We start from the raw sequence: 58,843 nt of genomic DNA, 5'->3' as shown, positions 1-58,843 counted from the left end.
TTAAGAAAGTTCTGCTAAACACATGATCTACATTTTAGACTAATAGGACATAGACTACTTTATACAAAATACTTGCCAAATGTCATTTTCACCTAAATGAAAACAATTCAAGGATCTTCGTAAGCATGTTATGTCAGAAGTATATAATTACAACTAAGTGGAAAGATCCTCCTTAACTAGAACAGTTAGTGAAACAATTACCTTGAGAACATCTAAGGGTTAGTGTAGTCACTAAGACAGTGAAGGAGCAAAGAAGTCTTCCAGGGCAGGCCCACAGAACAGTGATAACACAACTAGCACTCTATCCATCGTCCTTGCCTTCCTCTGAAGCCACACAAAATGTGCAAGAATGCTACTACAAAAGCAAAAACATGCTGAAGAGCACATGAGAATGTGGAAGGGGGTCTCCACAACTTCTAGTAATGCCAGGTAAACCCTGGCTTACCGCTCCAAGTCAATTAAGCAAAAGCCAAGCTTATCTTCCATTAGTAAAGTAATTCCTAATTCAAGAACTGTCCATCAAGATGAAAGCTGGCCTTCAAGCCAGCAATCTAAGTTAGGAGCAGGAGTCTTCAACTAACCATGTAATGACATTTTTAAAATGCATATACCCATTATCAAATGGTCCCACTCTACAATTTACTCTAAGGTAAAAAGTCAATAAACACCCAAGTCACAGCACAAAAGAAAGTTCACCACCATCAGCTTCTGCCTGATGCTTATAGCAACAGAGACGGAAAACATGTACAGAGAGGAACAGCTAAGCAAAACAGGAAACAGGGTTGAAGATTTAGGAACTTCTCAGCCTATCCATGTTGTAAAAAGAAACGTCAATCAGAAGGAGAAAGGAAAAGACAAGGGTGTGCTCTGCAGAGAGCATGTGGGAAGCTGACAGAGGAAGGCGCTGAGGCCAGCACAGTGGCTACCAGGCCATGGGGTCCACAAAGTAAGATACTGCCTTAAAAAAAATGAAACACAAAACCAAAAAAGAAACGCTGGTGAGGATATTCATGAGCAAGGACGAAATTATCAAAGAACATAAACCAAAATGGTGGCAGCCAAGAGAGTAGGAAAATTATTTTTATTGTGTTACTTTACTTTGAAAATATCTTTCTTTTTAATTTACATGCATTGGGATGTTTTGTCTACATGTATGTCTGTGCAGCACTTGTGTGCCAACTGCCCATGTAGGCCAAAAAGGGTATCAAATTCCCTGGACCTGGAGATAAGATGGTTGTGAGCTGCCATGTGGGTGCTGGGAATTGAACCTGGGTCCTCTAGAAGGGAAACCAGGGTTCTAAAGATGAACCATCTCTCCAATCCCTCCTTATCTTATTTTATGCTCAGAATAACATTACAAAGTTTTCTACTACAGTGCAATACAGACATAGTACAGACTTAAGCTTGCTTTAACTACAACTGTTTGGTCAAAGCATGGAACAACTACCGGACTTTTTAAAAACCTTTGTGTGTACACACACATTAATGTGTGTGAGTGTGGGTGTACCGAGTTTGGAAGTCAGGACAACGTTGGTGTTGGACTACTCCTTCTATCTTGTTTCAGACAGACTCTTATTCACTGTTGTATAAGCCAGGCCAGCTGGCCCAAAGCTTCTGGGGATGCTCATCTCCATCTCCCATCTTGCCATCACAGTGGGGTCCTCTCTGATCTTAAACCCAAGAACGCATTCTATATTCTAAAGGCAACTTAAAAAAAAATTCCCAGCCGGGCGGTGGTGGCGCACGCCTTTAATCTCAGCACTCAGGAGGCAGAGGCAGGTGGATCTCTGAGCTTGAGGCCAGCCTGGACTACAGAGTGAGATCCAGGAAAGGTGCAAAGCTACACAGAGAAACCCTGTTTGGGGGGGGGGGGGAGGGATTGCCTCAGGGGGCTGGAGAGATGGCTCAGAGATTAAGAACCCTGACTGTTCTTCCAGAGGACCTGGGTTCAATTCCCAGCACCCACATGGTGACTGGCAAACCATCTATAAGAAGATCTGGTACCCTCCTCTGGTGCTCAGGCATACATGCAGGCAGAACACTGCATACATAAAAAAATAAATAAACCTTTAAAAAAAAAACTGCCTCAGATAATATTGGATCTCTAAAAGATAGTTAAAGGGGCTGGAGAGATGGCTCAGTGGTTGAGAGCACTGGCTGCTCTTCCAGAGGACCCTGGGTTCAATTCCCAGAACCCACATGGCAGCTCACAACTGTCTGTAACTCCAGTTCATGGCCTTCTGACACCCTCACACAGACATACATGCAAATGAAACACCAATGAACATAAAATAAAAATAAATTATTAAAAAAATATAAAACATAAAGGATAGTTTAAAATAAAAGATAGATTAGAACACATTTGGGGGGAAAAAACATGTTAACTGGAGGAGAATGAAAAGGTGAAATGGTAAGCTGGGCAGTGGTGGCACACACCTTTCCCAGCACTCCTGAGACAAAGGCAGGAGGATCTGTGAGTTCAAGGCCAGCCTGGTCTACAATAGCGAGCAGTTAGGGCAACACAGAGAAACACTATCTTGAAAATCAAAAAAAAAAAAAGGGGGGGTGAGGGGGTGGGATAGGGTGGGTAGGGGCTGAAGAGATAGCTCAGCAGTTAAGAGCACTGGCTGTTCTTCCAGAGGTTCTGAGTTCAATTCCCAGCAACTACATGGTGGCTCACAACAATTTATGCCCCTTTCTGGCATAAAGATGTACATGCAGATAGAGCACTCATAAATTTTTTTTTTTTAAAGACAACTAAATTTTTTTTTTTGAGACAGGGTTTCTCTGTGTAGCTTTGAGCCTGTCCTGGATCTCGCTCTGTAGCCCAGGCTGGCCTCGAACTCACAGAGATCTGCCTGGCTCTGCCTCCCAAGTGCTGGGATTAAAGGCATGCACCACCACCGCCCGGCCAGAAAATAATTTAAGGAAGGGGGTGGCTTAGATAGCTAGGCCTGGTGGTACACACTGGTAATCCTAGTGACTCAGGAGGCTGAGGCCAGAAGATGTAAGTTCAAAGCCAACCCAAGACAACTTAATGAAAGATGTGTCAAAACAAAAGTGTAGCATGAATCTTAAAAGGTCTTATTAAAATAAAAACAAATCCAGAGCCAGGTATTGGGGTGAATGCTGGAAGTTCAGAGAGACAGAACCAGCCACAGCTAATCTCACCTTGCCAATTCCTCAGCTGATCTCATTTCCTCAAACTGAAAGCCTCTGTGTCCTCATCCAAATGGATCTCAGCTGAACTGCTGCTAAAAGCCTAAAAGCTTAACCAGACTCTAGTTCCTGGTCGTCACACCTTATATACCTTTCTGCTTCCTGCCATCACTTCCTGGGATTAAAGGCGTGTGTCACCATGCCTGGCTGTTTCCAGTGTGGCTTTAAACTCACAGAGCCTCTGGAATGCTAGGATTAAAGGCGTGTGCTACCACTGCCTAAACCTATGTTTAATACAGTGGCTGTTCAGTTCTCTGATCCCCAGATAAGTTTAATGGGGTGCACCATACATCAACCACACAAAAGAGTACAACAGGGCTGGACAATGCAGCTCAGTGGTCAACTGGGGGCCCAGAATGCTCAAGACCCCAGCTTCATCCACAGCTGATCAAACAGTAAAGCAGTTATGAAAGCATGAACTACATTTTGGAGGAGGATTATTTGCAAAACTCCCTCCAAGTTAGGCCAAGTATAGTGAGATTAAATCTAACTTTAACGTGTATCTGCAACCCCAAGCTTCCTTAGCTTTTACTTGTAATAAATAAATCAATAAAACAATAATAATATTCAAGACAATGGCAAAAAAATCTAGAAACAACAAAAAACTGATAGTATTATAATCTCATACAAAAACCTAAATCAAGTCATATAATAATAAATTTAAGTTTTAAATGGAAGCAGAAAAAATTATCAAGAGGCTAAGAAAAACAAGATGGCGGTTGAAAAGAAAACAGCCTTTTTAAAGGGGACACAAGATGAGCTGGCCTCCCTCTAAGTACTCCAGTCAAAGTTGGAAAGAGGGGACATTTTCAAGACTACAGCACTGACACAACATACCACCATGAGAGGGAAGAACAGCCCTAGTTTCTTCCCTTCAAAGCAGTTTAACCCAGGAACAGATGGCAGCTAACAGTGGAAATGCAACTCGCTTAAGAGATCACACACAGGACAGGTCCCAGAATCCAAAGCCCAAGATAAAGCTAAACTCTTCCAGAGGACCTAGGTTCAATTCCCAGCACCCTGTGGCAGCTCACAGCAGCCTGTAACTCCAGGGGATCTGATGCCCTCTTCTCGCCTCAACAGGCACCAGACTGAGACACACATGCAGGCAAAACATCCGCCATACAAAATCAACTAAAAGTGTCAACATGAGACAGAAGGGTGCTTTACTTGAAGACACTGGAACTGGAAGCAGGAGGAGTGGACCAGGAAGATTTGGAGCAAGAATGAGTCTTGGGAAGCGCTAGACTCAGTGGTAAACTTCTACACGACTACTAACCAAGTGAAGTTCAGACTTCTAAAATACAAGTCCAGATACCAGGCATCAGATCTTAAAGGAGACTATGACCAGAGATTCAGCCTTATTTATTTTATGAAAAATAAATATCAAAAAGTATACCATCGCCGGGCGGTGGTGGCGCACGCCTTTAATCCCAGCACTCGGAAGGCAGAGCCAGGAGGATCTCTGTGAGTTCGAGGCCAGCCTGGTCTACCAAGTGAGTTCCAGGAAAGGCGCAAAGCTACACAGAGAAACCCTGTCTCGAAAAAACAAAAACAAAAACAAAAAACAAACAAACAAAAAAAAAAAAAAAAAAAAAAAAAAAAAAGTATACCATCAATGTACTCAACGCATTCTTGGGGGAAAAAAACACTAATTAAGCAAATGTTCTAATAGGACAAAAATTGGCATGAGTACAAAAAGAACAAAACCATGTCACATACATTAATGTTTCAAAAGTTTATGTTGTTTGAAGTGGGGTCTCAATATAGTTTTGCAGGCTGAACAAACCTGTTATCCTCCTGCCTCTGCTTCCCAACTGCTGGGATCATAAGATATATCCAGCTCAAGAAATGTTAAGAAAATTATGATACTAATGAAAATATCCTAAGTAAAACACTAGCTAAGTGGCCTATCATACAGTAGAAAGAATAACACTACATGACCTGAAGGTTTATTACAGAACTAAGAATGGCTGCATATTAGGAAACATTACATTAATAACAACTAAAAATAATGAAAACAGAAGGCTTATGATGACATAATGGCTAAATAGCCAAGTCAAAATGCAACGCTCATTTCTGATGGGGGGGGGGGGGGCTAAGAAACAGCTCAGTGGAAAAGCCCTTGCTCACACAAGCATGAGGATCTGAATTCAGATTCCCAGTAAAGCCAGTCAGCCACATGAACATGTAATCCTGGGGCTTCTACTAAATTAAGATGGGAGGCAGAGACGGGAGAATCCCAGGGTCTCCTCTGGGTCAGCTAGCCTGGCACAAAGGGTGAGCAAGACCCTACCTGAAACAAGGTGGAAGGCCAAGACCAACATCTAAGGTTCTTCTCTGACCTCTGCACAGGTTCATGTGTGTACACAGATGCATGATGTGCACACACTCAAGCAAGCACACACACAACAAAGAAACCTGGCGGGGGGCTGTTAAAAAGTCAAGTGTGGGGAGGTTTGGGGGGAGGGAGGATGAGGGGTGGGGAGAGGGAAGAGGGGGGATCTGTGGTTGGTATGTAAAATGAATAGAAAATTTCTTAATAAAAAAAGGGGAAAAAAGATATAGAGCTAGTAACTGAAACCCCCCTCCCCCAAAGTCAAGTGTGGTGATATAAAGGTCATCCTCAGCTATGTAATGAGTCGAGGCCAGCATGGGCTACAAAAGACCCCCTGGGTCAATAAAGACAAAACAAAACCACAAAGAACTCCAAACCAAACAAACCTTATCTACTAGCAAATGACAAGGAACAACTACTACTATAACCTCTGCCCTGCTTTTCAGACCAGGGCTGAGGGTCCATTTATTTCAGGTTGATCAAGGATCACAGGTGTGCAACTCATGCACAGTAAAATATTAGCTACTCAAGACAAAGAAAACAGAGAAACCCTGTTGTGTGTGTGTGTGTGTGTGTGTGTGTGTGTGTGTGTAGGGGCACTACAATTCAGTATCTGCAAATTACAAGCTTACAAACTAGCAAATCTAACAATCAACTAGAAAGTACTGAAAATAGCAAGAAATAGAAAGATACCCCCAGAACAGTAAATTTGTCCCATTTAGATAACAATTCAGAGTAAGGCTGTGAAAGATGAAGAAAATGAAGCATGCAAGAGCCATATCAAATACAAAACCAAAAGCTAAGCAGTGACTAGGAATAGAAGACCAGGATAATTCCTAATTGGGACAATAGAGGATTAAGAAAATTACTTCACCGACCAAATAATGAACACCCTGAATACAATTTAAAATACCAAGGAGAAATTCTTCCTACAATTTGAGACTGTAAAGTCAACTCTCAACAGCCGAGAAAAATAAAGGTCGTTTAAGGGAGCGGAAGAAGGGCTGGGGAGATGGTCCAGTGGGTAAAGTGTTTGCTGTGCAAGCAATAAGGCCAGAGCTTGGAGCCCCAGAAGCCACATAAAATGCCATGTGGGCAAGCGGTCCATTCCTGGAAGTGTTACAAGGAAGCCCCAGGGCAAGCTAGCTGCTCAGGGTATCTATAGACCAGAGGATCAGGGAGATCTGGGTGGGACTGGAAGACAGATGGATGATCCTCAACATAACCCTGGGGCCTCCACATGTACACATATGCAAAAACATACATACACACATACATACTACACACATGGAAATGGAAAGAAAAAAAGGAATGAAGAGTTTTGCTCTACTTGATACAGATGATAAGTATGAAAACAGTTAAATGCAGAATACAAACAACTATACAAATCAGCAATGCAAAAAGGCAATGAATTTAGTTATAAAAAAGTATGAGGGGCTGGACAGATGACTTAGTGGTTAAGAGCACTGGCTGTTCTTCCACAGGACCTGGGTGCAATTCCCAGCACCCACATGGTGGCTCACAACTGTCTGTAAGTCCAGTTCCAGGGGACCCGACACCCATAGCAAAACACCAATGTACATAAAATAAAAAAAATAAATAAATAAATTTAAAGGAAAAGTTTAAAATTAACAATAAGCCAGCCATTTGAGAAAAAGTCTCCTTAAAGTACCATAATGGCAGAAGTGTCAGATCTTTAATTAGAGTACTATATTAAAAAACATTCAGAACTCATAAATGCACTCAGCAAAAAGACAAGCCACATCCGACCATGTCTCCCCTACTTGCAGAGGGGTTATGTCATGTAACTGTAATCCTTAAACAGCATTTGAATATAGGTATGTGTTTATATATATATACATATATATATATAAATTAACTATGTATTGAGTGAAAATCTTGTTCAGTAAAAATCTTTACTATAATTCTAAAGTTAAAAACCATTAACAACAAAAGTAATATAATGAGAAGACATTTATATAGCAATGATCGATCTATCAGCAAAATGGCTAAAGATTTGCTATCTTTACTAAAATAGCTTCAAGAGCTTCCACAAATAAGGCAGACCTCAGTTGTTTAGTAAATTGTTAGTTCTTCAGAGAGTAATGTAACTATTCTATGAATAAACTGGTTCTAAGTTCACACAGATGTGTGCATCAAACTGTTACTAGATGCAGGGCTTTTGTCTGCGATGGCATAACCTTCAATATCGCCCAGAGAGTTATACATTACATTATGGCACATCCATACAGTAAAATACATACTACATAGCTACCAGAAAGACAAAATAGAGCCACCTGTATGGACAAGGAGCTATTCGGTAACAAATTAACAATGCTTTTTCTCCAAGAAAACAGAATTATAGAATTTCACCATGGCTCCGGGAAGAAAGAAGAAAGTTAGTTTCCATCCAAAAAATTAAAAGCTTATAAAAAAAATTACAAGAGAAAAAAAAGCCCGGGCAATGGCATTTGAATCTGTTAGTAGTCCAGCATGCCTTAAATTACAGTGTTTACGCTTCTCATGATAAAGAACCGTCCCCACTTACATTAGCTGGTTGCTCTCAACAGGAACATCTCTGTCTTCACTGAGTTCCAAGCTATTACGCCTGTAGGTCGAACCAACACTCAATCCATGAATTAATAATAATGAGGTAGAAAGAATTTTCTTCCTCACATTGCCAAGGAAACCTCTCAGCCACAATTGAAACACAGGACGTGTTTTTAAAACATCTTTAAAACATCTCCCAACTCTTGGAAGATTAAGTCCATTTGCATAACCTCTGTCAGACTGGAGACAGCTAGCATTAGTTATCTCCTCAAAAACAAACAAAAAAGTTCACTTAAAGATGAACTTGAGATTCAAAGAATTAAAAAAAAATGAAAAAAAAAGAATCCATCTTCCATAGCTGAGCAATATAATTAAAAAAGTAAAAAGATGAAAAAAAATTGAAAAAAATGAAAAAACAAAAAGCAAAAACAAAAAAACACCACCAAAATTCAATAAGATCCAATTTCTGGTCTTCAAGATTTCTTCACCTATTAAGAAAAAAAAACAGAAACCTTCCCCCATCTTTATTATCTGTATAATAAAAGCATACTGTATGTAGAAATATAAAGTGTTTTATGTATATAATATGCATATACATATATACTTATACACACACACAAATGTATAGAAATAAAACATTTGGGTAATTATCCTTTTAAAATATAATATAAAAGCCTCCAGATTTGGGTTCATTATAAAAATAGTGAACTTAATTAACTCTTATACCAAAGTACCATGAAGTTAACGTTACTGAATTTTACCCAGCCACAAAATCAAGATGAAAAGAAATCCATGTATATGGATACAGTGATATATATGTCAATGTCTATGGTATGTATAACAATCGTTATCAGGGGGTGTTTAACCAAAAAAGGTAGAAGCGTATCGTTACAGAGTAACTACAGAGTGGGGCAGCGAGCTGAAGAAGGCAGAGCAGCATTATAGCCATTCCCAACCAGCTCGGGCGAAGAAACACAGAGACGCTAAAGGAAGCTATTTTTCCTCCTTTATATCAACACAAACATCACTGGCATGGCATTCAATGCTGGCCCTGCAAAGGCTTGTTACACTAGTTCCAATTCTTTACTATTGATGGTTATAGCTAAGGACTTCACTCCAGTTGGTAAAAGGGTAAATTTGGGGGAGATGAAATTTCACTTCACAATGAATGGTACATTTACCATTTAAGAATTTAAAAAAAAAAAAAAAAAAAAAAGCTATTTCGATACACAGAAATGAGTTTCAAAACCAGCCCAGTAACAAAGCCATTTTGATTCTTATGTAATAAATACTACATACTTTCTATGCTAAATCTTGCCAAGCACTATCCAAGACAAAACTAAAATCAAGACTTTAAAAAAAAGTGGACACCTTTTACTCACACTTAATACTAGTCAATTTTCCAGGAATTTTTTGGGCAGGGAATATCCCCAAATCTAAAATGAAAAAAAGGAAAAATTGGGATCTTACATTAGTTATTCAGTCTGAAACGTCTAATAGACTTAATAAAAGTCATTATTTTCTGGCCTCCCACTCAGTCATAGAAACAGACTCTCAGAGTGGAAAGGAACCTGAAAGGGCCACTGAGATCAGTTTACTCATTTCAACAACAATGCCAAACAATAAAATATAACTGCTTATTTCAGTTAATACAGGGGCCCAAACGTCATAGTTAGGAATACCATGCTATGGACCATAAAGTATCCTTAAAAAAAAAAAAAAATGAACAAACTACAGAAATATTCTCTGGGAAACTCATACTGGGTTTGCCATATTCATGAGGCTTGTATTCTAAATCCTACTCAATATTTTTGGTTTTACAAATGTTTAATGTTTACTAATAGGTTACCTATATAATCCTTGTTTTTGTACTGTATTATAAAAGACTAGCAGTCATTCTTTTCTAGTTGTTTTTTAATGTTCTCCTTTTATACAGACTTAATCCTAACTATAAAGGGCAATTTTATCATACCCAGTCATTTGACATTATAAACAGACCAGTATAAGGTAATTATGAACTTCCAAATATGAAACAATTTGTGGGTTTTCATTCTGTCAAATTGTGTCAGGGGTTTTAAAGAAATTAAAAAATAGGGAAGGGAAAGAATATGTTAGTGCAACCACTAACACATTCTAAATGCCTTTGTGCTTACAGAAGTCCTGAATCACAATACTTACACAAATCACTGATTTCCGAGTAATCAAACCTTCCATGTTGGAAGAAATTTTTACTCAAATCAATGACCAGTTCAATCGACCAACCAGAAATACCTAAGCCCTTCAAAGCTGCACTGCCTTTTCTCATTCACTCTTTTCTCCCTCAACTGATAGGACACTTTGATCGATGTTAGCTACACTGAGTGACAACTGTGAATCTTCTAAGTTAACCTTCATTTCTTCTTCATCATCAGCATATGGCCTCTGCGGAGTTTTCAGCTTTCTTGTACTTTTGGATTTCCCCGGGTTTTGCATTTTTGTAAGACAGGATCTTAATTGCTGCCCCGGCTGGTCTCAAATTCATGTGCTAAAGTTATAATCCAGCCTCACCATCTCAAATAGCCAGGACTACAGGCACCCGTGACCACACCCAGCTATTTTTTTTAAAGAATAAATAGTATGACTACATATAATAACAATAGCAATAAGATATAGTAATATAGCAAAAGCTGCCCAGTTTAAGTAGAAAAAGGAAAAAGAAGTTAAGGTAATATTTCTTTTTCATTGTTCTGAACAGCCTTATTTTCAGGGTCCCAGCTCAGAATCAATGTAGAATAGTCATAGTTAACATTCTCCAAGTTCATTTTCAGAAATATCAGCTGTTCTACATTATCAAAGTCCATGTTCATGATCTGCTTTGGATGAAAGCGGCTGTTTGTGGTAAACATGCACTCCGATTGCCAACTACACATGGGGCAACTCAGATACTGAATGGCAACTTGGGTCAAAGCTGGCCATATGCTCACCTTCCTCTGCCAGTAAACCAAAGGGTCATCACCTCCTGAGAGCTCTGAATACTTCTCTTTGAAGTACTCATCCACTACTGCTACAGCAGAGGGGAACAGGAAGCTTCTGCTTCCAATAGCAACACTGTCTGCGGCTGAGCTATCCATAGAACCTGAATTGGAGGTGCCTTCTTTTATAGAAGTAAATGAATCAGTTCCTAATCTAACTAAAGGGCCAGATGCTTCCGAGGTTGCAATTTGGCAGGCCCCAGGCGACGATTCCATATAATTACAAACCTCTTCTGCAAGGATCTGTTTATAAGTCTCTAAATCAGCACCTTGAGGAAAAAAGTCTTCCAAACTGTTCTTAAAACAAGGATCTAACAAAGTAGCCAAGATACAATGCTTGGATTTGAGCATGGCACTTAGTAGGGCATCAGTTTCAAGTTTCAAAGATAAACTGTCTACCAGATTAAGGGCCTGAGTAATACCTCTGACTTGAAAATCTTCTCTGAGTCTCTGCAGGGAAAAGAGGAGATGATGGATTAGGGGCAGCACCTGATTCAATCCCGTGGTCTTTACACTCACTTTCTGGGTGGCCTCCTCAAATGGCTTCAGAATGTCACAGACGTGTGTCATTAGAGTCCACTGGAGTGAAGTGAGCACAACTCCACTGGCTCGACCCAGACTGTGGTGAACAGAGTAGCAATGCTCTAGAAGCCATTTTAACATGTAAAAGGTAGAAATCCAGTGGCCACTTTCATCCTGCTTCAGATTCTTCCACGGAAGCTGGTGATCGTTCTGGAACTCTTGTAGTATCTGGCGGGCTTTGACTGAATGGCTAAAATGATGGCAGGTTTTTCTAGCAGCCACTAACATATTTTCAATGCTTTTGTGCTCACAGAAGAAGTCCTGAATCACTATATTTAAACAGTGCAGGAAGCATGGCACATGGGTAAAACCACCTCCTTTGATTGCATGTACCACATTAGAGGAGTTGTCAGAAACAATGAAGCTAGGGGTAAGAAAATTAGGAGAAAGCCACAGACCAATCTGGTCATTTAATTCTTGTAAAATGTTAGTTATCAAACAGTCTTTGGCTAGGCCTGTAACACAAAGTACTGCCCACTTTCTAAAATTAGGGGTCCCACCACTACTGGGGGAAGATGCAGTTTCCAAAGAGACCCAGTGTACAGTCACAATGAAGTAGTCTGTGGAAGGGTCATGGGTCCATATGTCAACAGTCAGGTGGATCTTTTGGCTTTGAACATTCTCTAAAGTTAAGAAAATTTTTTCTCTAACAGAATCATATAACTGAGGTACAGCTTTGGTGAAAAAATAAGTCTCTGATGGCAATCTATAGTCAGGAGCAACAATCTGTAGAAAGCGCTGAAAAGCTGGGGTTGAGAAATAGTTGTAAGGATGCATATCTTCCACAATCATCTGAATAAGCGCCTGACTTATCTGACTGGAGGCTGAATTCTCACAATGTGGTGGTGTTTCTCTCTCTTGTTCATGCACCGGATTGGCTTGCTCTGCAACAGGAACAGGACTCTCAGATCTAGGTTCAACCTCTAAAACAGGAGGTTCATCAGTATCAGAGTCACTAAGGTCCTCAGCTGTTAAATCTTGGCTGCCTGATGACTTTTCTCCATGCAAAGTATCATTCAAGAGATCACTGCTCTCAGTCTCAGTCTCATCCAATCCATTTCCAATAGCACCACTGTCTTTGTTGGCAACAGCCCAGTGGATGGGATGTGTGGCCTGAAGGTGCCGTTGAAGTGTGGACGTTCCTAAGTGGGAACCTGGCCTACCCCGGCTCACGCTTCTTTTACATATGTTACACACAGCTCTTGAGACGTGCTGAGGATCAGTATAAAAAAAATTCCAAACTGCAGATGTCTTGGCTCTGGTTCCAGGAATTAAGGCATGCTTGACAATGTTGCTTTTGATGAGAAATCGCCCTCTTTTTGCCCTCAGGGCATCAGAGGCTGATTTATCACGTTTCTTACCCATTCTGTTTTCATCTAATGAATCTGTAGGAATATACTCAAAGCTTCCATTGCTCTCAGGAGAAGAAGGAGATAAAGACAAATCCAAGGTAAAGTCCTCCTCCCCATTAGTGACTCCAAACTTGTTGGCCCTGGTCCAGTGAGGAGAATGCCTTGCCTGGAGATGTCGCTGAAGAGTAGATGTACCCAGATGGCTGCCTGGCTTGCCCCGGCTGACACTCTTTTCACACAGGTTACAAATAGCTCTCCAGGTATACTGGGGGTCAACATGAAAGAAGTGCCATACGATGGAGGTCTTGGCTCTGGTACTGGGGAGATAGATTTGCTTGTCTATATTGCTCTCAAAGAGACTTTCTTCATCTTGCTCAGGGGCACTGGACGCTAACAAAGCAGGGGCATCCGCAACAGGTCTTCCAGACCCCAAATCCTTACTAAACTTCTTGGCAAGGATCAGTTTCTTTCGGCGCCGTTTCCCCTTAATTCGCAAACCCTTCTTTCTTTTCTTTTTAGCAGGTAATTTTGTCTCTTTGTTCACTCCTTCTGCCACCATCTTTCCCTCTACCACATCATCTTCTTCTGCATTTGAATTAATGGAAACACATCCCAGAATCCCAGCATCACTGAAAGTCCTGCATCTTCGGCCAGGAGAAATCGAGGAAACTGGTACACTCAAAGTACATACACTCATTCTCTTGGTCTCCAAAATCCGTAGCAGAATCTTCCGGTGGGTTTACCACTCCGGCAGAAATACAGCGGTCCCTCTCCCTTGTATTACCTTTCCTCCAGTTCCTATGGGCGTCAAATTCACTTTCACCCAATGACTTCCCAGCCAGGTTATTTTTGGAGGAAAAATAACAGCAGTGGAGGACATTCCCAAACTCTGTCTTGCAGGGCGTCAGGAGTCCTTTTAACTTTCTGAATTCAAACAGTCCAGTGTCCTCATGTTATAGAAAAAAGAACTGAGGCCCATTTTCCCACAGTCATGGAATCTAGAGCAGCTAAAAGTCAGGTCTTCCAAATCCAAGGTTCATACTAATGCTGCTGTATCAAGAACTTCATCTGCTGGAAATGCCTTCAGTTCTTACAACGTGTACTTTTAATGAATCCACATGACAACATTGACTTTCCCTTAATTTGAGGATTATTTTCAGGAAATTTCACTTAAATATCATTCAACAGTCATCATTTAGGACTGTGATTTGCCAATACAACCCAAAAAAGTCAATTCTGGAAAGCTAAATCAGATTCCACATACTGGTCATTAGCAGTAAACTCTAGTTGTGCCCTTTCTGTTCTGACATTTTGAAAAATGTAGGTGGCTGAAAAAAAATTATCTGGAAATAAAACTTTAAAACAAGGTAACAAGCTGTATTTTTCATTTACGGTTTCTCTCACGAGTACATACTTTTAGACTGAAAGCAAAGCGTTACAGCCTGTTAAGAGTTCACAAGTTGACATTCTATGAGCAACCAAAGTGAAATGAGCTTTCCTCTTCCGTGGATTCCCTCCCCTGCCCCCAACACCAACACGTTTACCCTACGAAAGCATGGCTATCACTAGCTCCACAGCCGCCGCCTCAGAGTTCACAACCAAAGCCTGGTAGATGTCAACAGAACGCGCCTTCCCCATAGGGATCCGCACCGATTATGGGCATCTAAGGGGTGTTCTTCATTACGGTCTCACCAATCCTACAAGAACGAAGAGTCCCTGTAGCTCTTGACTCCGAGGATGAGGGCTGGAGTGGGAGAGGAATCAGGGTGGGGAGTGGGTATAGGACACCAGAATTCGACTACGTAAGTGGAACAGGAGAAAAATCTCCCCAAGTAGTAGGACCCTAGAGAGGAATGAGAGTAGGTAAACTCGGGTCCAGGCACTCGTTCCGATTTAGGGAGGGAGGGTCGGCTAACTAAAGAGACGGATTCTGGAAAGAAAGCAACCTAGCGTCTGTTTTTCCTCCGGGGGTCCGAAACAGTCGCTCTCCAGGGGCTACCCGGGAATCCCGGTTCCGGAACACCGGATATGGGGGGGAGGGGAAGAGGTTGGCAAGGGAGCAGGCGCCGTGGGGGGTGGGGCGGAGCGGGTGGGGGCGGGGAGGGTGGGAAAGTGAGCTGGAGTCTGGCTAGGAGCCCGGCCGGCCACGGCCGCGGGCGGGAGTCCCGGGAGCTGCCGCGCCGATGGGCCCAGCTCGGACTTCCCGGGCTAGGCCGAAACTCGGGCGAGGGGAGGCCGCTGCCACTCCCCTCGCCCTCTCCTCCCTCCCAGGCCCCAAGTCACCCGGGAATCAAAAAACGGGTCTAGTTACCAGAGAACAGAAACTTTACCGAACCGATGACACTGTCAGGGATTCCCGCGTGCTGCCACGTCTTTCTCTTTCCTTAGCCGCGGTCGCCCGCCGTCCTCACAGCAGCAGAACAAGCAGAAACCCAAGACTGCCAGCGTCAAAGATGGCGCCCGGCTACAGGCTGGGCTCTAAGGCTGGGCCAGTAAAAGTGCCAGCACGACGCAAGCGCAGGCATTCTGGGAGTTGTAGTTTCCTCTATGAGGCGAGCCTTAAGATGGCTTCTTGGGTCATAGGGTCACGTGCCACGGAGGCGCGGGGACGTGACGTTCTTTCTCTGGACCGGGATGTCTCTCAGAAAATAACTTTTCACGAAAGTTTTGTTGTCAGTTCACAGGAGATAAGCAGGAAACCTGTTTTTAACCAAAGTTTGTATAATGAGTAAGTCGTCCAAAGTTGATATAAATTTAATTAAAAATCAGCGCTAAACCCGGCGGTTGTGGCACACGCCTGGGGAGGCAGGGGCAGGCGAATCTCTGTAAGTTCGAGGCCAGCCTGGTCTACAGCGCGAGTTCCAGGACAGCCAGGGCTCCACACACAGAGAGAGAGAGGGAGAGACCCTGCCTCAAAAGTCCAAAAGAAGAAGAGGAGGAAGAGAAAAAGGAAGGAAGGAAGGAAGGAAGGAAGGAAGGAAGGAAGGAAGGAAAGAAAGACCCAAAAACTAAATAAATAAACCTGCTCTAGGGCAGCGCGGTGTTTACAATTCGATCATCTAGTAGATTTTTGGTTTTTTGAGACAGGGTTTCTCTGTGTAGCTTTGCGCCTTTCCTGGATCTCACTCTGTAGACCAGGCTGGCCTCAAACTCATAGAGATCCACCTGCCTCTGCCTCCCAAGTGCTGGGATTAAAGGCGTGCGCCACCACCGCCCGGCCCTCTAGTAGTTTTATAATCCCATCACCCATTAAAACAAGCCAGGTGTGGAAAACAAACTAGGTGTGGCAGAGGCAGGCAGATGTCTGTGAGTTCAAGTCCACTGTGGTCCACATCGTGAGCTCCAGTATAACCAGGACTATTTAGAGAGACCCTTTCTCACAAAAACAAAATAACAACAACAAAAACATACTGTAGGGTTGAGGATGTATAAATACATAGTTTAATGGCTTGGTGATAGCGTCAGGGCTCAACTTTTGGTGCACCGCACTTCCATTAAAGAAACTACTTTTCTCATGCAAAGTTGAAGGACTTGCAGACAGGAAGCTTTTTGGTTTTTTTGTTGTTGGTTTTTTGTTTTTTCTGGTTTTTGGTTTTTCGAGACAGGGTTTCTCTGTGTAGTTTTGGTGCCTGACCTGGAACTTGCTCTGTAGATAAGGCTGGCCTTGAACTCACAGAGATCCATCTCCTGAGTGCTGGGATTAAAGGCGCAGTCACCACAGCCCAGCGCAGACAGGAAGTTTTGTTCAGGAGGGTTTCCTTTATTTACATTTATCTGTTTGTTTGTTTGTGTCTTTTGAGACAGAGCTTGCTCTGTAGAGCATGCTGGCCTCTAATCCGTAGCAATCCTGCCTCTGCCTCTTCAGATCTAGGACCACAGGCATCTGCTATCATGACTGGCTAGTTGCTTTTCTTTCTTAAAACGAATGTGTGTTTGAAAAATAATTCCTCTTGATAAGAAAGTTCTGCCGGGCGGTGGTGGCACACACCTTTAATCCCAGCAATCGGGAGGTTGAACCAGGTGGATCTCTGTGAGTTTGAGGCCAGCCTGGTCTACAGAGTGAGTTCCAGGACAGGCACCAAAACAACACAGAGAAAGAAAGAAAGAAAAAAAAAGAAAGTTCTAAGGTAGCACTGTCTGTAAAGCACTTTCCATGGAAGCCTGGTGGCGTCAGATCCCCGAATCCATAAAGTTGTCCTCTGACCTTTGAAGGTATACTGTGGCAGGAACACAGGAACACTCAATAATAGCAAAAAAAAAAAAAAAAAAAAAAAGAAAAAAAAAAAAGAAAGAAAGAAAAGAAAAGAAAATTGTGAGGGGAGCCAGGGTTCTGAGTTCAATTCCCAGGTTGGGGAGCATCAGGAAGTTTAGGAAAAGCCGGAGAGAGGGAGGATTTTTTAATTAAAGTTGGGGCCAAAAAGGAAAAAATTCAAGCAATTTCCTCTCTTTCATTATTCACATTATCCCGTACTTTCTCTATTGAAAGTGTCGTCAAAAACAAACACCTAAGTACTAAGTACTAATCTAGTTTCTGGGAAAGAATCTCCTACTAATTTAGCATATATCCTAACTTTTTATACACAGTTTTATGTAAGTATCACACAGGTAGAGCTATTAGTGATAATGCAATACACCTTTTAAAATTGTACATGGGAGGCTGAAGAGATGGCTCAACAGTGAAGAGTAAATATTCCCCTTCTACAAGTCCCAAGTTCGATTCCCAGCATCCGTGCTGATGGTTCACCACCATCCAACAGTCCAGGGACTCTGACACCTTCTTCTCCTCCATCGGGCAGCACTTGCACTCATACTTGTACATACTCACCCCACATATCTACGCGTAATTTAAAATAAAATAGACAGTATTTTATTTTGCTATTTTGTGTGGGTGGCTGTTTTGTCTGCATGTGTGGCTGGGCACCATGTGCATGTAGTGTCCTCAGAGGTCAGAAAGGGGTATCATGCCCTAGGACTGGAATTACAGATGGTAGATGAATGTGAGCTGTCCTGTGGGGGCTGGGGACTGAATTTAGGTCCTCTAGAAGAGCAGCCAGGGATTCTGAGTCATTGCTCCAGCTCTCCCACCCCCCATCCCCCCAAAAAGAAAGCTTTTTCTTTTTCTTTCTTTCTTTCTTTTTTTCTTTGTTTGTTTGTTTGTTTGTTTGTTTGTTTGTTTGTTTTTTTTTTCGAGACAGGGTTTCTCTGTAGCTTTGCGCCTTTTCCTGGAACTCACTTGGTAGCCCAGGCTGGCCTCGAACTCACAGAGATCCGCCTGGCTCTGCCTCCCGAGTGCTGGGATTAAAGGCGTGCGCCACCACCGCCCGGCTTGTTTGTTTTTTTGAGACAGGGTTTCTCCATGTAGCCCTGGCTGTCCTGGGACTTACTCTGTAGACCAGGCTGGCCTCAAACTCAGAGATCTGCCTGCCTCTGCCTCCTAAGTGCTGAGATTAAAGGCACACCACCGTTAAAGGTGTACCACTACAGAGAGGCCAAAAAACTTAAAAAGTCTTAAAAAAAAAAATGAAAGGCTAGGATTGACCCCAAAAGTTGTTCTCTGTCCTACACACACACACACACACACACACACACACACACACACAGACTTTTTTTTTTGTTTTTTTTTTTTCGAGACAGGTTTTCTCTGTGTAGTTTTGGTGCCTGTCCTGGATCTCCCTCTGTAGACCAGGCTGGCCTCAAACTCACAGAGATCTGACTGACTGTGCCTCCTGAGTGCTGGGATTAAAAGCATATGCTGTACCCGGCTGATAAATATATTTTGAAAAAAAGATATGACCTCTGGGCCTGGTATGGTAATATACACCTGTAATTCCAGTATAGTACTCAGGAGGCAGTGGCACATCCCTTTAATCCCAGCACTGAGGAGGCAAAGGTGGGAGATCTCTGAGTTGAGGCCATCCTAGTCTACAGAACAAATTCTAGGATAGCCAAGGCTACACAGAGAAACTTTATCTGGAAAAACAAATTTATGTAATCAGAAGTTTTCCCTCACCACTGTTTGTTCCCAAATACCCAGCAGCTGCTTTCTAAATTACCACACAGAGGCTTATATCAGTTATAAATGACCAGCTGATAACTTAGGCTTGTTACTAGCTATCTCTTACATTTAAATTAACCCATAATTCTTATCTATGTTTAGCCACATGGCTTGGTATATTTTCCCAGTAAGACGTTCTTTGCTTCTCTGTGTTTTCCCTCAATTCTCTGACTCCACCCTTCCTCTTCCCAGAATTCTCCTAGTCTGACTCTCACACTCAATCTCTTCCTGCCCAGCTATCAGCCAATCAGCTTTATTATTAACAATGAGCATAATCCACAGCAACTTTAAGTTGTAATGACAGATAAGCCAGCGCAGGGACGCTCAGGGTGCTCCTGGAAGTTCACTTTGTTTTATTTTTTTGTCACAGGTTGGTTTGTTTGTTTTCTGTTACTGTATTTTGAGACAGAGTCTCACTGGACTTGAACTAGTTGTTCTCCCTCAGCTTCCCAATGCAGGGCTTATAGGCTTGTACAGCCGGCCTTCACCTGTATTTAGATGACTGTGCTAGGTAGGCATTGGAGAATTTGAAAATAGGGCATTTTCCTGTCCATCTGAAAGTTTAGAGTTTTTCTAAAGATACGATAAATATCAATAACAAATAATATCTATCAGGAAATATACACCAAGCATCAAGTTGTGGTTTAGACTGAAGCTACAAACTACATTTTTACACAATCCAGATGTATGTATGTATATGGTAAGACTGTAACTCAAGCATGCTTTAGTGAAAGGGCCAGCTGTTATTACCCTTAACTCCAGCCTCTTTGTACCAAGAAGGAATGGAATGCAGGCCAAGTATTGGCATGTCTTCTGAGATTTTTAAAGAGAGCAGGAGAAAAAGAAAGAGTGGGCGGAAGCACTCACCAGAGATTCGGATTTGTGTGTGTCTGTGGGCACAGATGTGGGTTTGTGGAAGGTAAAAGCCTATTTCAGGTGCCGCCCTCAGCTGCCATTGTTCCTCCCACCATCTGTCCAGGAACTCACCAAGTAGACTAGGCGGGCCGGCAAGCCCCAGGGCCTCAGCCTCCCTAGTGCTGAGATTACAAACCCACACCACGCCCGATTTTTCACGTGGGTTTTAGGAATCAAGCTGAAGTCCTCATGATCCTGTGGTCAGCCATGACTCACAAAGCTATCTCCTCAGCAGCCCAGAATTCAGATTTCTAGTGAAAAAAGCCAAACTTCTAAATTTGGAAGCTCCTTCAAAAAACTCACTTTATGAACTGATTTGCAATCTCTACCTTCCAATTTCTGTAAAGGAATTAAAGAAAAGTTTAAGCAGTGAAGGAAACCATCCACAATAGAAAGTTGATACAATTGTAATTGAACCCAGGGGGGGCAAATTCCAGCCCGAGCAATCAGCAGAATTACCAGTTGTGGCAAGGTGGTTCTGGCTTTAGAGTCGAAGATAATAAATAAGAAAGGGGTTGTGGAATCTCCCTCGGGGCTAAGGGAAGCTGATAAGGCCGAGAGTCCCTGTAAGGAGGCCTAGAGATGCCCTTGTGTGAAACTGTAAAGAGATTACGTTGGAGTCCCCAAGGTGTTGGAGATGCCAGAGTTCTGGGTTAACTGCCAAGAAAAGCTGCAGACCAGGTACGGAAGCAACCCAACAGGAAAAAAAAAAAAAGTGTGTTTTAACTAACAACGCTGAACGGGTTGGACATCTGAAGAGCACTTTGACATCAGACATAGAGATGCAGAATTTGGAGTCTACCTTGCTGGGTTTTGGTCTTGCTTTGGTCCATTACTTCCTCCCTATGTTCCTTTCCCCACGTATATAGTGCATTGTATGTTGGAAGTATGCGATCTGCTTTTTTATTTTGATTTTACAGGGATTACACTTTAAGAGATTGCCACAAATCTCACAAGAGATTTTGAACTTTGGACTTTTAAACAGTGTTGAGGCCGTGATAGACTATGGGGACTTTTGAACTTAGACAGAATGCATTTTTGTATTATGGTATGGCTATAAGCCTCTTGGGCTCTATATTTGAATGCTTAGTCACCAGGGAGTGGCACTATTTGAGAGGATTAGAAGGAGTTGGACGAAGTGTGTCACTAGGAACAGGATTTGAACTTTCTTTCTTTTACTTTTTCTTTCTTTCTTTCTTTCTTTTTTTTTTCTGGTTTTTTGAGACGGAGTTTCTCTGTGTAGCTTTGCGCCTTTCCTGGAACTCGCTTTGTAGACCAGGCTGGCCTCGAAGTCATAGAGATCCACCTGCCTCTGCCTCCTGAGTACTGGGATTAAAGGCGTGTGCCACCACCACCCGACAGGATTTGAGCTTTCAAAAGCCCACACCAGGCCAAGCATATCTCCCTCTCCCTCTCTCTGCTTGTGAATTAGGATGTAGCTCTCAGCTCCTTCTCCAGCAGCACACCTACCTGCCGCCATGCTCCCTGCCATGGTGTAATGGAGTGGACTAAGCCTCTGAAACTATAAACAAGTCTCCAATTAAATACTTTCTTTCATAAGAGTTGCCTTGGTCATTGTCTTGTCACAAGCAAGAGAACACTGACTAGAACAAGTGTTTAACATCTCTTCTGGAGTGTTGGTCTTAGTGAATGGTGTTATCTACCATCCATTCAACTACTGAGGCCAGAAAACTGGGCAGTATTAAGGACTTTATTCATATAGGACATCCTACTCACTTTATCCCCGAAATACATACTTTTTCTGTGCATCATCAAACCCAAGGCCTCACATACTCTAGACAAGCACTGCATCATGGAGTTACATACCTACATTCCTAGCTTAATGAGTCATGAATTAACTTGTTTTAAATCCATGAGACAGAGTTTCCTGTAGCTTAGCCTTGAACTTACCATGTAGCAGAGGCTGGTCTTGAACTTTTTTTTTTTTTTTTTTTTTTTTTTTTTTAATTTTCCGGAGCTGAGGACCGAACCCAGGGCCTTTTGTTTGCTAGGCAAGCACTCTACCACTGAGCTATATCCCCAACCCCAAAAGTCAAGTTTTAAGTGTTTTATTTTGTTGTTGTTGTTTTTTGTTTTTTTTTTTTTTTTTCCAGACAGGGTTTCTCTGTGTAGCTTTGCGCCTTTCCTGGAACTCACTCTGTAGCCCAGGCTGGCCTCGAACTCACAGAGATCCTCCTGCCTCTGCCTTCCGAGTGCTGGGATTAAAGGCGTGCCCACCACCACCCGGCCTTGAACTCTTTATCTTTCTGCCTCTGTCTTTCAAATGCTGGGATTATAGGTGTATGCCACCACACGTGACTTGAATCTACATTTCTGTCATCATTCCCATTGCTGCCGCCGAGTGCAAGCCTAGACACCCTTGCTTACCATCCACTTTGCCATTATCACTGGTTCTCCTGCCTCTCCATCTTCTTCTTTCTTTAACTGCCTTTCTTTTACATTTTTTTTTAATGATCTTTTGTTTTGTTTTGTTTGTCAAGACAGGGTTTCTCTGTGTAGCTTTGGAGCCTGTCCTGGAACTCTGTAGCCCAGGCTGGCCTGGAACTCACAGAGATCCGCCTGGCTCTGCCTCCTGAGTGCTGGGATTAAAGGCGTGCGCCACCACTGCCCGTTTAACTGCCTTTCAATCACAGAAACTCTCCTCTCCCTCTTCCTCCTCTCGTCTCAAATAATTCAGGGTAGCTTTTAACTCACCATGTAGCCAAGAATGACCTTTGAATTCCTGATCTTTCTGCCTCCATCTTTCAAGTCAAAGATTACAGATATGGGCCAAAATGTCTCTTTAAAAATACAAATATAGCCGGGCGGTGGTGGCGCACGCCTTTAATCCCAGCACTCGGGAGGCAGAGCCAGGCGGATCTATGTGAGTTCGAGGCCAGCCTGGTTTACAGAGTGAGTTCCAGGACAGCCAGGCTACACAGTGAAACTCTGTCTCAAAAAAAATAAATAAATAAAAATAAAAATATCAACAGTCAACTGTAGTGGCACACACTATAATATTGTAATGCTAGTATTATGAGGTATAGGCCAGAGGATCACCGCAAATATAAAGCCAGCCTGGTTCACATAGTAAGAACCATACTAGCCAAGGAGACAGAGTGAGACCCTTTCTCAAAAACCAAAAAATATCTACTGTAATAAATCCACACGAGACTAAGATAGACTATCATGCTAATTAAGCCAGTTAAGACTAAGAATTCTTATTTCAGGTGGTGGTGGTGCACACCTTTAATCCTAGCACTAGGGAGGCAGAGCCAGGTGGATCTCTGTGAGTTCAAGGCCAGCCTACTCTACAGAGCGAGATCCAGGACAGGCACCAAAACTACACAGAGAAACCCTGTCATGAAAAAACAAAACAAACAAACAAAGACTATAAGAATTCTTAAATTTTGGCCAGCAACCAGGATCAGGCTAATGCCTCAAAGTTTCTTGGTTCTGAAGCTCAGGGATAGAACATTTTTTTGTTTGTTTGTTTGTTTGTTTGGTTGGTTTTTTTTTTCTGAGACAGGGTTTCTCTGTGTAGCTTTGCGCCTTTCCTGGAACTCACTCTGTAGCCCAGGCTGGCCTCGAACTCACAGAGATCCGCCTGGCTCTGCCTCCCGAGTGCTGGGATTAAAGGCGTGCGCCACCACCGCCCGGCTGGGATAGAACATTTTTAAAGGCAAAATTCAGAGAAATCACAATTACATCAATGTTAGATGATGGTCAGAATAACCTTGAAATATTTGTTCTGAAAGAACATAGTAGTTATTTCAGACATAACGTCATGGGACGATTAAATTTTGACTTGTACCTTCTTTAGTTTAAGTTTGTATAAACATTAATTATTTTGGTTAATGCATCTGGGCCATGGTCAGAATCATGGAAATCCCAAATGTGTTGCCAAGGCAGACATGATTCTTGGCGTGGGGACATAGAAGGCTGGGAAGTGTCTAAGCAGACACAAAATGGAGTCAGGACAGGAGAGTATTGTCTTAGTCCCTTTATATTACCACTGCTTAACTGAGGAGAACAGGGGTCATGTCTGAGGTAGGAGGATATTTACATTTTATTATATACCATTTGGTTTGGGTTCTAATTTCATTTTACTATACATTACTTTCATTATAGGAAAACTAGTTTTTAAAAATCTCTGTATACTTTGACCTAGCAATTCTACATTGAGTTGTTTATTTTATAACTGTAGTCACACATGGGCAAAAATAATATGCAAGAACATGGTGTACCTAAGTGCCTATAAATACTCCCAGGGCTAAATATTAAATATTACAGCCAGGCTGGAGAGATGGCTTAGCAGTTAAGATCACTGGCTGCTCTTCTAGAAGATTCACTGGGTTCATGGTGGCTCACAGCCATCTGTAACTCCAGTTCCAGAGGACCCAATGCCCTTTTCTGAACTCCACGGGCACCATACATACATGCAGGCAAAACAACCATAAATACAAAAAAAAATTTTTTTAATTAAAAAAACATTGCAGCCATAAAACGAAGCTTCATGCTGTCGTTAAGCATATTCATGTTGAGCTGGGTGGTAGTGGCACACACCTTTAAGCCCAGCACTCAGGAGACAGAGGCAGGCAGATCTCTGAGTTTGATGCCAGCCTGGTCTACAGAACGAGTTCCAGGACAGGCACCAAAACTACACAGAGAAACCCTGTCTCGAAAAACAAAACAAAACAAAACAAAACAAAACAAAAAAAACCCCAAGAATATTTATGTTATGTTGCCAGGCAGTGATAGCGAAAGCCTTTAATTTCCGAAATCGAGAGGCAGAGGCAGGCAGATCTCTGAATTTGAGGCCAACCTGGTCTACAGAGCAAGTTCCAGGGCTGCCAGGGCTACAGAGAGAAACCCTTGTCTTGAAACAAACAAGCACTCCCCTTTCCCCACCCCCTGCAAAAAAGAATATTCACTTTAAAAGCTGGGCATGGTGGTGCACACCTTTAATCCCAGTGCTTGGGAGGCAGAGATAGGCCGATGTTGTGAGTTCTAGTATCTAGTGAGTTCCAAGACAGTCAGAGCTATGTAGAGAGACCCTGTCTCCAAAAAAAATATAAACAAACAAACAAACAAACAAATAAATAAATGAAAGAAAAGAAAGTGGACGTTGCTACATACTAACACACAGAGGCACGTGATACTGAAGTCTGAAGTTCTAGACCAGAAGCCCAGCTCTGAGGATCCCAACAAATCAGGTCCAGTGACTTGCCCCAAAGCCCAGTGCAAAAAAGTCATGGGCAAGGGGGATGTGAGTCAGCATCACTATACTGGGAAGACAAGGGGAACAGCATCCTCAGCTCTGTCTTCTGGGTACAGACATGAGCTCCCAGACTGTAGGAGGAGAGGGCGGAAAGCCGGGCCAGAGGTACATCAGCTCTCTCCTCAGTCTTTTTCAGACTATGATCTGCTTGATCACTATCTCAGGACTGCTCAGCAGGCCCTTGTCCTCTGTAAGAGGGCTCTCATGGCTCCAGGGGTGGATTCCACCCTTATCGCCAGGTGTTTCTCCATCAGACCTGCTGTTTGTTCCAGGACTCCATGTGACTGCAGAACAGAATGACTTAGAACAAAGAACACAGGAGCCAAAGGGAGGCAGAGGAGCCAAAGGTGGCTCCCTCCCCCCTTTATCATGATCATGATATACTGGAATTTATTGTAGCTATAAACCCAGATCAACACTCAGAACTTGGACAAAGCAACCCATCTTATCAACAGGCTACCGAATGATAACCGCCATTCCCAATAAAAGCTCTAAATAACTTGGGATGGAAATTTGCTGAACTAGGTAAGGAATATCCACACAGAACCCTCCAACTAGAACAGCCATTCTAAAGGAACGGCAACTCTCTTAGGGTTTTACACTTTCACTGTCCCATTTCTATTCACTTAACCACCATTGAGAAAAACAAAAAAGAAACGACGACGAAACTAGAAAAAATTGCAATTGTATAGAAGCTCACTGAGACATATAGTTTGGAACTGCACAAGTATTTGAGTGGTTGTCTTTTCTTCTCTTTCTTTCTTTCTTTCTTTTTCTTTTTTTTTTTGGTTTGGTTTTTCGAGACAGGGTTTCTCTGTGTAGCTTTGCGCCTTTCCTGGGACTCACTTGGTAGCCCAGGCTGGCCTCGAACTCACAGAGATCCGCCTGGCTCTGCCTCCCGAGTGCTGGGATTAAAGGCGTGCGCCACCACCGCCTGGCTCTTTTTTTTTTTTTTTTTTTCCTAAGACAAGGTTTCTCGGTGTATCCTTGGCTGTTACCCTGGAACTTGCTCTGTAGCCCAGGCTAGTCTCAACCTCACATAGATCCATCTGCCTCTCTCTGCCTCCTGAGTGCTGGGATTAAAGGCGTGCACCATCGTCACCATTGAGTGGCTATCTTAATCTAGTGGTGCGATGGTTTTACTTGTAAGTTCATTGGAACAAAGTAATTTTAATTTTTGTGCGTTTCCTTGGCTGTCAAGAACACGGCAGTTATACCCTCTTTCAGCTTCTTAATTCAGTGCCATCCTGGAAGGTCTCGCTAGAGGGAAAAGGAAAAGGAAACAGGAGGACTACAGATTGGAAGGTGGGCTCAATGTTTGCTGATAATGTTGTTTACAGTAAGAATCCTGAGGAATCTACAAGACACCTTCAGGCATCTTTTTCTTTTTCTTTCTTTCTTTTTTTTAAACATAAAAACAGGTTATAGCCGGGTGGTGGTGGCGGCGGCGGCGGCGGCAGCAGCAGCAGCAGCAGCAGCAGCAGCAGTGGCACACGCCTTTAATCCCAGCACTTGGGAGGCAGAGCCAGGCGGATCTCTGTGAGTTCAAGGCCAGCCTGGTCTACAGAGTGAGATCCAGGACAGGCACCAACACTACACAGAGAAGCCCTGTCTTGAAAAATCAAAACAAACAAACAAACAAACAAACAACAAGAAAAAACAGGTTATAATTCAAAAGTCCAGGGTTATTTTAAACAGTAAAATATTTTCTCTGTCGAAAATAGTAAAAATGATAACATTTCCCAGTAAGCCCTTTTAAGCCAAATAATAACTGAATTATACATATAAATATTGATTAGATTTTGGGATGCAGAAGAAACCTATCTTCATCTGTTCAGAGAGCTATGTTTTACTTAAGTTGTGTGAGATTCCTATTCATCTTCCCCTTCACTGTTTGATTTATGGCAGACATTTTTCTATAGGCTAATCCATAATCTAAAAAGATTTTTAGCCTCCCCTCCTGAAAGTATGGCCAGCATTTTCTTTCATCAGCTTGATACAGTACAAATTCTTATCCTAATAGTGAAATGTTTCACTAAAGCTTGCCCAGTGATTGGGCAAAACCAAAACTTATTATAAGCCACAGTCATCCTAGGTCCCCTCAGGCATATCTTTTTTAGTTTACACTGAAATGATGTGGTGATATTTTGTTTGTGAGCTAACAGATAAGCTTGCCTGAAGATCAGAGTTTGGTGCTATACCACTAGTTAGCCATAGAGGCCAGGCAATGGTGGCGCACATTTTTAATCCCAGCGCTCGGGAGGCAGAGGCAAATGGATCTCTGTGAGTTCAAGGCCACCTTGGGCTACACAAGATTGATCCAGTCTAAAAGAGAAACAGAGCCAGGCAGTGGTGGCACACACTTTTGGTCCCAGCCCTTGGAATCTCATGCCTTTTATCTCAGCACTAGGGAAGTGGAGACAGGGGTTGATATGGCTGGGCGGAGAGAGGAATGTAAGGCGGGAGGAGACAGGAGCTCTTTCTTTTTCAGGCTGAGGAGTTACTGAGGTAAGAAGAGGTGGTTATGGCTTGCTCTTTTGTTTCTCTGATCTTTCAGCATTTACCCCTATATCTGACTCCAAGTTTTTATTATTAAGACCTGCCCTGGCCAGTGGGGTCTTCAATGGGACCTGAAGGGACCTGGCGAATGAGAGGGACAAGGGGCACAAAGAATGAGAGCAAGAAGGATGTCTAATCAAGCTCCAAAATTTTATTGTCCTCTTTAGGCATATATAGGCAGGGGCAAAGGGGGATGCAAACAGGGAGGGGAGTTTACTCATGGGTTGTTCAGCCAGCAGGGAATGTTGCTATGGGGATTATCTATCTATTCTTGCCTAACTGCCTAACTGCAGCATGGTCACCTGATTTCTGATAAGAGGTTCTGGTATCTGTGAGAAGAGGTTCTGGTGCTATGGAGACTTAAGCAAGGCCTAGATCTAGGAAAAGAGGAGAGAAGCCCAAATATGGCGACACGTGTGTCAAGGGTCACTTAGGCTTATGGCTCCCGTCAAAGACCAATTAGGATTCCTGCTACAAAATGATGTATCTGAGATCTTTTCAAAAAGGAGAAAGACAGGGCAGCTCAGTGGCAGAGCCCAAGCTTAGCACTTACAAGGTCCTGCTAAGTATCAAACCCAGAGCCCACTGCATGCTGGCCATACACTCTCCAAACTGAGCTGTGCTCTGGGATGCATGGACCATGAGCTGGGTATAGTGGCTCATTGCCAACAAAGCCAGCATTTGGGAGGTAGAGACAGGATGATCAGGAGTTCAAGGGCGTCTTCAGCTACATAAAGGGTTTGAGGCCAGTCTGGGCTATATGAGACTCTTTCTAAAACAAAACAAAACAAAAAAAAAAAAACAAGACAAAACAAAAGACTGTAGTCTAGGTCCATTCCAAACATGAGTCGAGATGACAAATTCTTCACATCCTCTCCCCAGAAATGCTGCTGGTGGAGCTGCCCTTCAGTATGAGTAGCTAAAGGCCAAGTGATGCTCTGACCACTGACTTTCCTCAGGGGTTGCATTAAACCTTCCTAATGTGAATTCTGAGATGTCTAAGGTGGTTTGACCACTTGCTAAAGGTATTCCCCACATCTTACACTAACGGTTCTCTCCGTATGAATTCTTTGATGATGAGTCCGGGATTAGCTGAGGAAGAAAGCCTTTACACATCCTCTGCTCTCACAGGGCTTCTCGCTGTTGTTGGGTGAGGTTTGAACTCCAAGGTTTTGCCACACTCCACACATTCATAGAGCTCCCCCCTATAAGTCTGCAGTTGAAAGCATTCCCACACTCCATACTTCCTCACTCCACCGGCCTCTTCCCCAGTGTGGATGCTGAAGTGATGAATGAGGGCTTTCCTATCTCTAAAGGCTTTCCCACTTGCGGGACGTTCTCCCGTGTGGGCGCTCCTGTATAAGACAGAAGCGAAACGGTGCGTGAAGACGTTTTCACATTTACTGAACTTGTACTGTGTTTCTCCCCAGTGTGAATCCATTGGTGCCCCTTGAGACGAAACCTGTGGCTCAAGGCTTCCCTAAACTCAAGACAATCGAAGGACGTCTCTCAAGTGGACGATGCAGCACTGAGTGAGGTCTGCACTCTCACAAAATGCTGCCAGCATTCCCTACATTAGAAAGGTTTCATACTTGCTTATCCAAGCTCTCTGAGGCTCTGTTCGTAATAGTCAGAGGTTGGAAACACCATAGATGTTTGTAGACCGATGAATGGATAATGAAGGTGTGGTACATTTACACAATGGACTATTATTCGGCTGTTAAGAAAAATAAAATCATATGGTCAGGCATGGTGGCATATGCCTTTTTTGTTTTGTTTTGTTGTTTTTTGTTTTTCCAGACAGGGTTTCTCTGTGTAGCTTTGGAGCCTGTCCTGGAACTCACTCTGTAGCCCAGACTGGCCTTTAACTCACAGAGATCTGCCTGCCTCTGTCTCCCCAGTGCTGGGATTAAAAGTGTGCACCAACCACTGCCCGGTTTAAGAATTATTTGTTTTTGACAAGATGCCAGGTGTTGCTGAACCTCTATTTACGGGACTAAGAGGAAGCTGCACCCTTTTCTGGGGTTAACAGCTTTTTTGTTTTGTTTTCCTTTGTTTGAGACAGAGCCTCACTATTTAGCCCTGGCTGTCCTGGAACTCACTGTGTAGACCAGGTTGGCTTCAAGCTCACAGAGACCTGCCTACTTTTGCCTCTCCAGTGCTGGGATTAAAGGTACACCCTATCTCACCCAGATTAGCCCCAGTTACTGCCTGTTGTTACTTCAATCCCCTGAGCTTCACTCTGAACTTTCTGGTCTCTATCAGCCCTTTGAAGATTTTGCTTCTGGCATGAGCAGTCAAGCACCTGCTGGTGATGCTAATAATGGAAACCCGTAGCCACTGCTCAGCAGAGTGGGAAAGCTGTGGAATGCTTTAAAAATATTTATTGGCCGTTTGTGCTTCTTTTATTGAGAACTGTCTGTTCAGTTCATTTGTTTGTTTATTGACTGGTAAGTATTGTTATTCTAGATATTAACTTCTTGTCTGAAATATAGCTGGCCAAGATTTTCTCCTATTCCATCAATCTGTCTGCTTACTTTGCTGATTTTTTTCCTTTTTGTACAGAAGCTTTTTGTTTGTTTGTTTTTTGAGACAGGGTTTCCTCTGTGTAACAGCTCTGGATGTCCTGAAACTCGCTCTGTAGACCAGGCTGGCCTCTAACTCACAGAGTTCTTCCTGCCTCTGTTTCTCTAGTGCTAGGAAGTGTTCAATGCAGAAGGCTTTGATTTCCTAAAGTAGGTTTATTCTTCGTTTTGTGTTTTTGTTTGTTTGTTTGTTTGTGGGTTTTTTAAGCTATCATGAATGAAATACCTTTTTCTAATTTCTTTGTCAGCAAGTTCATTTTTGGCACATATAAAAGTTATTAGTTTTTGTGTATTGATTTTGTGTCCTCTTACTTTACTGAAAGTATTTATCAAGATCTATCTACAAGTTTTCTGGTGTTGTCCACAGGAATTTTCAAGTATAGAATCATGTTGTCCAAAAATAGGAATATTTTGACTTCTTCTTACCCTAATTTTTATTCTTTTGTATCTTTCTTTTGTCTTACTGATAGAACTAAGACTCTAGACATGTTGAATAAGAATGTAAAGAGTTATCACTCTTGTCTCCTAGATTTTAGAGGAAATGCTCTCAGTTTTCCCCATTTAGTATAATGTTGGGTATAGGTTTGCTGTATATAGCCTTTATGATGTTGGTGTATGTTCTATATATTCTTGGTTTCTTCTGGAATTTTATTGTAAACACATGTTAAACTTTTGTGCATCTATCAAAATGATCATAGGATTTCTTTTCTTAGCTTGGTCTAGAGTCGATTACATTTTTTTTTTTTTTTTTGCTTGTGTTGAACCAACCTTGCATTGCTGGGGTGAAACCAATTTACTTGTGATCTATGACTGTAGTCATTAATTTTATCAACTTGACAGGTTCTAGGATCAGATCCAGTTGAGTAAACCCACCCTTAATGCAGGCAGCACAGTTCTATGGAATGCTATCCCAAACTGAGTGAAAAAAAGAAGGCAAACTGAGTATCGCTCTTCACCTTTTTGCTTCCTTACTGTAGCAAACAGTAGCTACCTGTGAATGAAAGGCAGAGGAGGTGGGAAACATACTGTGTGTATCTGCTCTTTCTCACTGAGTTCTCCATTGTTCAACTGGGCTATAGTCATAAAACACAAGTTCAAAAGTAAGAATTTCTTTCAAAGTCAAGAATTTCAAGATGGCAGGCCAGGTGTGGTGGCTCAGGCACCTGGGAGGTAGAGGCAGGAGGAACAAAAATTCAAAGTCATCCTTGACAACACAGTGGGTTTGAGGCTGCTCCGGGCATATTAGATCCTGCTTGTTTAAAAAAATAATAATAATTTCAAGACGATGACAGTGGTCATTAAGCTGAGGTCCTGTGTGTAGGTGTGTGGTTAGGGGCTGGCCCTACAAAGGAAGTTCCTTTCTTGGGAAAGGTTTCAAGTTCTTTTGGGTAGAAGGCATCTGAGTTGGGAAGAAGAGTCCTGTCATATTGTATTCTGCTGAAAAGATCCTAATTCCTCAGGCTTGAAACAGAGATCTACCTACCCAGTCTGAAGCTGGGAATGGTGAGGAGAGTGATTGGCAAGAGGAAAGAGAGGTGGGCTTATTTCCACTTTCCCTATCTCTAGGGGAGCAAGCCACTGGTTTATTGCAGGTTAGTACACGCCCTTAGCCCACAGAAAAGCCAGAAATGACAGTAACGCCCTCATGGCATGCGGGTATCAGGGAGGGCAGATGCCTGAGGGACTGTGAGTTTGTCTTGTCTTCTGCTGGTCAAAATGTGTCTTCTGCTCACCACTATGGCATGGTGTCTTCTGGAGGGAAGGAGCGATTTAACAAATCTCTGTATTTTATAGGTTGTATTCTGAACCAGGAGATAATAACTACAAGGTCAGGAGAAGATGTGATGGCTTATCTTGGTTACCAACGTTTCTTCATGTGGAATCAACTGAAACTCGAGCTGCTGGACATCCGTGTAAGGAATTTTCTTGATCAGACTATTGAAAGTAGGAAGCCCCCCCACTAAATCTGAGCCACACTTGCTGGAGGCAGTCTGGATAAAAGGACATGGAAGAGCCTGGTGGTGGTGGTGGTGGTGGTGGTGGTGGTGGTGGCGCACACCTTTAATCCCAGCACTTAAGAGGGCTACATAACAAAGAGATCCTGTCTCAAAAAAGATCCCACATACATACACACACACACACACACACACACACACACACACACACACACACACACACACGTTTGTATGTATTCTGTTCTATCAGTTCTGTTCCTTTTTACAGAACCCTGACTAATACAAGTAATTAATTACTTAATTACTGTTTAAGTACTTAAGGAATCACAACAGATTACTTATCTTTTAAAAATAATGATTTTATTTATCCTTGGAGAATTTCATATGTGTGTATAATACGTTTTGATAACATCTACCTACTGTTTACCCCACTATAACTTCTGGATGCCCCCCATCTCCCTCCTGTCTTCACATTTCCTCTCTCTTAAATTTTTTTTTGTAGCCGGGTGGCGGCGGCGCACGCCTTTAATCCCAGCACTCGGGAGGCAGAGCCAGGCGGATCTCTGTGAGTTCAAGGCCAGCCTGGGCTACCAAGTGAGTTCCAGGAAAGGCGCAAAGCTACACAGAGAACCCCTGTCTTGAAAAACCAAAAAAAAAAAAAAAAATTTTTTTTGTAACCCACTGAGTCCAGTTAGTGCTGCTTGCTGCAGTGTTGGCTTATCCTGTGGGCTTGACCTTTTAGAGGTAACCATAGTCACTGTGGGTTGGTTGGGCAATGGCCATGTGTGATGGTATTGTGTTCTCCAAAATATTGTGCGCCCTAATAAACTTATCTGGGGTCAGAGACAGAACAGCCACAATATTAAACATAGAGGATAGGCAGTGGTAGCACACGCCTTTAATCCCAGCACTTGGGAGGCAGAAATCCATGTGTTCAAGGATACAGCCAAGCATGGTGACTCACGCCTTTAATCCCAGAAAGTGAGCCTTTAATCTCAGGGAGTGGTGGTAGAAAGCAGAAAGATATATAAGGTGTGAAGACCAGAAGCTAGAAGCATTTGGCTGGTTAAGCTTTCAGGCTTCTAGCAGCACAGTTCAGCTGAGATCCATTCAGATGAGGACACAGAGGTTTCCAGTCTGAGGAAACAAGACCAGCTGAGAAGTTGACCAGGTGAGGCTGGCTTGTTCTGTCTCTTTGACCATCCAGCATTTCAGCATTTTACCCCAATAACTGGCCCCGGGTTTGATTTTATTAATAAGAACTTTTAAGATTCCTGCTACAGCCTTGTCCAGTTCATGGCACTGTTTCCAGTCTCTGGACTGGATGGCGGGTTGTCAGTCTCTCCAGAATGCAGATAGTATTTGTTTTTTTCTTTTTTTTTGGCTTTTCGAGACAGGGTTTCTCTGTAGCTTTGGAGCTTGTCCTGGAACTCACCCTGTAGACCAGGCTGGCCTCAAACTCACAGAGATCTGCCTGCCTCTGCCTCGCAAGTGCTGGAATTAAAGACGTGCGCCACCACCGCCCGGTAGTATTTGCTACACTATGCAACTCCTATCAATGTAAGCCAACCTAGTAAATCTCCTTGTTGATCCATATTCATTCTGTTGGTTCTATTCCTTTAGGGGACCCTAACTAGTAAAACTAGACTTTAATTAATTAATTAATTAATTTGTTTGTTTATTGTTTTTTGTTTGTTTGTTTGTTTTGAGACAGGGCCTCACTATCCAACTCTGGCTGTCCTGGAACTCACTCTGTAGACCAGGCTGGCCTCAAACTCACAGAGATCCACCTGCCTCTGCCTCCCTGGTGCTGGGATTAAAGGCATGCGCCACCATAACTGGCTAAATTTATTTTTATTTCGAAATAATTTTAGGCTTACAAAGAGTTGAAAGAATGGTTTTTGGCATTCTCATGCATCTTTTTATCTCACTTCCTCTAGTGTTGATATCTCGCATGATCACTTTATAGTCATAAAACTGAAGACGCCAGCACTAACACAATGTTACGAACTGATATGGGTGTTTGGAATCTCATCTGTTTCTCTAATGCAGAATCCAGTCTGAAGCATTGTGTTATATTTAGTCCTGTCTCCTTAATCTCCTCTAATCTGTGACAGCGCCTCAATCTTTTCTGCCTAGGCATCTCTGCAAAGATATCCAATCTGGATTTTTTTTCTCTTTTAAAGATTTATTTTGTTATTTTTAATTATGTGTCAATGTGTAGGTCTGTGTGTAGGTATGTGCCTGAGCGTGAAGGCCAGAGGCTTTTGATCTCCTGGAACTGAAGTTACAGGTAATTGTGAGCACTTGACATGGATTCTGGGGGTCAAACTCAGGTCCTCTGCAGGAGTGTATGGTACCATCTTACCAATGAGTCACCTCTCTAGCCCAGTCTGGGTTTCTGATAAGGTTGGAGTTATGGATTTTTTTTAATGGTGTTCTTGGTCCTATCACCAGCATATGACATCACTGTGACTTAGTGCTGGTGGGTTGACTGTAACCATTTGATGAAGGTGGTATCTGCCAAGTTTCTCCATTATAAACTTAGTATTTTCCCCTTTTCATATTCCGACCATTAGAAATGAATCATTAGATGCAGCCTGTATCAAAGGGGAGAAGGCTTAAGCTTCAGGAGAACTATGGAAAAGTTTGTGGACAAGCGTAAAAACCATCACAATAATGAAGAAATATTTCGGGAGGAGTCTCTGAAGTTGTTAGGATCTTGCCTCTTGGTGTCACTCTCGAATCTTAGCATCATCGTGGGTTTGCTGGCAGCGTTGTTCTGGGTGCTGAGTGGCGATTTGTCTATTTGCCTTATCCTTTCTGCACACAGTATTTGGAATTCATCTGTAGCTCAGATGCATCCTTTCCTTACAGCGAGTTTACTTATTCACTTTTGGTATGAACTTATGGGAATTTATTCTGTGGATTATTAGCCTGTGAACTACTAACCAATAATTACTTGTTTTTCATTGCCCAAATTATTCCAGGTTTTAGAATTGGGAAGTCTTTGCAGCTGGTTCTTTCTCCCTGCTTCTCTCTTCCTTACTCCGTTTCTACCTTCTATCCTTCCTCCTTTTACAAGATGCACAAGCAGCATTAGCCACTTCTCCAGCGTGTTCTTGTTCCTTCTGGAGAGTAGTGCTTAGGGAACAGGATCTGAGCGCTCAGTGTGCTCAGTAGCATTGCCTACGACATCCTAGTGAACACACACACACACACACACACACACACACACACACTCATTCATAGAGCTAATGGGAGGAATAAATAGTTCTCAAAAGATGAAGTGCAGGGCTGGAGAGATAGCTCAGCAGTTGGAAGCACTTCCAGAGGACCCAGATTCAATTCCCAGCACCCACATGGCAGCTCACAATTGTCTGTAACTCCAGTTCCAGAGGATCCAACATCCTCATACAGACATACATGCAGGCAAAACACCAATGTGCATAAAATAAAAATTTAAAAAAAATAATAATAGCTGGGCGGTGGTGGCACACATCTTTAATCCCAGCACTTGGGAGGCAGAGGCAGGTGGATCTCTGTGAGTTCGAGGCCAGCCTGGTCTCCAAAGCGAGTTCCAGGAAAGGCGCAAAGCTACACAGAGAAACCATGTCTCGGAAAAAAAAATAAAAATAAAAATAAAATAAATAAATAAATAAATAAAATAAAAATAAAAAATAATAATAAAAGAAAGATCAGGCTTTAGGCAAGCCTGTAGGACATTAAAAAAGGATGAAGTACAGATGGCCAATAAATACATAGAAAAGTGTTTACCATCACCAGTTATTAAAGAAATGCTAATTAAAACCACACTGAGATTTTATCTGACCACAGTCAGTACCACACTGATTAAGAAAACAAATATCACATGTTTTTCTCTTATTAGTGGGTCCTAGATTTTATAGAGATAGATAATATTATATATGTACAGAGGATAGGAAGGTGGAAGTGAGATTGTCCAGGGGAATGCAGTGGTCTCATGGGAAGGAGAAGGAATGAAAAAAGGTATAGTCTTGAGGGATGGGCAGACATCTCCGAGTACATTATATAATTATAGGGAAATAGCCCTATATAACTCAGGTTCATATAGTAAAAACATTTTACAGAGAACCTGCCCCTCCTGATCTACAACAGATGAACTTATTTGTACAACACCAGGATCCATTGGGAAGTAGTTTCAACTCCTAAGGGTGAAATGGATAGTTCATATGACACATGCAATCCCACCTGCAGCAACAGGGCTCTCGTAGTTCTACACCCTCATCAGCTCCTCTTAAATTGGAAATGGCTTGCCCTACCCCAGCTTGTTCCTCCCTTTGGCCTGCCCGAGTCACAGAACAATCCACACACTGGTGCTTGCGAAGGTCATTATTTTTGACCGTGTCGCGTTTCCACTCTAAGTGCTGTGCGCTTTCCCCTTTCCTAACATCCTGGTAAGACGGCGGCACTAAACTTGATTCAGTTGGCCTGAGAGCTAACAGCAATCTTGACTGAGGAGAACTCTTCTCTGGGCTTCCTAAACGTTTGCTTTCGCGCATCCTGCTAGTGCCCTGTTCCTCTCAGCCTCCTTAGCCTAACCAAGTGACTCCAGCAGGATGCTAGGGCACTTAAGCATCTTCGCTAGAGATTTCAGTGACTAAAGACCCCACAGGATAGGCCACCTCATAAAGCTTTTCAGCTAGATGGTTTGGTGTTCCCTCATCAGAAGGATGCCAAGCATCGGGCCCCTGTTCACAGTCTGTGCCTTCTAACTCGGCAGGTAGCACGTTCTCATAGTCATTAGAGTCTTCACTTGACTGGTCCTCTGTGTGTGTCACCTCACCGTTCTCACTCTGTGTAGACGGCTGAAATGCCATATAATACACAGAAGACAGGGCCCTCCAGACAGGCTCCCCGCGGTCTGTATTAGAAGATGTCCCTTCTTCCTGAGTCTGCAGCTGGCTTCCACTGGCATCAGATGACGGGACATTTTCATAATCTCTGCAGCACTGAGAAGCCAGCCCGGGCTGATTCTCTTGGATGTCCTCAAGATCCAAAGCTGTCATGTTGACATAGTCATTTGAAGTCTGAGATGAATCTTCTCCATCACTGAGTAAATCGCTGCTCTTACTTCCCAGAGTCCACAGACCAGTGTGGTCAGTGGCGGCCACCTCACAGCCTGCACGCCCTCCTTCAGCAAACTCCAGCTTCTGGGCGTGAAGACCAAGGTGATTTTCAGGAGTGCTTTTGGTAGAAGTTAGCGTCTCACCGGCCTCTTCTGCTGTGTGGATATTGACGTAATCGTTGGACTCCCTGGAAGAGATGCTGGAGTTATTTCCGGAGGTTCTGACACTGAAGTGATGTGCTGAGGGGGCAAGGTGCCCACACATCTGGGGCACTGTGCCATTGTCATAGATGCCAACAGTGTACTCCACAGCGTTTATGGAAGCTATGTGTATCTGAAGGGAACCATCTGCTTGGGAGGCCTGTGAAGAAGAAGAAGAGAAAGTGACAGGGTGGGGACAGAAATGGGGACACAGCCACTCTTTCTCCCTGCTCTACCTAGCATCACAATCCCTTCACTCCGTCCTCTTAGAGCTAAGCTCCAAGTCAGGGACTCACGCCGCAAGGCGGTGGGTGCCAGGTATGTTGAGGGTCCGAGAGAAATTGGCTCAGTATAAGGAAAGCAATGCTGGGCCTGTAGCTCGGTGGTAGAGCACTTGTGTAGCACACACGAACACCTAAGTCCAGTCCTTAATACTGCAAAAACGTTCAGAAAAACAGTGGCAGCCGGGCGGTGGTGGCGCACGCCTTTAATCCCAGCGCTCGGGAGGCAGAGGCAGGCGGATCTCTGTGAGTTCGAGGCTAGCCTGGGCTACAAAAGCGAGTTCCAGGAAAGGTGCAAAGCTACACGGAGAAACCCTGTCTCGAAAAGAAAACCAAAAAGAAAAAGAAAAACAGTGGCTGAAGTGAGACGTTAAATCCCAACAGATTGGCTGTGGTGGAGGGGGAGGAGCCAGTGGGAGGCAAGTGGCACACACACCGGAGAAAGGGCACTTCACCAGTGCACACTGGCAATGCCTGGGCTGAGGATGGAGACTTAGATTCAGCCTGAGGGCGCAAGTCCAGGCGTTGCCACTTTGTGCTGAGGAGTCTGAAAGCCTTCCCTTGGTACCTTCATCTCCTAGTCTCTAAATTGAGGATTGCCACGATGTCTACGTTAGAAGGGTTTTGTGAGTAGTCAAAGAATTACTAGGTATGATGTGTTCAGAACAGTGTTAACATAAAACAACAACAACAAAAACCCACTAAAAATGAAGGATACCGGTTTCTAGGACTCCAGAAATTTCGTGAAAAGTTATGTGGACCTTTAATGTGAAATCCCCCTCTCCTCTCTTTTTTTGAGACAAAGTCTTCCTCTGTTGCTCACACAGGCTGGCCTTCAGCTTATGGACAATCCTACTTTAGCCTTCTGAGAGCTTTTGCAGGCATAAACCTCCATGCCAAGATACTAGCTTTATTTTATTTTACTTTTTTATTTTTGATTTTATTCATTTTGAGACAGGGTCTTACTATGTAGCTCTGGATGTCCTGGAACTCACTATGTAGGTCATACTGGCCTCAAACTCCCAGAGATCCACCTGCCTCTGCTTCCCAAGTACTAGGATTCAAGGCGTGCACCACCATGCCCCGCAGCTACCAGTTATTGAATGTTGGTAACTGAGTCAAAATGTTTTTCCGTTGTGAGACAGGGTTTCACTGTGCAGCCCTGGCTCTCCTGGAACTCACTCTACAGACCAGGCTAGCCTCAAACTCAGAAATGCTGCCTGTCTCTGCCTCTCGAGTGCTGGGATTAAAGGTGTGCATCACCACTGCCCGGCTCAAAATGTTTTTTCTTTCTTTCTTTCTTTCTTTCTTTCTTTCTTTCTTTCTTTCTTTCTTTCTTTCTTTCTTTCTTTCTTTCTTTGTTTTTTGAGACAGGGTTTCTCTGTATAGCTTTGCGCCTTTCCTGGAACTCACTCTGTAGCCCAGGCTGGCCTCGAACTCACAGAGATCAACCTGCCTCTGCCTCCCAAGTGCTGGGATTAAAGGCGTGCACCACTACTGCCCGGCTCAAAATGTTTTTCAAGCACTACAGAATCTAAGCCAAACAGATGCACAAGTTAAAGACAGATCCCCTCAGGGACCACTCAAGTTTGGCAATAGAGTTTCATTTCCTCTGTCCTTTTTTCAGATACTCCAGGAAGTCATAGGCCAATGAACAGGAGGGAGAGTAAGCAAAGGCCGTACTGTGACTTGGCTTCCTGGGAACCTAAATTTCTGAGCAACAAGAGCTTCTCCATCTGTAACATCCCCGCTGAGCCAAGAACCGTCACTAACTCAGCAATTGACGTCTAGCAAACATATTGACCATGAAAACCACCACTCTGGTGGACCAAACTGCCTTTGGACTTCTTGAGAGCCAACCTCAGAGCCAGATCACAGGGCACACAAAATGCTGTTGGTGGTAACCCTCACACTGCTCTTGTAAGCTCAGTGGTTAGTGTCTGCTGTAGCTATTTTGAATATCCTCAAGTTTCCGTGTTGGAGGCATAGTTCCTATGCAACAATGTTGTGAGTGGGGCCTTAAAGAGGTGCCTAAGGGGTGGGTGGGCCAGTGAGATGACTCAGTCAGTAAAGGTCCCCGCCATCAAGCCGGATGACCTAAATTCAATCCCTGGGATCTAGTGATGGAAGAAAATAGCTGACTACCTCAAGTTGTCTTCTGACCTCCACGTGCACACGGTGGCACGTGCACACCCTCATACATGCACACGGTGGTACGTGCGCACCCTCACACATGCACACACAAAATAAATGGGTAAGAAACACTGTACTTTTTTTGAAATACCGTAATTTTAAAAAAGACAAATAACATTATTATTACAGAATAGACTAGTTTTAGAGGGATGGGTTCTATCCCACGCTGCATGATGCCTTGTGCCAAGTTATGACAGCATGAATACCTCGTCAGACGCATCCCCTTGACCTTGACTTCCCAGCCTCTAGAACAGCGAGTGAAATACATTTCCACTCATTCTCTACTGCCCTGAATGGATCAGCACACTCTCACTGATCAGATGCATTCTATGTCGGCTTCGGAGCTGAATGACTTATGGAAATCTGTGCTGTTCAGGAAAACTGAAATGCTTTGGCATAGGCCCTAGAAGTAATTCCCAGCGGAGAGTTTTACGAGCTGGAAAGATGACTCAGCAGTTAAGAGGACTGGCTGCTCTTTCAGAGGACCTAGGTTCAGTTCTCAGCATACGCAACCATCTATAACTCTAGTTCCAGGGGATCCAGTCTCTCCTGACCTCCCTGGGCAACAGACACACATCGTGCTCATGCATACATTCAGGCAAAACAATACAATAAAATAAAGTGTAAACTTTTTTTTTTAAAGATAGGCTTAAAGTGTGGTTTGAACACTAGCCACATTGTTGAAATAGCTATGGCTTCTTGGAGTGACCACTCTGAATGCAGCAACATTTATTTGGATAAACAAATTGTCATGTCTTTATTAAAATAATCACTTTCAGTTCTTTTTTTTTTTTTTTCTTTTTTGGTTTTTCGAGACAGGGTTTCTCTGTGTAGCTTTGTGCCTTTCCTGGAACTCACTTGGTAGCCCAGGCTGGCCTCGAACTCACAGAGATCCGCCTGGCTCTGCCTCCCAAGTGCTGGGATTAAAGGCGTGCGCCACCAACGCCCGGCCACTTTCAGTTCTAACATCACATACTTGAATGCATGTGCCTTTCTTAGACTCCTAAGTGCTGGCCCCTCCCCACTCCTTTCGCATGATACTCCTATGTAGTCTAGGCAGGCCCCAAACTCACGATGTTCTTCAGTCTGGCCTTGTCAACCTCTCCTTGGCTTCCCGAGAGCTGCAGTTACAGGAATGTGTCACCACACCAGCCATAAGTTAAACAGTTACTTCTTTTGTCAGCAGGAGGTTCTTCAGGATGTGTGCCAAACGACACTCATATAGAAAACCCGATCTGAGACCACTCCCTATCCCCCTCGGCCCTCTGTCATTCTCCTGGGACTTCATCTTTTCACTTAGCTCTTACCTCACGCTCAGGACCATCAGAATCTCTGGAGAGGAGGCTCTCAGTACTGAAACCACTGGACTGATGTCTCCCTGCAACAGCAAAATGGATCCTGAAGACAGTGGGCTTCAGCGAGCTTTATCCCCACTATCACTGCTGGCCGGTGAATGGGGGGGGGGGGGCGTGGTGCCTACGAAAACCTGGAGTGTCTGGTGTTCTGTGGTTAAGAGGGTCAGAGTTACAGGATGACGCTCTGAGACCTGAACGCATTTTCAGGCATGCCTGTGGAGAACTTGCTTACAATGCTGGCATCAATGCTTCCCTTGCTTACAATGCTGGCATCGTGGTCTCATTCATGTCTTCACCACCCATGACATGACTGGCTTTCCTCTGTTGCCTAAAACCAGGAGAAAGCAGACCCCAAGCCCGGCTGACCCCTGCTCTCTCTTCAGAGTCCCCACTGAGGGTGCAGACTACTCAGTGTTGTTCTGCAGCCTGGATACTTGGAGAACGTTGCTTCTGAGTGGTGAGAGGTGCATCTTGGGGGTGTTAGTTCAGAATGTCAGGACTCCATAGATTAGGACAGTGGTTCACAACCTTTCTAATGCTGCGACCCTTTAATACAGTTCCTCATGCTGTGGTGACCCCCAACCATAACATTATTTTCATTGCTACTTCTGAATAGCTGTGATTTTGCCACTGTTATGAATCATAATATAAATATCAAATACGTGGGATATCTGATATGCTACCCATATGAAAGGGTTGGACGACCCCCAAAGGGGTCGTGACTCACAGGTTGTGAACTGGTGGATCAGGAGAAACTTACCCAGCTCTACCTGCTGCTGGGGCAAGAAGTCATAAATATTTTTGGCTCGCTGTCTGGGTGGAGGCAGAGTCAGCGATGGAGCTACTTGAAAGTAAGGGACTCTCCCTGAAAGGCAATGGGAGAATAGGTCAGAACTCAGAACATGGGGGCTCTCAGGATGAATAGTCCCCAGCCACACGCCCCACCCTCACCAGGTGTCATAGAAGTTATATTTCTAACTCATCCAAAGGACAAGAAATTCAGTGCACAGAGGCAGGAAGAGGGAGCTGGGCACGCGGGCTCCAAAGCGATGTCTTCTCAATGTCACTCAGATCTACACTACGGCCACAACTTAGGACCAGTGTCGGAAAGGATACAGGATTCCGGGGGGGGGGGGGGGGGAGCTTCTCATTAGAAAACGCCCCAGGGTTTAAATGCCAGGCTGGAAGACTAATCCTATAGCATCTTAACTGGAGACAAACTCCGGACTCACGCTTCTTCTGTTTGTTCCAGTTCCACAGGATGCAGGCGGCCATGATGACCAGGAAGATGGCCAGGAGTGCCACAAAGCCAGGGAGGATGCTGCTGCTCTGGCCTTTCTCTCTAGGAGGAAAACCGGGTGGTCATGCCCCAGCTGGCCATAGGATCTGGGCTTGGGAAATGCTGGAGAAGACATTTCTTTCAGGAGATAGAGCCCCAGTGATACCAGGTAGGCAAAGAGTTAAATATGAGGACATGGAGGCAAACCACAATTGGATCTCGGCTAATTCCCCCGATGGCCTCTTTGTGGTTAAACATCCTTGAAGTTGAAGTCAAGTTGTTCCTGCTCTATCAGAAACCAAGACACCCAGGTGTTTTTCTATATACGTGCACTCAAAAGACCAATGTTATTGTATCACTTTGCGTTATGGTTTTGACATCTCCACCCTTGGGAGGGATCATGAGAAAAAATACTCTAAAAGGGAGATGTGGCCCACCCTGATTTGGGAAGAGAAGAGGGACACCTTACTCTGTGACAAAGCCATCTACCTCATACGTGTTTGTAAAAGCTCCTTCTAAATAGACAACGCAGTACTCATTGAGCTGTTCCTTGCCTTGAGGCACTCACCCCACTCTCTCTTTGGAGTGTTTACTTTGCTTGCCTTTGCGAAATAAACTTTGGTTTAAATTGTGTACGTCTCTTGCTTGTATTCTTTCCTTCAAGAAGAGCCTCCTTCTTGAAGGATTTAGACTGGAGCCAGATAAAGGATGTTGAGGTGGAGGGGACAAAATGGAGCAAGAGAAAGTCATATGTGGGACCTGGAGAGATGGCTCAGTGGTTTGTTGCTCTTCCAGGGGCTTGGGGTTCAGTTCCCAGCACCCACTGGTGTCTCACAACCCTCTGTAACTCCAGTTCCAGGGGATTCAATACCTCTGACCTCTGAGTGTACAGACCCATATGCACATGCACACACACACAACTATATATAACTAAAAATAATAAAGAGAAATGAAACAAAGTCAGCTCTGAACGTCAACTTCATGGAGAGGAGCTTTGTACATGGGAAAGGGAGCCATCCCTTTGAACTCTTACCAGGTGCTAAGAGCTTGCATATGAAACTTACTATTCACTCTTCACAAAGCTCCTGTCCTGCTCTTATCTGTGCCTAGGGATCCTGAGACCAGAAAGGAAATGCAACACAGCCAGGATCTCATAGGTCAGAAGGTGTGGAGACAAAATAAGAGTCTGGGTTGGTTGAGGCTCAGAGATCATTCCTTTTCTACTCTTAGACAATCTGCAAACTTCCGAAGCTAAACACATCTGGGCCAGCTTCCCCACCGCCCCCCCCCCCATTCCTGCTCCTGGGTTTCCTGGCTTGCTGGGAGAGGATTACTCAACTCAAAATCAGGGAGTGGCTCTCTGACCGAGTCCAGCTTACATGAACTTGAGTAACCCCAAAATGTGGAGCTGGTCTCTAAGCAACCCTAGACTGTTGGGTGAAATTTAACCAACACTAGCTTTGAGCAGCTTTGTGATTCTCTGGCTGGGCGCAGTCATGGCTCTGCTTGGGTGTTGAAATGCATCCAGATGATTGCAACATCAGGCAGCCACACCCACTCTAGCAGGAAGTAGGCAGTGGAAGTCTAACAGGAACTGACCCTCAAATATTAAAACCAGGTCATACCCGAAAGATTTTTGTCTCGTTGAGTTCTGGGCTTATTGACCCAATTTTCTATTGGCCATTTCTCTTAGGTTGTCCAATAGACATCTCAAACCCAAACTGGGCTCCTGTCCTGCCTCCATATACTGGCTTTTCCTCTAGACCTCCCACCATCTAACGGTACAGTCTGAACTCTTGGCACCACTTCTGACTGACTGTTTTTCATGCCCTACTTCCAGTTAATCAGCTTTGCCCTGGCCATGGGCATCTGCTTCAAGCCCAGCCACCTCTTGTTCTTCCGTGGCCGCCACTGTGGCATAAGCCGACATGAGTTCCACGTGGACTTCTGCAGTGGTCGCCTGCTGCAAGCCGCAAGAATATACAAAGTAGGATTTCAGCTGATTATGACAAAGCTAATACCTGGAAGAAGCCAAGGGCCTTCCAGAGGTCAAGCTGAGGCTCCAGGAGCCTTGGTGATATTTGGCTTTTGATTATTAGTCATTTCCTGCTGTGAGTTTCTTGTGTGCTGTTGTAGCTTTTCCATCATTTATTGGGCACCATTTCCCTTCTACTAAAGGAACATTTAGATAACCTGCACTGACAGCTATGCTCAGCCAGAACCCCAGTTCAAGCCTCCCTGTAATTATCATCATTGGCAGCATCCGGCCAGGTCCATCCCCAGATGGAAGAAAGTACCTCATCTACTCTCTAAGAACAGACTTAAGCATCCAGGCTACCTGTTTGAGAAGTCCTGGCAGATGTGCCAATTAAGCTTAACTTCCTCCTTTCCCAAATCTTACTTCTAGTTCCAGATCTCCCTTTAACTATCACCAGAGGCATCTAGCTGTACACAGGTTGCCTAGCGATGGAGCACACTTTCCCCCACCCTGCAGAAAAAAACGTCAGATAGCTTGGACAGATAGGAGCCACAGGAAAAAAGAAGGCAGTTTTATTTTCTCCCATTGACCCATTGACCTAACAACTTAAAGACTCTTAACATTTTCTACCAATCACGTTTAAGACTATAGTGGAGCACATAAGATCCCTCTTCTTAGATATTACCCGAATTTTGCCTTTAGTTAATTCATTTCCCCATTGGTCACTTCCTTTTAGGGTTGCAAATGATAATTAATGGTTATTGCCCCTCTATGTGACTCTTATCACCCCTCCGTTTGACCCTGGAAGCCTGGCTTTGCACTGCCAAGGGATTACTGCTTGTAAGTGTATATATACCGGGACTCCCAGGGCCCGGGAGGAGGGAGAAGATTTGGAAGAGTAAATGACTGGACTAAGAGCTCTGTGTGCTGAGATTCTATTTCCCGAAAACAGTCCTCACCGTTCGTAGTTCTCTCTCCGGAGCCCCTGGGATGTATAATATTAAGGCTGGTCCCTCTAATATTATACAAGAGTCGCCTCCCTGGTGGCTTTTCTGGCTTTCACTCTTGACTTCAACATACCATGATCACTGTAAAGAGTAAGTCATACCATGTCTCTCCTCCACTGAGAATCTTCCGTGGCTTTCCGTCATACTGACAATGAATCTCTTACTCAGTGAGGATTTTTTTTTTGACATAATGTGATCTGGCTTCTCCTGATTAACTTCTGGGTTCACTTCCAAGCCCTTTACCTCGGATGCTGACCACCGTGACTTCTTGCTGTTCCTGCCCATACAAAGACTAGTTCTATCTCAGATCTACTTCTCCTTCTCTAGGGACTCAGAACGGCCACGTCCCTCATTTCATTGAAGTCTCTTCTACAGTGTTGTCACCTCCTTAGAGAGCTCTTCCCTGGTCATACCCATTATTCAGAGTTTCCTTAGTGCTAGTCCTTCTTTCAAGCCCTTATGGCTGACTGACAGTACACAATACATTTCTTGGGTTATCTGCAATCAAACACTGTCACTGACTGTAAGCTTCAAGAAGTCCTGGACTTGTCTATACTGTTCACTCAGCATCTCAAACAGCACCTCTGATGTAGAGCAGAAGCTTAATGAATATTTGCTCAATGATACGTGAATGAAATAATAAATGAATGAACACAGAAATAGTTTTGAGGATAATACAGTCATTGTAAAAAATGACTTATGGCAATTATCCCAAAAGTTAAAAATAGAGCCACCATATGCTCTGCTAGTCCCAGTGCTGGGTCTATATTCAAAGTAAATGAAAGCTGTGTGTCGCCCCCCCCCCCCGTGTTTATTAGAGTTGTTTGTGCTGCCATGCTCATTGCAGCAAAATTCACAATAGCCAAATATGGAATCAGCCTGAGTGTCTACCAACAGCTGAGTGAATAGAGAGAGTGTGGAATATATAGATAATGGGTACCACTCAGTTTTAAAAGGGAAGAAGATCTTTTCGTCTGTGACGAGGTGGATGGACCTGGAGCACACAGTGTTAAGTGAACAAAGCTAGGAACAGATAGCTACTGCATGATCTCACTTGTAAGCAGAATCTAAAAAGGCCGAATCATAGAAGCAGAGAGCAGAAGAACGGTGTTCACCAGGTGTGGTGAGAGAGGGGTCCCAGAGATGCTGGTCAAAGATTAGGTGGAGGGAAGAAGTTCAACATGGCGTTGTTGAAAATGATCTATTCTTGAACATTGCTTAAAGTGTTACTTGAAGTATCTGCTCATAAAAAAGTATGTCAACTAATACACATGTTTGCTTAGCTCAACTTAGTCATCTACAATGTGTACATATTTCAAAACAACATGCTAAACATAATATAAACATACAGATTTTATTTTCTAATTACAAAGTGAAAAAAAGAAAAAAACAACAAAACAAAAAAATCAACTTAAGAAAGAAAGTTTTAGGAGTCAGTGAGCATCGAGACGGCAGTGGCGCATGCCTTTAATCCCTGCACTCGGGAGGCAGATCCAGGAGGATCTCTGTGAGTTTGAGGCCAGCCTGGTCTACAGAGCGAGATCCAGGACAAACACCAAAACTACACAGAGAAACCTTGTCTCAAAAAAAAAAAAAAAAAAAAAAAGAAAAAGAAAAAAAAAGAAAAAGAAAGGAGTTAGTGAGCTGACTCGGTGGGTAAAGGCACCCGCTGGCAAGCCCAGCTCTCTGAGTTTGATCCCGGAGGCCCACATGGTGAAAAGAGAACCAAGGGGCTGGAGAGATGGCTCAGTGGTTAAGAGCATTGATTGTTCTTCCAGAGGTCCTGAGTTCAATTCCCAGCAACCACGTGGTGGCTCACAACCATCTATAATGGGATCAGATTCCTTATTCTGATGTATATATAAAATATACAAACAAATAAATCTCAAAATAATAAAAAAAACAAGAAAAAAAAAAAGAACCAATTCCTGCAAATTGCCCTCTGACCTCTCCACCTTTCCACCACCACCCCCAACAAAAATGTTTAAAAAAAAAAAAAGGAAATAGTTTGGGGAGGGTGTTCAGGCTTCAACACGAATATGAACTCATTCCTTTTCAGCACCCGTGGTTTACCTGCGAGGGACATGGATTTACTCTGGGAATAACACTGAAATTTCCTAAAACTACAGCAATCGAAATAATACACTTTCATTGGGTTTTACTTTGGTCAGGGCACTGAAATTCACGCCCACTCATATTTCTAAAGTCCTAACACCCAATAGACTTGTTTATCTGAGACTGAGACCTTCAGGGGCGAATTTACATCCATGATTAGTTCTGTAAGATCTTATGTCCTAAAACTTTATGACTTCTATCACTACATTTCTCACCCATGACAAGGTTTTAGGATCTGAAAACTCATTGCCGGGGAATTAGGGCTTTTGTTTCTATCGTGGTGGGACAAGAGATTAGAAAGATTGAGGTCAGGGCCTCTGAGAGGAAGGAAATTTAATCAGAAATTCAACTCTCAGTCCCTCCCCCGCCTCCTCCACCCCCATTCTTCCCTCCCAGCGTCCCTGAGCAAATCCCAGACCTGGGTTGTAGGTGTGACAGCATTGCCAGGTTAGACCATTCCTGCATGGGATCAGAGGACAGTGGCGTTCACTTCCCCAAAGTACTCACCCTTCCAGGCTGCCAAGAGTCCCCTGCAAAGTGCTGGGCCCCCAATTCCTTCTTGTGACATCTGGTGGGGCTGGGGTGGTATACATCCCTGGAACCTCTGAGGGACTCTGCAGCTTCTAAGGCTTCTCAGTGTCAGAATTGACTAGCCAGTATGGCTGCCCTTTTCCTGGCTTTCTAAGATGCTGATTCGTAGGAAAAAAGGCAAATTGGTATGTATTTTGCATACAACCACCTTAAAAAAAAATAAGTAGATAATATAAGAATGACATAAAATTAGCCGGGCGGTGGTGGCGCACGCCTTTAATCCCAGCACTGGGAGGCAGAGCCAGGCGGATCTCTGTGAGTTCGAGGCCAGCCTGGTCTACAGAGCGAGATCCAGGAAAGGTACAAAGCTACACAGAGAAACCCTGTCTCGAAAAACCAAAAAAAAAAAAAAAAAAAAAAAGAATGACATAAAATTCTCCAAATCTCCTTGTTTCCCCAAATGTATCACTTTTTTGTTCTTGAAATTTCTTATTTATTTACATAGGGTTGCATGTATCTCAGACTAGTCTGGGACTTGCTATATAGCCGTTCATGTAGGGTTTCATGTATCTCAGGGTATCTTAGAACTCTTTATGTAGCCAGGATATATAGCTGAAGATGACCTTGAACTTCTGATCTTTCTGCCTCTGCTTCCTTCATAGTGGGATGTACGGGTCTGTGTCACCACACTTTGTAGGTAGTACTAAGGTGGGACTCTGGGGCCGTGCGCACCTTGGGCAAGCTCTCTGTCAGCGTAGCTTCCCAGCCATTCTTCCTAGATTGTATTCACCAAAGTTCTCAAATACAAAAACAAAAAAACAAAACAAAACAAAAAAAAGGTTTGGTTTTGTTTTTCTTTCTGAAGAATTAATCTTCTGCTCTAGAACTTTCTCCTAGCTGACTCCCTTTTTTGGGCTGGTGCGATGGCTCCTCAGGTCGAGCTGGTTGGTGCTTGCTGCCAGCCTGCTGACCCAGGTTTGCCCCATCACCACCTTCATGGTGGAAGGAGAGAACTGGTTCCCACAAGTTATCCTCTGATCACACACACACACACACACACACACACACACACACACACACACTAAGTGTACTATTACTACTACTACTAACAACAACAACAATAAAACCCAATCCTCCCTACCTTCACCTGAAATTCCAGGCTGAGTTGGTACAGGGTTCGAAAGCATCAGGTTTGGTGTACTGGAGGTGGCCCCAGTGCCCACTGCAGAAACTGAGCTGTCTCTCATCCAGGTATTGATGTTCCCAATGTGAATCGGCTCGGACGGCTCTCTAGTTTCTTCTGCCTGTTGGTGGAAACATGAAAGGTACAGGGGAAAAAAACTGCCCAGAGGCCCAGAGGATCTGTGAGAAACTCTTTTTCCTCCAACCCCCAGAGCAGAGAGAAAACAGCAAACCACTCTGGCAGAATGGAAAGAGCCGCTGACAGGAAGCACCTCCGCCAGTGTGCTAATGAGGCACGGGGCACAGGAAATGCTCAGCTCTCCACTGGCTCATGAACCCCATTTTCAACCCTGCTCTTCCCCACAGGCACTCGGGCATCTGGGGTACACGTGGTTAAAGAGGGTCAGGGAGTGAGAGACTTGATTGTTCACCTTGGTTTTCTAAGTGTTATAAGCCTCCGGGGTCCAAAGATGGAGGTTTAAAGTAATTTGTGTGTTATTTTTACTTACTTCTTCTTCTTTTTTTTGGGGGGGGGGGTTCGAGAGAGGATTTCTCTGTAGCTTTGGAGCCTGTCCTGGACTAGCTCTGTAGACCAGGCTGGCCTCGAACTCACAGAGATCCGCCTGCCTCTGCCTCCCGAGTGCTGGGATTACAGGCGTGCTCCACCACTGCCCGGTTTACTTATTCTTATTTAGTGTGTCTGCACACATGCCATGACACATGGGTGAGGTCGGAGGACACTTGGAGGAGTCTGTTCTCTCCTACTATGTGGGTCTCAGGAATCAAACTCAGGCCGTCAGAGTTAGCAGCCAGTGCCTTTATCCAGTGAACCATCTTGTTGACCCTCCTTTGGTTTTGAGGCAAATCTCACTTCATAGCCCAAGTTGGCTGAACTCATGGTACCCTCCTATCTTAATGTTCCTGGTGGTGGGGTTATAGGTGTGGGCCAGGCTCAGGGCTCAGAATGGTTCTTTTCTTTTCCTTTCTTTCTTCTTTTTTTTTTGTTTTTTTGGTTTTTTTTTGTTGTTGTTGTTGTTGTTATTTTTTGTTTTTTTGAGACAGAGTTTCTCTGTGTAGCCCTGGTTGTCCTGGAACTCATTCAGTAGACCAGGCTGGCCCTGAACTCAGACTCACCTGCCTCTGTCTCCTGAGTGCTGAGATTAAAGTTGTGTGCCACCACCACCCAACTGTCTTTTCTTTCTTTTTCTTTCCCTTTTTCTTCTCTCCTTCCTTCCCTCACTCCCCTTCCCTTCCCTTTCCTTCCTTCCTTCCTTCCTTCCTTTCTTCCTTTCTTTTTTTCTTTCTTCTTTTCTTTTTGAGACACAGTCTACTCTACATATCCCTGGCTGTTCTGTTCACTTATGTAGACCAGGCTGGCCTCGAACTCACAGAGATCCTCCAGCCTCTGCCCCCCAAGTGCTGGGATTAAAAAGGAGCATCACCATACCTGACTTTAGAATGGTTCTCAGCATTCTAAACATAGTCTAAACAGCACTAGAAGTAGTTGTTTAGAGAGAAGTGCAGATCTGGCACCTGCCTGTGGTTCAGTGGGTGGACAGGCTTTATAAATAGATCCTCTGCAGGTGATAGTGCCCGAAGCAGTCTGTGTTTCACACTTCGAGAACCTCTGTTCCGGTGTCATGGTGGGAAGAGAACTGAGCCTGGGTTGCAGGGCCTCTGGAGGCTGTTTCTTTCTCAGGACTCAGCACTTCTGGGGAGGGGCCGTCTGCTGTTGGCTTGGCTCCTCTGTACTCCAGTACCAAGCCTGGGTAGCCTCCAATTTGAGGTGCCTGTGGGTTCCTCCCCAGCACTGACCTGCAGGGCCCGAGCATAGGAGAATGTTCCAAGTCTGATTCTCACTCCCCTTCTTTTCGGCTCCACACATGTCCAGAGGAGTGTACAGAGCACGCAGAGAGCCTCCTGACTATACTTTCCAGGCCAGGTGGAGCTCCAGGAAAATGAAAGGGATGACATCAGTACCTTTGTTACCTGGTCTCTCCCTGACCTCTTTCCAATGGACATTGGAGTCCTTGGCTTCCAGAGCCCAGACAAGCCCTGCTTGTTCTGGCTCTCCCAGGGTCCCAGGGGCTGCAGACTGGTCCTGTAAACTGCAGGACACCCTACCAGGCCAGGCTCTCACCACCTTCCCTCTGGGGAGCCTGGAAACAGATGGGTTGGTGGCAGTTGGCTCCAGGGCTGGAACCTAAGTCTCCGCATACATTTCTTTCAGGTCTGAATAAAAACTAGGATTCCTCACTAGATCCCTTACACTAGATGACTGGCCAGGCTGCCCTTGTGAGCCATTGGAGACTATGGTGAATGCTGTGTGAGCTACAACGTGAATGGGGCCTCAAGGGAAGCCAGGTGGAACTGACCTCAGAACCCTGACTGATGATAGATAAGAAAGTATTTCCCTCTGTGTGTAATCACCTCTCTCCCCTTCTCTCTCTCTCTCTCTCTCTCTCTCTCTCTCTCTCTCTCTCTCTCTCTCTCTCGTTTTTTTGAGACAGGATTTCTCCATGTAGTTTTGGTGCCTGTCCTGGATTTCACTCTGTAGTCCAGGCTGGCCTCGAACTCACAGAGATCCGCCTGCCTCTGCCCTCCGGAGTGCTGGGATTAAAGGCGTGCACCAGCTCTACTCATCCATGTAATCATCTCTTTTGTTTGCCCAGCCTGCTGAAGCCAGACCAGCATTCCCTCCTGGTGTCCCAGGCTGCTACCATGCCTGAGGGAAACAACAACCTCAGAGGGATTCTCTTCTCGGGCTGCTGGCCCCAGCCCCTCTACTCTCCTGTTCTCCTTTCCTTCCACAAGCCAAATCTGGCTAATAAATTAATATAAGAAGGTGGGGAATACTTTCTCAGAATAGGGGAAGAAAACCACTTATTTCTGAGAAGCAAGGTGGTGCATGTTTTAAACCGGATTCTTTTAGTGTTCCTTGAAACCTCTCAAAATCATTTTAGGAGTCGAGTGTGACATATGACTATAAACTGTTAGGACTGTTTTTGTTCATGCTAATTTTTTTAGGCAGGGTCTTGTTAAATAATCCAAGTTGGCCTTGAACTCTCAACCTTCCTGCCTTAGGGTCCTGAGTGCTGGGATTATGTGCATGTGCTGCCATGAGAGGTTCAGATTGGCTTGAAATAGACTGAATTTAAATATATATTGGTGGGCAAAGACCTTTTTGCTTGTTTGTTTTTGTTTTTTTGAGACAGGGTTTCTCTGTGTAACAGTCCTGGCTGTTCTGGAATTTTGTAGACCAGGCTGGCCTCGAACTCACAGAGATCCACCTACCTCTGCCTCCCAAGTGCTGGGATTAGAGGCATGCGCCACCACCGCCCGGCTTGAGCCAAGACTCTTGACGGAGATGGAGGGCTGCAGGCCAGGCCGTGAATGCCTCTACTGCAGAATTTTTTCGGAAGTCCTCTCTGGGAAGACACAAATTCTAGTTGAAAATCACCTGGGGTCGGATTCTAGCCCGCTTCTTTTTTTGTGGTATTTCCTTGGATGTCAACTGGCGACAGTAAAAGTTCTTACACAACATTGTTGTAAAAATTAATTGGACCACTAATGAAAACTGTCTGGCTCAGCCCTTCACACACACACACACACACACACACACACACACACACACACACACACTCGAGCTCATTAAAGGGAGCCTGCTCTGCTCTTACGGGGGCATTAATCTTGTTCTCTTGTATTTAATGAACCACCCCCAGTGCCCTCCACCATCAGTGTTACTTTACGTCTTGAACACAGGGCATTCCTGTAGTCATTCTTGTGAGGCTGAGGCAGGAGGATTGAGAGTTTGAGGCCAAATTGGGCTCTATTGCAAACAAAACATCCAAACTCCCTCATCCCACACTTTTGAGGCATCTCTCACTGGGGGGACCCACTCTTAGGTCCTCCCTTGGCATGGTGGCGGCTCCGGATGGCTACTTCCTGCTGGGTGCATGTGTTACACACAGAACCTATCCAATCTCACTTTGTACAATGGGTGCCCAAGTATCTTCATTTTATCAGCATTTTCTTTCGTTCTGTAAAATTCCAGTACAGTCCTCTCTAAAGCTCTGTGCTGGTCCTTTCTGGATGGTAGGCCTTGAGAAAACTGTTCCTTTCTTCTCTGAACAGCTCTCTGCTCAGATTGTTACAACCATTAAATGTTATTTTTAGAAAAAAAAATGATAATAACGTATTTTTTTTCTTTTTCTTTTTAATAAAAGGAAAATGTGGCCCAAGAGTTACCACCTCTGTGAGTTTTCCCTCTAGAGACCTGGGCATTCCTCTGTGTCTCCACGGCTCTGTGTGTGACATGGTCTCATGCATGTTGTGGGGACTCCTGCATTTGATGTGGGGCTGTCTCCCTGAGTGGTCTCTGAGGCCCTGGGGACAGGAGAGTGGACCCTCTGCTCTCAGAGCACAGAGTCGCCTCACAGAGCTAACTGGGCCTCTCTCAGGTTTGCTTCAGTGTTTCTTGCCACCTGCCGAGTTTGTGCCCCACAGTGCCATGGGTGAGACCCTGGGACTTCTCAGTGCTTTTCCTTCGTCCTCCCTTCTACCAAGGGACAAGGGCGGTGCGGCCCTCACGGGAAGGAAGCCCGGGCTCTTGTGGCTGGCCTTTGCCCCACAAAGGTATTCAGAGTAGCTCTTATATTTCTGGAAAAAAAATGTCCAAATTGCCTTGTGTGAAAGAGTGAAAAACACCTCAGACCAGACTTCCTTTTTTGGAAGTTTTGGGGCTGGGACGGTCTTAGATGACAAGACATCTCTGTGGAGGCATCCCTTCCCCTTGGTTGCTGGATCCCTCAGGCCTTTCCAGTACAGACAGGTCTGAAAGAGAACAAAGGCAGCAAATACCTTCCTTTTGAGCTAAAGATGTGAGAAACCAGCACAGCCCCCTCCCTTCTGGCTCTCCACCTCCTCTCCACCCCAAACCTTTGAGCAGCTTGAGGAACTTTCAGAAGTGAGGACTGAGGCCAGGCTGGGGGCGGTCCCTGCACACTCACAAAGACTTGGACCCTGAGGGGGAGGCGGCTGGTATTGCCAGCAGATAAGAAAGTTCCAAGGACAGACCAGGCCTCTGTCTTCTTGATTCTTCTGGAATTTTCTATCTAGCAGCCTCTACCCTACCAGCCTGAGAGCCACAGGACAATGGTGATGAGGTGTGTCTGGAGGAGGGGATGGATGCCCTGCTAAGAACAACCCAATTTTCCTTGGCCCCCAAGTCGCAAGTGGCCGGTGACCCTCCTGTAAGAGGACAAGTAGAAAGTTGCTGACCCCTGGGCCCTGGCAGGAAAGGGTGGCACCCGGCACAGGAAACTACTGTGGTAGTCACAGGAGGCATCAGATGGCTGCAGCAGCAGGTCTCAGGGGAGGTGAGTGGGCACAACACCTGTTTGTGGCCCAGATGGTAACTGTGACCGTGAGAGCTAGAGGATGGAAGGTGTAGGTCAGGCTGTCTTCCTTTTTCATGACAGGGTTCCTTTGTACAGCCCTGGCTATCTCGGAACTCACTCACTCTATAGACCAGGCTGGCCTCGAACTCACAGAGATCCGCCTGCCTCTGCCTCCCAAGTGCTGGGATTAAAGGACTGTGCCACCACCGCCCGGATAGACTGTTTTCTTTGTGCCTCTTGGAGATGAGTAGAAAACTCCCAGCAGTAACTGAAGGAACCAGTATTGGGTCAAGACCCCCAAGAACAAATTCTCAGCACAAAGGAGATTTATTTGCTGCAGGGGGACAGAGGGCAGGGAATAAGAGACAAAGACAGGAGATAGAGGATGAGGGAGAAGGGGAAGGGAGAGGGACAGGGATGTTTGGGGGGGGGCAGGATGGGATGACAACTCTAACAGAGGACTACCTCTAGATAGAGAGGAGACAGCTGTGGTCCACAGGCAAATGGTGGAACCCCATGTTAGGATGAGGTGCTTATTTTTTTATATATAATTTATTTAACTTTATTTTATGTGCATTGGTGTGAGAGTGTCAGATGCCCTGGAACTGGAGTTACAGACAGTTGTGAGCTGCCATGTGGGTGTTGGGAATTGAACCCGGGTCCTCTGGAAGAGCAGCCAGTGCTCTTAACCTCTGAGCCATTGAAGCACTCCCGAGGTGCTTAATTCTAATTGGGCATGTTAATTAGGTGAGCCAAAGGGGACTTTTGATCGCTGGACTTCAATCGTTCGACAGCTGGACCTCAGTAGTCAGCCTCAGGAAGAGGAATTGGCCAAATAAAGGACTAGATCTTGGTGGCTAGCTTTGGGAACATGTTTAATGGTTTTTAGCAAGGCAGAGGGGATAAGCGAAGGGCAAGGCCTGCCAGGGCCATGTTGCCATGCTCCGGCTGGCTAGAGTCCCTTCAATAGCCATTCTTCATTTCATTGACTGGATGCCCCCCACACGAGGGTGGCACTCCCTTCTCACTATTTTGTGTGCCGTAGGACAATGGCATGGCAATGGGGCTTGGATCTTTTGGTCCTCTTAGGAGGTTAGGTCACTCACGGTATAGCTTTCCATAGATCACAGCCGTCTGACAGACCGTGGGACCTCTTTAAACTGTAGGGAGTAGCTTCTCGCACCTTCTGTTAAGATCCTCCAATGAACTTTCATTGCACAGAAGCCTCCAGGTTCTGAATTCGTCATTTTCACTTTCCCATTGAGTCACTCGGTTCAATCTGTGATCTTGCAGGCCCCCAAACAAGTAAGATCTCCTGCTTCAGGGCTGATCCTTTAAGGCACATATTCACCCAGCTCACTTTAACTACCTCTGGATTAGGGGGCCAGGTTGGAGAGATGGCTCAGCGGTTAAGAGCACTGGCTGCACTTCCAGAGGTCCTGGGTTCAATTCCCAGCACCTACCTACACGGCAGTTCATAACTGTAACTCTGGTTCCAGGAGATTCAGCATTCTCACACAGATACACACACACACACACACACACACACACACACACACACACACACACACAGTCAAAACACCAGTACACATAATATAAATAAATAAACAAATGTCCCGGTCACAATGGCATTCCCTGACTATTCTGTTCACCCATCTTGTGCTCACCTTACTTTCTACCCTGGCCCTAATCATCCCTTGACATGCTACATATTTGCTTTGTCTCTCTCTCTCATGGAGACTAAATTCAAAGGGGTAGAGTGGGGGGGCTTCGCTTAATTCAACTTAAGCGGACACATGCCTGGTGTGATCAATACTGTACTTGTTTACTGAACGAGTGGACGAATGTCCAAGGACAGGAGACAAGGGTACCATATCCTCTCACAGATCTTGCTGGGCACAAGCTTGGTCAGTGCCTGAGTTGATTTAGAAAAGCAGTCTCACACTTCAGGGATGTGGAGCATTTGTCTTTGATACGGATGCAGGTGGCTGGGCCTGAGGGGAAGCCTGCTGGCACATGTCCCGGTATGCGGTAATGTTCAAAGCACACAATTACGCTGCATTCCAGGGAGATAAAACAGAGGAAGAGAAAATCCGTTCAGGCTCCGATAGTTGTTAATAACAGCTAAAGACTAGAGGAGGAATCGAGCGACTGTCAGGATTGGGAAGACCCTGAAGTCACCCAGCAAGTGGGCAGCAGGGTCAGGATCTGACACAGGCTTTTTAAATTCCCGGGTCAGGCTCTCCACCTTGCCTCAAGTGGCAGCACCTCACGTCTGTTGAATTCGCAACATTCCAGTGGGTTACGTCTGGGCTTCCAAACGACTGATCTTTCTACATCACATTCCAAAACACGTTTCCAGTCTGCTATACAACCAGCTAGATGATGATACTATCAACAGTCTGGGCTCCAATCACTAAGTTTTATTAGTTTTTATTTGTGCATATGTTTGTAAAAAAAGGGGGGGCAGGGATACTTGAGGTGTCTAAATTGGGCTCGTGTCTTCAAACATGCAGCACTGTATATACATATACATACATATTGTGTGTGTGTGGGGGGGTTGGTCCTGTGTGCATATGGATCTATGCAGGCCAGAGGTCACTCTTGGATGATGTTCTCTGCAATCATCCACCTGGCTTTTTGAGAGAGGGTCTCTGAGTATCTGGTGCTCACTAGGTAGGTGTGGCTGGCTGGCAGGCCAGTGAGTCCCAGTGTTCCGCCTGTCTCTGTCTCGCCAGCATTGGGATTACAAGAACACATCACTGTGGCTGGCTTTTTCACGTGGCTTCTGGGGATGGAACTCGGGCCTTCTTGCCTCCATGGAGAACACTTGCCCGACTGCGCTATCTCCTCAGGCATGCTTAATTTCTTGTTGTTATTGTGGAGGTAGAACCTGAATTTTACAGCTGGCAGAGACCTTCTGGATAAGCTAGTTCAACATTTTTAAAAAACTTTGTTCAGTTTAGTTTATGTGCACTTATGTATGCCTGATATCTATATGTCTATATCTATATAACTATATCTACACACACACACACACACACACACACACACACGTGCTCTGAAATCAATATCATAAACAAAAATTTTAAGTAGGCCTAGTGTGAACACCTGCAGTTTAGAACAGGCCACTTCCAGAGCAGCGCTCCTAGCCCAGTAGTAGGGATCAGCCTGATCCCTTGTGCGGTGTCGGGAAGAAGTCTGTGCTAAAGGGAGATGCTTTTCAATTGCGGGGACTTGGAGGAAACTGAGCAGTAGCTGGGTTTGCACACAGAGCCCCGGTCTGCTGTGGAGCAGGGACGGGTACATCCTTTGGAGTGTGTGGCTCCAGCAAGGCCCGTGTTTCTCAACCTGCGGGTGGTAACCCCTTCGGGAGTCAAATGACCCTCTAATAGGTGTTGCTTAAGACCGTCAGAAATATCAGATTTGGGCGTTATGATTCCTAACAGGAGCAAAATTACAGTTGTGAAGCAGCAGCAGAAGTCATTTGATGGTTGGAGGGGGTCACCACCACATGAGGGACTGCATTAAAGGGTCACAGCATTAGGAAGGTTGAGAACCACTGAGCCACACCAACTGTTCAAGTATTTGCTTGGCTTAAATTTCATAAAAAGATGCTTAACTTCTTGTCGTTTGACTTCCTCAACACACAAATCATTTAACTCCTTAGTTTAAGTGTAGAGATGGCGTGCTGTGTGTGTGTGTGATATCATCCACTTAGAGATGGCAGCAAGGGCATCGTTTCAGAGCATCTCTTGTGTTTTCTAGGGCCAGGGGAAGGAGTGCTACTCCAGGGAGGAATTGCTGACAACA

General features: G+C 44.4%; 3 protein-coding genes and 1 long non-coding RNA gene across 4 annotated transcripts; 1 reads left to right on the top strand and 3 right to left on the bottom strand.

The window, feature by feature from the left end:
- Nucleotides 1-8,588: 8,588 nt before the first annotated feature.
- LOC131925633 (uncharacterized) lies at nt 8,589-9,317 on the bottom strand. The gene has a single exon (XM_059281014.1). It carries the CDS (start codon nt 9,054-9,056, stop codon nt 8,958-8,960), a length of 99 nt encoding a protein of 32 aa, XP_059136997.1. The 5' UTR covers nt 9,057-9,317; the 3' UTR covers nt 8,589-8,957.
- A 220-nt stretch (nt 9,318-9,537) lies between these two features.
- On the bottom strand, nt 9,538-14,695 carry Zbed6 (zinc finger BED-type containing 6). The gene has a single exon (XM_059281012.1). It carries the CDS (start codon nt 13,747-13,749, stop codon nt 10,807-10,809), a length of 2,943 nt encoding a protein of 980 aa, XP_059136995.1. The 5' UTR covers nt 13,750-14,695; the 3' UTR covers nt 9,538-10,806.
- A 14,564-nt stretch (nt 14,696-29,259) lies between these two features.
- LOC131925629 (uncharacterized) lies at nt 29,260-43,449 on the top strand. The gene is made up of 5 exons (XR_009383312.1): nt 29,260-29,445; nt 29,928-30,035; nt 30,128-30,312; nt 32,242-32,360; nt 42,792-43,449. It is a non-coding gene; the product is annotated as an uncharacterized LOC131925629 (long non-coding RNA).
- Lax1 (lymphocyte transmembrane adaptor 1) lies at nt 36,299-48,598 on the bottom strand. Its single transcript, XM_059281011.1, has 5 exons — nt 48,426-48,598; nt 42,768-42,881; nt 42,300-42,400; nt 41,492-41,562; nt 36,299-37,870 (listed from the first exon to the last, which is right to left on the bottom strand). The coding sequence occupies exons 1-5, from the start codon at nt 48,509-48,511 to the stop codon at nt 37,013-37,015; spliced, it is 1,230 nt and encodes a 409-aa protein (XP_059136994.1). The 5' UTR covers nt 48,512-48,598; the 3' UTR covers nt 36,299-37,012.
- Between the last annotated feature and the right edge of the window lie 10,245 nt (nt 48,599-58,843).

Source organism: Peromyscus eremicus, chromosome 15 (assembly GCF_949786415.1).
Source record: "Peromyscus eremicus chromosome 15, PerEre_H2_v1, whole genome shotgun sequence".
Classification (NCBI taxonomy): Eukaryota; Metazoa; Chordata; class Mammalia; order Rodentia; family Cricetidae; genus Peromyscus; species Peromyscus eremicus.
The sequence above is the reverse complement of the archived record's forward strand: the minus strand, read 5'-3'. Positions and strand labels throughout refer to the sequence as shown.

Bases quoted from the DNA above. Each gene is read 5' to 3' on its own strand.
- Zbed6 (XM_059281012.1), bottom strand. From the start codon at position 13,749: ATGAGTGTATGTACTTTGAGTGTACCAGTTTCCTCGATTTCTCCTGGC.
- LOC131925633 (XM_059281014.1), bottom strand. From the start codon at position 9,056: ATGGCTATAATGCTGCTCTGCCTTCTTCAGCTCGCTGCCCCACTCTGT.
- Lax1 (XM_059281011.1), bottom strand. From the start codon at position 48,511: ATGTATACCACCCCAGCCCCACCAGATGTCACAAGAAGGAATTGGGGG. The intron at 42,882-48,425 runs GTGAGTACTTTG...TTTTCCTCCTAG, and splicing joins ACTCTTGGCAGCCTGGAAGG to AGAGAAAGGCCAGAGCAGCA. The intron at 37,871-41,491 runs GTAAGAGCTAAG...TCTTCTTCACAG, and splicing joins CTGATGGTCCTGAGCGTGAG to GCCTCCCAAGCAGATGGTTC.